Source organism: Photinus pyralis, unplaced genomic scaffold, assembly GCF_008802855.1.
Source record: "Photinus pyralis isolate 1611_PpyrPB1 unplaced genomic scaffold, Ppyr1.3 Ppyr1.4_LG10, whole genome shotgun sequence".
NCBI classification, from domain to species: domain Eukaryota; kingdom Metazoa; phylum Arthropoda; class Insecta; order Coleoptera; family Lampyridae; genus Photinus; species Photinus pyralis.
The window spans coordinates 4,606,675-4,678,763 of record NW_022170250.1 but is presented as its reverse complement, the minus strand read 5'-3'; the positions used below and the strand labels follow the sequence as shown (position 1 = coordinate 4,678,763).

The following is a 72,089-nucleotide window of genomic DNA, read 5'->3' as shown; positions in this document are numbered from 1 at the left end:
CAGGGTTTTTGTCCCGTAGAAGGTTTCCCTGGTATGATCTTGTTGTGTGCGTAATATATTTATTTGTTCTTGTCATTTCTTACGCACAAAAGTTCTGTCTTTTATTTAATTCCCTTCCCGATTATGTCTCACTTCCCAACACATACAAGAACCGATTACACAATGTAAGAGTTCATTCGTGCCATCCATATCGAGCCGATTGCCAACCAAATTCGAAAGTGCCGCGAAACGTCCATCGTTTCGACTTGAAAGGTAAGTATAGGGTAAGTCAACGTTTTCAGTGTCGACTTCATAGACCCCTAGGATCATTATAGACCTGGTCAATAACAGAGCTAATTTTTCCTTTTGCGAAAAATCTGATACGAAGCGTATTGTACACGCATTTTTGAAACAAGATTTATACGAAATAATAAGTCTAAACTCATTATCTAAAATTTCTTATAAAATGGTACAGGATATGCATCATAAGTAGTAACCTCAATAAATATAAGACTAATGATAAAATTAACATATATCTACAAAAAAACTAGTCTGAATCACTATCTTCATCTCGTATAACTCGTGGTGGCGCTCGTGCGCGTCTTGTCTGTCTTACGTTCTCCTTCCCCTCAGAATCGCTGTCATCACTATCGCTCGCCACCTTTTTCTTTTTAGCCCTCTTAAGCGGCGCTTTCCCCTTCGGCTTTTTGAACGCCGACTTCGGCTGCGCAGGCCTGGGCGGCCTATTTGGAGTACCGACCTGTTGACCGTTCTCGTCTACGTCGAAAACGGAGCTAATTTTCTGCTCTAATTCGGTCGCGAGTGCCTGAAATTGATACGCGTTACAAACCTTTCAGGGCGAATGACGCACCTTAATTTCGTTTTTGGTCGATCGATTGCCGGTGGCCACGATTTGCTGGAACGCGGAGTAGACATCCTCGTTCAGCAAGGCGTTTTTGTAAAAGCCGAAGCCCTCGATTAGGTTTCGCAATCCCTTCTCATTGTACTGGATTAGCGAGAGGCAGTAGGCGATATTTCGACATTTCCGATTGTCATCCGTCAATCGGAACTTCGGACAGAACCGCTCCACCAGATTTTCCATCTGCTTATTTTTGTCGATTAGGCCAAAGAGGAACCTAAAATACCGAAATAGCGTTTTTGAAACACTTCGCGCCCGAAACCTACTTCATGATGTGCTTTAAATTCGCCTCGTCCAAGTTTTCGTTATCGCACAAATGCGAGAATATGTCGGGTAAAATGTTGTACAAGTTGTTCGCCTTGTGGGACAGCTGTATAAAGAAGGTTTTGCTCATGTCGCGCAGTTGCTCCTCCTCGTCCACAATGCAGCGCGCCATTTCCGAAATGTGACCTTGAACTCGTAGCATATCGCGCAGAATCAGGTTGGCCAAAATGAAGAACGTGCTCACTCGCACGTCGACGCACGGGTCACTCAATCTGAAACGCAATGAGTAACCACCTTGGATGCGTACTACTGCATCGTGATGAGTAGAACAAGGGCACCTCCTCCCCTGCTGACCCTGGGGAACCTTGCCCCCCCCCCGCTGACGCCATCCAAGGTCATGCCCAAGGTCACATGGCCTTGGGGTTTCCCCAAGTTCATTGCCTTGGGTTTTTCCCAAGGTCATGGAGGTTATACAAATTATCAAGGAAAACCCAAAGCCACGACCTCGGGAAAACCCAGGGCCAAATTCCAAGGCAGTGACCTTGAGAAAATTGTAAGGTTAAAGTCCAAGGCCATGGTCTTGGAAAAACCCGAGGTCATGACCCTGTACAATAAGACAAAGTCATTTGGATTGATCTCCAAGGTTAACTGGTTTGTCGATCGCAAAAATAGCTTTCCGAATTCAGTTCTCGTCCGGCCGCCTGTCATATTTTTTTTTTGTAAGTGAATAAGGATCTTCAAACAAGAACTAAACAATTTTTTATCTGTAAGTACCCAAGCTTTTTTTGATCTGCTCTGCTTGCCCGCCTGCTTGAAATGTACAATTTGCCAAAACCACACCTTTGATCCAGAATCCAAGACCATGATCTCACTCCTGAATCCAAAACCGCATCTTCAGTTCAAAATCCGAGTCCATGGAAAATCACAAAGCTACGGTATCGGGGAAAAATCCAAGGTCAAAGTCCAAGGCCACGTCATTGGAGAAAACCCCGAAGTGAAAGTCCAATGCCACACCATTGGGAAAACCCAAGGTAAAAGTCCAAGACCATGACCTTGGGGAAAACCCAAGGTCCTGACCTTGGATGACGTCAGCGGGGCGGGGGGGGGGTCCCTGTTCTACTGTGATGTGTGAGATTACTAACCTTTCGTACATACGAGGAGTCCACGGCTCGACGATGTTCGGAAACCTTTCCAATAGATCCGAACAGTGAATCATGATGTTCGATTTTACGATCGGATACTTCGTCCGTTCCAAGATCGTGAACACGAGTTGCATGTGCTGTTGACAGAATTTGCTCGAGACCGCCATATAGCGAAGAAGCGCGATGATCGCGGTGCCTTGAACGCGCTCGTCGTCGTAAACGTCCGACTGTTGGCATACGCGAACAATAATCGGTGCGAGCTTTCCCAGTCCGCTCGTCTTCGACACGGTGTTATTCTCGAGAACGTTCAAGATGAATTCGGCATCGGTGTCGTCGGCCTGTGCGCCTTCCAGCGTACTTTCGTCACCCTGAAAGCAACATCTTGACGCAATTTTGAGGAGGCGGGAAAAAACTTACTGCGGCCGTCGAGTCATCGGCGAGACTGCTTTGGTTGTTCGTCGCGTTGCTGCTGCCACGCTTCAAAGCGGAGGCGTTCTGAACCTGTTTCACTTTCACCGCTTTCTTATTTTTCGTGGTGCATTTGCGCTCTTCGCGAATGTAATTGCGCCGCTTCAGCTCCTTATACACCGATTCGTCGAGAAAGTTCAACTCCTTCACGGCAATTTCGCCGAGTAAGTGCGTAATTTGTATAATCAAGTAACCGTCCAGGGTTGGATTGTTAGAGAGTTCTGTTCGTAACGAGTTAAATAAATTTTCCACCAGATCTTCACAGATTTTTTCCGGTTTTGAACATAGCTGCAAATATAAAACTCTATTCTGAATTTAGTTACGTTTTGAAAAGGAGAGTAAAGATAATAAACTATCAGAAATCTACGTTAGGTAGATACCGGGAGACCCAATAAGACAGTTATGATTGGGTAAATCGGTCATGAAGAATCGCTGGAAAATATTTTCAAAATGATCAACAGGGGGCGTAACTGCCATCTTAAGTTTTAAAATTGCATTTTCTTTAAATTTTGCATAATAAATTTTTTCACATTTTTAAAGATAACCAGTTTGTCTATCATTTTCGTAAAAACAAAAACTCAGTTATTTCAAAAACAAAGATGGCGTGGGGCGTTCAATTGTTTTTGCAATAACCGGCCTGCTTTAACTTCTTAACCGTTGTCCGATTGTAACAAATTTGGTATCGTTGAAAAGAGCATTCCTTGGGCAACGAGAATCAACAAATATCGGAAATACGTCAAATAAGATACAATTTAAACATTTTTATTAATTAATTAATTAATCTGGGTCGAGGTTAGATCGCGGGAGGTCGGGGACGTGGGGAGGACGAGGAGGTGACGTTTTTTTCGTGAATTACTCGAAAACTGGATCTTACTTTTTAATTAAACTTTCACCATCTGGAGTAGGTATACGTGGGAACACGTCCATCTGTAATTTTTGCATAAACCCAATTCCACTGGGCCGGGGGGGGGGGGGGTTAAAAAGGAAAATGCGTTTCGGAAAGACGGAGGTAGTGAATCGGACGCAAGACGTCACGATGTTTCCAACGAGCCATTTGCCTATGTCGCCCCCCCCCCCTAAATTGCTCATACATTGTATTCTTCCCTTATGGGGTTTATTTGGAAAAGACGAGGGTTAGAAGCATGCCGTTTTTGACTTTGGGTTCCTATATCGATCGCTCGCGTTCTAGAATCGACCGCGATTTGTGTAAATGCGCGAGGCGAAGCCGAGCAATGTGTCAACGGTCCTATAGAAACGTGAGACTGGCCATTTACATATGGGTTACATGTCCCCCACCCCCCTCAAAATTGTGGATTTTTGTGATATTTTGGCGTTTATACGGAAACGAAGAGGGTTAGAACGATGCGATTTTTTATATTGATCTCCTATATCAATCGTCCACGTCTAAATTGTCGTGCATGCGCCAAAAATCCTAATGCGTAAGCGCAAAACGCAACTTTCTACAAATAAAAACAATCGTCATATGGGATCTACAGATTGTTCCGCTTTCATGCATTTGCTTTCCCGTAGATACCGCTACCGAATTAGATTATTTACTGTTCCCGCTTAGGAACAAAAAAAGCTGGGCGCTTTAATTGTGTTTTAGCATTCACCCACCGCTTGCCCTTTAGAATAGCTGGAGCTGCCGTTTTAAACTTAGTAAACGGACATGTTTCCTGTCATTCTGCCAATATTTCAGAATTTTTTTGATTTTTTCGAATTTGTTTTAATTAATTGTTATAAATTTATTTCAAAGCTGAAACCATTTCAACCATTCTACATCTTGTCAAGCTCAAATTTTTGAATTTTCCCAATTTTCAAAATTTTGCTGAATACTTAGGGAAATTGACAATTTTTTATGTATCTCTTAAGCGAGCGAATATTTTCAAATTGTAACATTTTAAATTTAAACCAAAAAGAACACATGACACCTGTATTACTTTTTTGATAGTACAACAATGAGGGACGTCAAAATGGACAGCCTGTACAATTTCCGTGTTGTCAGATTTTTTAATTCTGGCAAAGTTATGATATTATACTACAATTTATTTTGGAGGCACACTTGGAATTTTCTTAAATCTGCCTTTTTTTTTATTTTTATGCGTCAGGATTGTTAAAATTTTTATAATTCGGAAATTTTTATCTACGTTTTTCAATTTTTTTTTAAATCCTCTTCTCGAAATTTTTTCTAAATTTTGTTTTGGATTTTCCCGAAAATTTGAAATGCACAATTACGGTATATTTTTGATTTTTAATTTTCTGTTTTTTTAAAAATTTTGAAAATTTATCTTGGTATTATTTCTTCTTCAACATTAGTGACCATTCTTTTCCGAAGAGACTTTTAAATTTCTACCAATGTGAAATTCTTTATTTCTATTATTTTGGGCGAGTTTTTTTGGAATTTTTTGAAATTCATACTATTTTAAAACTTTTGATTTCATTTTTCGCCAATAATTTTCCATTTTTTTATAGCTCTACAGAATTTTCAATTTTTTTTTGCGGTGTTTGCTAATATATAATTTACGAGTATTTGTTTATCTATGAAATAATAATAATAATAATTAGTTACTGTTGAATAATTAAAAACGATATAACAATATGACAGTGAAAGTTGCACTAGGATAGCAAATACGTACACGATAAATACATCCGATGGCACTAGTAATCATCCCGTTATAAAAAGGGTTACTGCGATAAAAACTATTGCAGACATTTTCGATCAGGCTCTTCCACATCGGATCGTTCGCCTTAATTTTGAACGGCGGCTTCGAATCGGTGATGTCCTGCTTCTCGCGTCCGGCCTGCTGCAGAAACTCGCACGCCCCCTTCAAGAGCAGTATGTCGTTTTCGGCGCGCGGTCCGAAACCCACCGCCGCCACGAGCCTGATGTTCTTCGATCCGATCGTGCGGCGTCCCATCGTCGCCATCGTTAGCAGAGTGAGGGCGGCGCGCGCGTGCTCGTCGCTAACGTCCGCCTTCTTCGTAAAGTACTGCCACAGCTGGTCGATGATGCTGTTGTCGAGGATCGACTTCGAGACCCACTCGGCTATGATCAAGGTTAGATCTTGGTAGTTTCGGTACGGGACGATTTTGAGAAGGTTAATCAGACGTTCGACGATTATCGTCGTGTGCTCCCTACAAATTGTGGTTATCTTTATTATTATTTATTATATTTATTTACATATTATTATTATAATTATACAGGTTCGGTTAAATTGGCAAAGTTGTGTAGTTTGTGATGCTAATGGATATTCCGATGCGATATTTTGAAAAAAATAAATCGTTTCGTAGATAATTGGAAAAAAGTGAAAATCGATATTTTTAAAAAGTTCAAATATTTTAGTAACAAAGAGAGCTATGGAACAAAGTTGCAAGATTCGATGGGATAAATTCAATGGGCGTAAAAAAAATTTCAAAATGGCGGTTTTTGTGATATTGACAACTTCCTTATCTAAAATGGACGCCATATTGGATTGTTACGTCACTCGATAGTCTACAATGTATTTCTTATGGCAATAATTCCATGGCCGTGTCGATGGTGACTATGCGAGACAATAAACAAAGAATTTGGTTTCAATCATAATCAGCCATGGAATTATTGCCATAAGAAATATATTGTAGACTATCGAATAACGTAAAAAAATCCAATATGGCGTCCATTTAAAATAAGGAAGTTGATGTCAATATCTCGGAAACCGCCATTTTAAAATTTTTTTTTCTACGTTCATTGAATTTATCCCATCCAATCTTGCAACTTTTATTTGATGCGATTTTCACTTTTTTCCAATTATCTACGAAACCGTAAGTATAATAATAACAAAGATAGCCATGTTATCCTACTCAATTTAAGACACCCTATATACGAAAACTGAAAACGATAGCAACTTACCTCATGGTCGTGGAATCCGTCGTTAGGTATATTGATTTGAAAGCGTCAATGACGTGGTCCTTACGTTCTTGCTCGTTCCTCTGCATGATCTTCAGCATTTCTAGGACGCCAAAGAGGGCGTTGTTGATGTTGAACTTGTATGCGGTTACGAAAAATTCGATCGCTTCCTGCATGTCGCTCACCGAAGCCGACTCGAGCAAATCGCTCATCGGTTTGATCGCGCTATCGATCAACCGCAGAAAATCGGCGGTGCGCGTTAAGAACTCGACGCTCGTTTCCAGAGCCACCAGCTGCGCTAGATCCGATTCGGTGACGACGGCGGTTGAATTCTCGTCGGGATTAAGCGACGTTATGTCCATGAAAATTGTGCGTATTAAAGTTGCGAACATCTGCACCTTCTCCCCCTCGTCTATGGCATCTCTAAAGAAAACAATTAAAAATTTAAAAAAATTCGGAAATAAATAAAAAATTACAGCAATTGTGAAAATGCGGAACGTTGTTGTGCCCCCCTCCCCCCCTTGCACTTGGAGAAATTCACAGAAATTCAAAAAGTTAAAAAACCTCATTCCAAAAAAGATTAAAAATTCAGAAGAGCTATAAAAAAATGGAAAATTATTGGTAAACACTGAAATTAGATATTTTAAAATAATTCTAATTCAAAAAATTCAAAAAACTCGTCAAAAATAAGGGAAAAAAGAATTTCACATTCATAGAAGTTTAAAAGTCTTTTCGGAAAAGAATGGTCACTGATGAAGTAGAAATAATTCCAAGAAAAATTTTCAAAAATTAAAAAAAAACGAAAAATGAAAAGCAAAAAATACCGTAATTGTGCACAGAACTTCACATTTTCGGGAAAATTCAAAACAAAATTCGGAAAAAAATTACAGAAGGGCGGAAAACATGTAGACAAAAATTTCCGAATTGTAAAAATTAAAAATCCTGATGCATAAAAATTAAAAAAATCAGCAGCATTAAGAAAATTCCAAGAATTGAAAAAAAAACCGACAAATTAAGAAAATACGGAAATTGTACAGGATGTCCCATTTCGACCTCCATAATTATTAGTGCTATCAAAAAAGTAATACAGGTGTCATGTATTCTTTTTGGCTCAAACTTAAAATGGTAAAATTTGAAAATAGTCGCTCGCTTAAGGGATAGGGGGTTACATAAAAAATTGTCAATTTCAGAGTGACCCTAAGACTTAAAAGAGATACAGAATAATGTTTTTTGCAAAAGTTTCTTTATAATGATTGTTGAATAACTGGCCGTTTTCAAAAGGTAAAAAAGTCATCAAACCTAAACTCATTTTTTTAATGGAATTAAATGGAACACCCTGTGTATTTTAATCTAAGAAATAGCATACACACAGTACACAAGAGATAATAAAAAGATTACAAAAGTTTTCAAAATTAAAAAAATCCGAAAAGATTTCAAAAAGTTTTTTGAATTTTTTTACCTTTTTTTAATCTTTTTGAATCAACATTGCATTTTTTAGTGTTATATTTTTGGAAAGAGAAGAGAGCTATTATTAAAATATACAAGCTGTCGTTTTCAAGACGGAGTGAGGTAAACAGTTATCGGACCTAACCTCATTTTTTAAATATTTAAATAAATAGCATATTAAATTATGTTTTCCAAAAAAGTTTTTTTTAATCTGAAATATTTTTGAATAAATATTGAATTTGTTGATTTATTGTTAGTGATATATATTTTTGGAAAAAGAATTTAATATGAGAGCTTTTAGGTTAAAATATACAAGGTGCCGTTTTCAATATAAGTATACGGGGTCAGGCAAAAAGTTAGCTCATGGAATAGTAAAACAAACGATGACATAGGGCGAACTAATAATTTAAATTACAGCTAGGCCGGATGATGGGAATTTTTTTAAATATTTTTTAATATCTTTGAATCAACATTCAATTTTTTGATTTATTTTTAGTGATTTCGGAAAGAGAAAATAATATTTTTTTAGAAAATATACAAGGTTCCGTTTTTAATACAATGCGATCAAAAATGAGTTGCTGTCGAGTTACCTTTGGAATTTTTGTTTACATGGGAAATCGTACTTAACTTGAACTTCCAAAGGCGACTCGACAGCAACTCATTTTTGATCGCCCGTTATATGTATACGGCGTCAGGTAAATAAGGTATCGGAACTAACGTAATTTTCAAATGGAACGCCCTGCATATTTAAATCTAAAAAATGGCATATTAAATTCTGTTTTCAAAAATATCACACACAAGGGATATTAAAAAAAAGATTTAAAAAAATACAACACCCTGTATATCTTCATTTTATAATAGCATATTAAATTCTGTTTTTTTAATAGTGCACACCAAGGACAATAAAATTTCAAAAAAGGTCATATGGTTAAAAAAAACATTTCATACAGATTTTTGATTTTTTTTAGTGTGATATTTTTGGAAAGAGAATATAATATGCTATTTTTTAGATTGAAATATACAAGGTGCTATTTTCAATATATACAGGATCAGGTTATCGAACCTATATTTTAATTGGAACGCCCTATATATTTTAATGTAAAAAATAGTACCTATATTAAATTGTTTTCAAAAAAAAGTTTCAAGTGATGAAAAAAACCCATTCAAAAATATTAATATTTTTGAATAAAATATGTTGAATTTAGTGATATATTTTTAAAAGAGAATTTAATATGCTATTTTTTACATTAAAATATATTCAAAGTGCCATTTTCAAGATAATACCTACGGGGTCAGGCAAAAATCTATCAGACCTAACCTCATTTTTTGAATGTATATTTTAATCTAGAAAATTGATTGGGATGATATTCAAAAGAATTTAACAAACTTAAAAAAATTATAAAAAGCTCAAATCATTCAAAACAAAGATATTTAGATTTAGATTTTTGAATTTTTCTATAATCTTTTTTTAGTATTTTTGAATCAATAAAGAATATTTTTGAAAAGAGAATATAATATGCAACTTTTTACATTAAAATATACAAGGTGCCGTTTTCAATATAAGTACATGTATGGGGTCAGGCAAAAAAAAGTTATCGGACATAACCTCATTTTTTCTGAAAGGCCCTGTATATTTTTTAATATAAAAATAGCATATTAAATTCTGCTTTCAAAAATATAACACACGGGGAGATATTCAAAAAAGATTTTTACATTTAAAAAAATCTTTTTTGAATATATTTGAATCAATAAAGAATTTTTTTAATTCTTAGTGTTATTTTGAAAAAAGAATATGGTACGCTAAGGCCCTGTATATTTTTTAATCTAAAAATAGCATATTAAATTCTGCTTTAACAAATATAGCACACGGGACGATATTCAAAAAAGATTTTTACATTTAAAAAATTTTTAGTGTTATATTTTGGAAAAAGAATATGGTATGCTAAGGCCCTGTATATTTTTTAATCCAAAAATAGCGTATTAAATTCTGCTTTCAAAAATATAGCACAGGGGCGACATTCAAAAAAGATTTTTACATTAAAAAAAATTTTTGAATCAAACAATTTTTTTTAATTTTTAGTGGTATATTTTGGGAAAACAATATGGTATACTACGGCTCTGTATATTTTTTAATCTAAAAATAGCATATTCAATTCGGCTTTCAAAAATATAACACACGGGACGATATTCAAAAAAGATGTTTACATTAAAAAAATCTTTTTTGAATATTTTTGAATCGATAAAGAATTTTTTTAAATTTTTAGTGGTATATTTTGGAAAAAGAATATGGTATGCTAAGGCCCTGTATATTTTTAAATCTAAAAATAGCATATTAAAATCTGCTTTAAAAAATATAACACACGGGACGATATTCAAAAAAGATTTTTACATTAAAAAAATCTTTTTTGAATATTTTTGAATCAATAAAGAATTTTTTTAAATTTTTAGTGTTAAATTTTGGAAAAAGAATATGGTATGCTATCTTTGAATGTGACGCCTAAAATAGCATATTAAATTCTGTTTTCGAAAGTATAGCACACAAGAGATTAAAAAATTCAAAAATATTCCAAAAAGATCTTATAATTTTAACAAAAAAATTAAAAAACTTGGACAATGGCTTTAAAAAAACTAAATTCGGAAAAATTCGGAAAATACAAACATTTGAGAAATAAAAAATTACAGAAAGTATGCCCAAAAGTTAAAAATTGATTTCCCGCACCAGCGAACCACAATATAATTCCCTGTATGTACCTGAAAATTCAAACTTGGTGCAGTTATAAACTTCACAAAACAAAAATAAACAATTTAAAAAAAAATTTAAAATAACTAAAAACGTTAAAAATATTAAAAAATTAAAAGATGTTTTTCCCCAGATAGAAATAGGTATAAATTTACGCAAGTGTTTCAGGGACAGAAGGCAGCAACAAAAATTATAAAATTGAAAGGGGCGGAATCAAAAACTACAAAAAATTAAAAAATTCAAAAAATTTGACATTCAAAAAAGAAAAATGAAATTCATAAAGATTCAAATAATTCAGCGAATTTGAAAATTTTAAAAAACAAAACAACTTACTTCATTTCCTCCCATTCCGGTAACGCATCAGCAGCCCAGCAAATCTCAAAGGCCTCCTTAAACTTGTTATCGAGCACATACATGCGTATCAAATCGGGGAGGTGCCTTTCGGAAACCTGCGAACTTTTGCGTTCCGCCATTAACTCTTCGTCTTGCAGCTGCTCGGTTATGACAGCAATCAGATCAGCCTCCTTCGAATTCCACTGCTCCGTCAACTCGTTGATCTTACTCACGTGACTATCCTCGAGCTTCGCTTTCAAATTTTTCAAGTTTTCGGTGTCAATCTCGAGCTGTTTTTGAATTTTGTCCAGTTGCAACTAAAACGCTTACACGTTAATTTGGGGTGAAGGAACGACGCGCGGGACGTTACGCTTGACGAGTAGATGTTGTGGGAGAGAAACGTGGTGACGCAACTGGCGGCGGTCTTGCGAACGTTCGCCGCCTTATCGCGCAGGTGCATCACCGCGCGCGACAGAACCTCGCTCTGAATCTTCACGGGGATGGCGTTCTCCTGCTGCAAACGGGACCAGTGTTGGAAAACCTTCGTCCTGACCAAAGCGGACGTATCGCGAATATGATCCATTAGTATCGAGAGAAATTCGTCGCGACTTTCGCGCTGCTCCTCGGTTAAATTGTTTTTGGTGAGAACGTTTAGGACGACCTCCGTTATTACGTGCAAAACGGAATTGCGCAACGTGTACGACTGAAAAAATTAAAACTGATTGATATACACATTTATAGAATTCAAAAATTCAGTATTAAAAAATGAGAAAGAATTTCAAAAATTCAAAAAATTAAGAAACAAAAACATTAAAAATTACAGTTATTAATGTGTACTTAGATTTAGAAAATCCAAAAAAATAAAAATAGAAATAAAACAAAAATCTCAGAAAATTAAAAAAAACTACCAACATTCACACCAATACAGAGAAATTTGTAAAAGATGAAAAAAATTGAAAAAATTTAAACAAATTCTTGAAAATAAAAAAAATCACGAGAATTTGAGGAATTTAACAACTCTGAAATTTAAAAAATTATGAAATTAAAAATTCGGATAATTTTTTGTTTAATTCTGAAAAATAAAAAATCATATGGAATTATATACATCCAAACTTGACAAAAATTAAAAAATAGAAAAATTGAAAAAATATTAAAAATGTAATTTAAAAAAGATAAAGCGCATCTTTTTAACCGAAATAATTTTATTTTGACATCACCAATGGATATATTTCTTGCAGATGTCTCAATCGCCCTTTGTGAGTATCCTCTTCCGACAATCCGCTCTTGAGGTATAAGGGAATATACCCGATCACGATAAGAGGTCGAGGAGGAGGAGGGCTATGGTTGGTAGAGATTATATTATATATTATATAATTATATTATATTCCTTTAGTTGAGACCTTTCATAAGAGTACCATGAAGGATAAAAGATAAAGTTCCACTCCCCCCCCCCCCCCGGCCCCACCAACCGATACTTTGATAAGAGGACAGAAAAAAGGGCAGCAGTTGGTAGAAAACGGTTCGTTGAGACCTTCAATTAGAATACAATGAGAGATCCCCCCCCCCCAAAAACCAACAAACTCAAAGAAGTCAAATTTTTAATGAAATTGAAAAGTTGAAAAAAAATTCAAGAATTAGAATCATTTAGAACACATTCACAACATAAATTTTAGTAGAATTTGATGACGAGTAACAATTTCAAAAATTTCGAAAAAATTCAGTATTAAAAAATGATAAATCACCATAAAACGAACATTCAAACAAATTAAGAAACAAAAACATTAAAAATTTTAAAAATGTGTATTTAGAAAATCGCAAAACTAAAATTGGATTTGAATTTAAAAAAATTAATTTGAATTAAAATAAAATTTAAAATACAGAAAATAAAAAAATTCAGACAATTAAAAAAATTCCAGTGAGTTTGAAGAAAAACAAAATTCCTAAAAATTAAACAAGTTACAAAAAGTTCACAAACAAGAAAATAAAACTTAAAATTAACAATAAATAATCAATAATTCATAAAAATGCTTGAAAATTAACAATTTGGAAAGTCGCAATTTGATGCACTTAAAACAAATTTAGAAAAGCAAAAATTTGAATAGAAAATTGAAGAATTAAAAAAAAACACAAAAAAAATCACAAAAAAGAGCACATTTACATTTTTTAATTTAATGACCGAGTTTTAAATATTAGAAACATTTCTAAAAACAGATACTTTAGGAAAATCTAAGGAAGTTCATACACATTCAGGAAAATGAAAAAACTCTAAAATTTTTAAAATTGAGAAATTGAAAAAACGAAAAACTAAAAAATTGACAATAAAAATCGTACTTACAATTAAAAAATGCCCGAAACAATTAAAATTTCATGAGAATTAAAACGTAAATGTTAAGTGAATTATAAATAAAATAAAAATTCAAACTCCTGTAAAACATTTTAAAAATTCAAAAAACTTTCACCTAACAATTACAGAAAATTGCCCAAAAAATGAAAAAATTCGCAAATAAATTAAAATTTGAAGAGGACCGAAATAAAAAATTATAAAAATTAAAAAAGTGCAGAATTAAAAAAGCCGAAAATGAAAATTTGAAAATTGGCAAAAATTTAAATAAAACTTTTAAAAGATAGAGAATTTAAAATCCAAAAAATTCGGACATTGAAGGCAAAAACTTTAAGACAACTGATATTAATACAAATTGAAATAAAATTTAAAAGGTAAAAAACAAAAATTAGAAACTTTTAGAACTTGGTAGATTCACAACATAAATTTAAGTAGAATTTGTGAAAAATACGCACAAAAATTAAAAACATTCAGAAAAAATAATCTTGAAAATTTTTAAAAATTTGAAAAATTGAAAATTCGAGAAATTAAGAAAAATGCAAACATTTCTATACTTCAAAAAAATTAATAAACAGACATCCTTCAAAACATTTCAAAAATTCAAAAACCTTTTACGCAATAATTAGAAAAATTAAAGAAAAAAATTTGAGGATATAAATCAAAATTTATAGAAATTAAGGATTCGAAAAATTTTTAGTTTATAAATATGTATGGAATTTTAATACATCGAAAATTCAAAAAAATATTAAAAAAATAAATAAAATGTGTAATTTAAAAAATCGGAAACTTAAAAATGTCAAAAATGTAAATAAAATTAAAATAAAAATTTAGAAAGAGTAGAAATTTTAAAAATGGAAATCAATAAAAAATTCAAAACTACACTAAAAAATTTTAAAAATTATACAAATCAAAATTTGTAGATGCGAGGACTAAATTGTTTATTCAAATTTTTATTTAAAAAAAATTTTTTTTAATGTTTTTTAATTTTTGATATTTACAAATTTCGATTTTGAATTAGGTAGTTGTTTTCTGAATTTTTCAAATTGCGATTTTCTAAATCTACACCTTTATTTAATTTTTTAAAATTTCAATGTATTTATTTCTCAATTTTTTTCGATTTATTGTAAATCTTTTTCATTTTTGAATACTGAATTTCTAAATCGTTTTCCTTTTCCGAATTTTTAATTTCAAATTTATCGCGGTTCAATTTGTTTAATTTTTTCTAAATTATCTGATTTACGGGATGTTTTTAATTTTGTGCATTTTGAAATTTCTACTCAACATCAATTTCTTCTAAAATGTATGTTGTGAATCTACCAATTTATTCTAAATGTTTTTAATTCTTTGAATTTTTAACTTTTTCATTTCCTTTCTATTTGTATCAATATCAATTGTCTCCGAATTTTTAAATTTACCAAATTCTTGTAATTTTTCCAAATCGTTTTCAATTCTTTAATTCTTTTTTTTTAATTTTAAAAAATGTATGATTTACAATTTTTTATAAATTTTCGGCATCAAAAAATTTTTTGAATTCTCGGGTTTTCAATTCATTACATGTTGAGTTTTTTTTTTAATTTATGGATTTTAAATTTAATTTTATTTAAATTTTTGCAGAATTTCCGTATTTTAAGTTTAAACATTTTCAATTTTTAATTTTTTAATATTTCTATTATTTTGAATTTTAGATTTATTTATTAATTTCATATGATTTTTTTTGGTTTTCATTAAAATAACATTTTATAGTAGTTTGTACGACTTTTCTTTTTTAATTTCTAGCGAACATTTTTTAGTCTCGTCTTTTTTTAATTTCTTAATTTGGAATGTTTAAATTTCAGCATTTTCCGGAATATTTTCGACGTTCCTTAGATTATCTGTTTTTCAAAATGTTCATCAAATTCTGTTGAACTGTATGTTTTTGTGATTTTTTTGAATGTTTAAATTTTTCCTAAATTAGCATTTCAATTGTTTTTAAATTCATCAAATTCCCATTTTTCAAACACGTAGGTAATTTTTATGGGTTCTAAATTTTTCAGTTTTCTTGTTTTCAGAATTTTAAAGAATGTTTATGCATTTTTTCAATTTTTTAAAATTTTTATTTAGAAATTTCGATTTGTCTGATTCTTGAAATCTCAGGTTGAATTCTGGTAGTTTTTTATTTTTTTAAATTTTTTAATTTGTTTTTAATTTTTTATTTTTTGCTAACAACTTTCAAATATTTAAATTTTTTTTATTTTTGTCATCTAGAAATTTTGATTTTTCTATTTTTTAATTTTCGGTTTTTAATTCTTCTAAACGTCTACTAGGCAACGGCATACAAAAGCTCTCCACCGACCAAGGGTAGGGCGCGGGGGAAATTTTCTAAAATAGGACGACATTCGTACAATATTATGCATGGGGGAGGAATGTGCCGACGCCTTTCCTCCGCCGTCCTGTTTGCACTCCTCCACTAACTCCCCCTCGCCTACTAAACGATTCTTTTTCGTCGTTGGTAGGGGGATCAAGATACATAGGGATATCATATCATGTGACACTTGGTGCGCCACAAAAAATTCAAATGCGCGTTCGCAAAACGATACAAAAATAAATTGATATTGACAAACGACCAATAGAAACCAAACTGAAAATTAAGAATTCAAAAAAATTCGCAAATATACCTCGTGTGCCAGATAACGGGTCAAATACATCACTTCGGGAATCATCAGGTCGGGCATTAGGTTCGCCATTTCGAACAGAACGGCTGCGCAATTACGTCCACCCTGTAAATCCTGAAACTTCTCATCCGTCTGCCACTCGGTTATCTCCTGGACGAAATCGCGAATCAGACTCTTACAGTGATAATTCTTGACGAGCAGCTGTATCCCCTGCGGAACGCAGTGGCTGAGAAAGTCGTGTATCTTTATCAGCTGCACGATGCGCACGACGAACGTCATGCCGTGATTGTACGACTTGATCAGCACGCCCAACGTGCTCAGCAGCTCGGTGCACACCTCCTTCTCAGATTTGATCGTCGAACTTTCGAGGAAACGATAGCACACCTCGGCGACCAAGCTAAAATGAGAAGCGAATTTGCGGCGACAAGCAATAGAAAGAGGTTTACGTAATAAACGTGTCCTCCACAACGGGCGGGTCCCAAAAAAGATTGATTTCGTGCTGCACGACGTTGCTAAGCGTAACTAACACGAGCTTTTTGTCGAAATCGTAACAATCGAGAGACGGCTGCTTTTTACGTTGACGTCCCTTCTGTTGGAGGGTCTGTGACCGTTTCGATTCCAGCTTTTGTTCCACCAAGATAACGGTCTGGCTGTACACGTAAACGAGCATTTTAAGAACGTTGACGTATTTCGAGTTAAATTCTTCGTTCAAATTGTCCTTGTCTTGCAGTAGGAAGTTAAGATTATTGTTTAGTTCTTGCATGGCTACAAAGGAAATGTGGGATGACTTTGGTAATTTTTACTGAGCGTACCTTTTTGCAACACCTCGTACGATTTGATGATGATTTCCATATCTAACGAATCTGCATGGTGTAGTATGGAGTAGTAAGTGTCGAAGTTGTCGAAAATAAATTCGGGTCCTTCATCTTTTAGACACTGTTTGGCCTCTACGAAAGAGTAGTTTAATGAAAGAGCTCGAGACAAGTGTATGGAGCTAACCTCGTAATTTCAGTTGAATTTCTCTGGTACTGATAACGTTACGTACGTAATATTGGCGATCGTTGTCGCTTAATAGTTCATTCTTGTTTTGTGGTATTACAAAATTGATGTGAAACATTTTATTAGGGCACTTTTGTACTTGTTTTCAAACACCAAACATTAAGCGACCGTTACACATTTTTGAAACTTCTTCGTGCTAGCTCGACAGGTCTTCGGAATATATCGTTTCATGTTCTGATTAGAGATGGGTGTAAGTTATTGAGATGGGTTTCACAAATTCGTCAGTGTTCATCCGTTCATTAATCCGTTTGACAATTTAAAGCAACGGTTGAACGGAGAGCCCTCTTTTACTTGTTTGATTACTGAATTACCATTGGATGAATGAGCAAGTTTGTTGTAACGATCTTGAGCCTCCTCATAATTCATAACGGTGGCAGTACTTCCAAATCTACCTACCCTCCAGTTGTTGGTTATTTTACTATGGGATATTTTTAGCCAAATTAATCATTAATTCGATATTTTTGACGTTGAAATTCATACAGTGTGTTGTTTTAGCCATCTATTTTGTTATGAGCTGTTCCCGGTTTCTCAGTAGACCAAAGTCTTGCGTATCCAAACGAAGAGGAACTTTGCATTTTATATGTAAACAATACAGCAAAATGCAAATTAGAAACTGACGAAGCTATAAACGGAAAACGGAAATAGTTTATTATAATCCACCCTTATAGTTAGGCAACACACCATTACTTCTGAAACAAAAATATGATATGCTCTGTATATACTATATAACCAATCGACCGTTTTGCGAATGCCGAATACTAGGGGATTTTCGTAACAAAACTAGGGGAATGAAGAAGATGGCGATGAGGTCGAAAGAAGCATATATATTCCTCTTATATATATGGAAAGAAGGCATCCATATATGCATAGCGATCAAAAATGAGTGACCGTCTAGTCACTTTTGGAATTTTTGTTTACATGGGAAATCCTACTTAACTTGAACTTTCAAAGGCGACTCGACAGTCACTCATTCTTGATCGCCCGTTATAAGATCTCTTATATATATGAAGGCATCAAGCGCCCAGAACAAAAAACAAAAAAAAAAAACGTAAACGGGAACAACTGAGTACAAATATAATTAGTTTGGAGAACATTCAATAGATGGCTCATAGTTAGCGTGCGTGTTAAAGTTACTAAATCTAGTGACTTTAGTGCGTGTTCGCCATTATGACAGTTGAATTTTGATTGACGGCTTATTGTTCTTTAAGTATAATTACTATTCATTATTACAATGAATTATGCATATACAAGTCGAGAACGTAAATGTTGTGTGACAAATTGTGAAGACGTTTCTCAAAAATGGAGCCCGAAGTTTTTAAGAATTGGTTTAGAATATAATGTGAAAGAAAGTTTTTGGTTTGTGAACGTCATTTTTCTGACTGTGCTTTAGAACCTGGAACACGAAGAGATTTAAACTGTGTGGCAGTTCGCACATTATATTTAGCAGGTAACACTAATTGAATTGTAATAAATTGCTACATATTTTGTTTTTAGAACGATCTCGAGAGCATCATACAGTAGATGTTCCATGAAGTTGATCTTGTATCTTGTATAATCGTATTAAATTAAATATAACTCCTTGATTGGATTAATTGGAGTTCTTACTTATAAAACAAGTGCCATGTACTCTTCGAAGACTCTGACTGGTGAGGTGCATCGTCATTAAACTGAATTTATTTGGATCCCTAACAAACAAAATTGGACTTCACTGGCTGGATTTATTTACCTTTTAGGTTTCAGCTAGTCAAATCCAATGTTACTGTTACAGATCCGGAGAAATTCAGTATAATGCGGACGTAGCTTACATTTTAATATTTAAATTTGGCGCCATTCACGCAAAAGCTGCTGAGAACATACACGAGATGGCGCGTCATTTTTACAATACATTACAGTTTCCATTCTAAGTTTGTTGTTCTATGATCAAGCGTCCCCGTTTTTTTATTCTTGATTATTTTGGTGGTGGTAGTTTGGAGGTGTATTTATAGGTAGTAACCATTTTATTCTTTCTTGTACTAGCTAGTTAATCATTGAATTTCTTGCCATAATTTGATATTATTTACATTTTGCTGATTTTGCATAAACTACGATACCTGAATCATGCGTACACCATGTCTTTGTTTTGAGTACCGTTAGATGAATCGTGTTTGTTATACTGTACAGATGATTATGCCATTATTTCGTTTTATTAAGTATTTATTTCTGTATTCACGAGGAGTTGATTATCAGTGCGATGTTGCTCTGTTCGATTGATCCGTAACTATTCCGTGAGGGAAGTACCTAATCCAGTTTGATTATTCGCTGTATATGTTACTTTCTTATTCGTGGCGCGCTGTAGTTCTTGTGCGTTAGCTATACGAAGGGGGGCTCTCTTATTTGATGTTTCGATGTTTGTGTGTGCGAGTGGTTCATTCTGTCTTCGTGGAGTAGGTACCTAATACAGTTCGATGTTTCGCTGTATCTGTTGCCTACTCGTCTCGTGCGGATTGCAGGTCTTAGCATCTTAGCAATGCGAGTAGGGGCCCTCTCATTAACATTTCCACAATTTAAAATATGTTCTGCTTGAGCGATAATCGATTTTCACATGAATACTTGCTATTGGCCATTGGCATTCTCACATGTACTTTTCGTATTAAATTAATTTATGTTAACTGAAGGCAGGAGTAGAGGCCACATCATTTACATGTTTGATGTTTCCTATGTACATGCAATTTATTGTTTTACGGAGTGGTGTTATCTCAATTGATTGTACAGGTATTTTGATGTGTTTTTGTACTGAATTGATTTATCATGTTTTCTACTGTATTTATGATGTCTTGTGTATTTTGTTTTTATGTACTTGTTTAATTGCATTTGATTTGATTATCTGATTTTTATCATACAATTTGAGATGTTTTATTTATGTGTATTTTCTCTTGCATTTTATTGCTGTAGGTGATTTATTTCATGTATTTGTGTGGCCTATGCCGGGGTTTTGTCCCGTAGAAGGTTTCCCTGGCATGGTCTTGTTGTGTGTAATATTTATTTGTTCTTGTCATCTTACGCACAAAAGTTCTGTCTTTTATTTAATTTCCTTCCCGATTATGTCTCACGTCCCAACACATATAAGAACCGATTACACAACGTAGGGGTCAATTCGTGCCACCCACATCGAGCCAACTGCCATCCAAATCCAAAAGTGCCGCGAAACGTCCATAGTTTCGGCTTGAAAGGTAGGTGGCCCTGCTTGTAGTTTTTTCCTAGAGTTGTCAACGGTAAGTATAGGGTAATTCAATGTTTTCAGTGTCGGCTTGATAGACCCCTAGAAACATTACAAGTTATTTTTCTGAAACAATTTTAGAAACAACTTTCGTCTCAAAAAAGGGTGAAGAAAATGTGATTGTCCTCTCTAGTAAGGAAATTAAAAAACAATTGCTGCGTTAATCTTAATCATGGCATATATAAATTAAAACATTCCCTTGTCTACATTGCTATGTGTCAAACTTCATTATTGCACACGATAATTTCTCAATTTTGATTGTAGTTGAGATGCCCCAACCTTAGCAATTTCCTGTGAATATGATTGTCGATACGAAGCACCCTATACATCATGTTAGTTACACAATCTGCCAACCGAAACCTGGTGGAATTACAGAAAAGGGAAAGAGAGCGAAGATGAGACGGATGGAATTTCTTGGAAGACCACATCTGTTTACAATTTCAAACACCTGCAGTCCACTTTTTTCTTAGAAATGCGTGAAATGCAGGGAATGGGCAATTTTCGGGTGGTTTTTAGGGGTATTAGCAGATCAAATTACCGCGTGGCTTGGGTTGGTCAAATAAATGGGATTTAACATGTGTGTTCATGGTCTTTGTCTGGTAACCACTAACCAGGCTGAAGTGTAAAGTACGGCTTGTCTTGAAATATTTTCTTATACCTTAATCATTGCTGTGTGCTTTTGCTTTGTTATATCAGGTGAGGTATTTGCTTTATTCAATTAATCTATAAATGTGTGTCACTTGAATGTAGATGGTAACCCTTTACTTATGTACTTACTGAATTCAATCACTTGTACCTTTAATGTGTAACCTTTGTTGGTATTGGCAATCATGTTTCATTGTCGGTAGGGATGTATCTGTGCTGTACATACTTGCATGTGTACATATTTAATTTGTGTATTGTGCTTTTTAGTCACTCTCGATTATTCCATTGCATTTCATTATATTTGCTTATTTGGGACTGTGAGTAATCAAGAGGAAAGTGTGCTTGTTTAGAGGGGATCGAGCTATTCGAGTTTATACGGCCTTGGTGAACCTAACACTAACATTTTCACTCGCTCCGAACCCCACAACTTTAGCCCAGGTTTACAGGGACCCCACTGGGCCTGGGTACTCCTCCCGCCCAGCGAGGTATATTTGACATCTCTTAGTTTTGTCCGATGTATGTGTTGTAATACCTGGGGAATGGCTCGATCCCATTTTGGTTACTCATAGCGTGTTTGTAGTAGTTACCCCGGTTTCGAGAGGGCTCAAAGGTGCTGTACATTGGATGTTGTTCATTATAGGACTACTCCGAATTAGCTTTTCCTGCAGTTTTCCTAATTCGTAAGGTAAATGCCGGAGTAGTATAGAACCACTTAAGACCCTCTGCAGGGGCGCGCCGTATTGGTATTAGCTTCAATATAAACTTAATCAGCTATTGCTTTTGGTGTTCCTTACCCATAAAACGCCCTCAGTGCTGCTGAGAACCCAGTTATTACACAACGTAGATATACAAACAATTTTGATATGAAACTTGTTTAATATTTTTTTCCCATAATAAAGCAGCATTCAGTTGTTTTTATATCAGAGACAAATGAGTATCGAAAAACAATTGAATTTTTTTAAATGGCAGTGCGCCTTTTCATTAGGCTCATTTGATAGAGGTTTGTTTCCATTATTTTTAGGTTGTCAGAAGAGAACGCCGGTCACAGAACACTTGATGCCGGTCTACAATCGTATGGTTTAATAAAATCATACGACTGTAGACCGGAATCAGGTGTTCTGAAACCGGCATTCCCTCCTGGCGAGCTTTATAGTTATAACTTCTCTATCGAAAAGTATTGACAAGTAGTTCTCAACAAACATATTTTTTGCTCATTTTCACTGTTCATAATATGAATTTCTATTTATTTATTAACGAGCTCTTGGCGGGTTCATAATTTTACGGTGTCTGTCCGTCCGTTCGTTAGCATGAAGTCTCGAAAACGAATGGACCGATTACCATGAAATTTTGCAGGTGGATTTTTTATCACATTTGTAGATTGGAGATCATGAATTGGCAATGTAGACCAAAAAATTAAGAAGGTCCTTTGACATCTCCACGAGTTATGAACCGAAATTCAAAATGAGCATAACTTTAGCCATATACCTATAATACGCAATGCGAAGCTATAGCCATACCAAGGAGTTCGTTTAATTTTTTACTAAACATAGTAAATACACATTCGAATTGTTTATTTCAAATTAGTTTAATTTTGACACCGAAAGGCCGATTCGAGCCTCTGAATTTTCTCCCCCAAAGAAAATTTGGTTCCTACGCCTCTGGCAGTAACAGATTCGTTAGTAATGTCCGACGTGTTTTGTGGTAATAGATCGGCATCGCGCTCTGAATTGTTTAATACCCAAATAGATAAAAGAAAACAGATTTTGAACATATTTATTTGTAATAATATTGTTGTTAGGTATGGATGGAGATAATGACACACCACTCATTAAAGTCGAATCAAAACAAGAAGAAGAGATTGATTCCTGTCTTCGAGATCACATTTCAGTAAGCAATGAAGTTTTGGTGACGGTAAAGGACGAAATTACCATTACTACATCGTGTTGTACATCTCTTTGTAATGAAGAACAGGAACACTCTGACCTTTTAACTCCATCTAAAACAGAGTCTAAAGATTTTAAGTGTACTGATTGTGATTACATGACAAATCATAAAATTGTTTACAAACAACATCTTTTAACACATAACTTTTTTAAATGTGGTGATTGTGATTATGGGACAAATGTTCAACGTAATTTCAAACTACATGTTTTAATACATAAAGTTGTTAAGGATTTTAAATGTGCCGACTGTGATTATGAGACAAATTATAAATCCGCTCTTAAAACACATTTTTTAAAGCATAAAGTTTCTAAGGATTTTAAATGTGCTACTTGTGATTATCGTACAAATAATAGACAACACTTAAAAGCACATCTTCTAACACATAATGTTGCTAAGGATTTTAAATGTGTCGAATGTGATTATGAGACAAATGTTAAACGCAACTTCAAACGACATCTTTTTAAAGACATTTTAAAGATTTGTAAGGATTTTAAATGTCCCGATTGTGATTATGGGACAAATGTTAAAAAGTACTTCAAACTACATCTTTTAAAACATAAAGCTTCAAGCGAGTTTAAATGTGTTGATTGTGATTATGAGACAAATGTTCAAAGGTACTTCAAACAACATCTTTTAAAACATAAAGTTTGTAAGGATTTTAAATGTCCCGATTGTGATTATGGGACAAATGTTAAAAAGTACTTCAAACTACATCTTTTAAAACATAAAGCTTCAAGCGAGTTTAAATGTGTTGATTGTGATTATGAGACAAATGTTCAAAGCTACTTCAAACAACATCTTTTAAAACATAAAGTTTCAAAGGCTTTTAAATGTACTGATTGTGATTATGGGACAAATTATAAATCCGACCTTAAAAGACACTTTGTAAAACATACAGTTTTTAAGAATTTTAATTCCGATTATGTTTATGGGACAAATAATAAACGCAACTTAAAACAAAATGAAATACATAAAGTTTCTAAGGATTTTAAATGTGCTAATTGTGATTATGAGACAAATGTTCGAAAGTACTTCAAACAACATCTTTTAACACATAATGTTTTTAAGACTTTTAAATGTACTGATTGTGAATATGGGACAAATTATAAATCCGACCTTAAAAGACACTTTGTAAAACATACAGTTTCTAAGGATTTTAATTCCGATTGTGATTATGGGACAAATGATAAACGCAACTTAAAACAAAATCAAATACATAAAGTTTCAAAAGATTTTAAATGTGCTAATTGTGATTATGAGACAAATTATAAAGGCAACTTGATACAACATATTTTACAACATAAAGTTTTTAAGGATTTTAAATGTGCTACGTGTGATTATGGCACAAATATTAAAGGACGCTTCCAACAACATATTTTAAAACATAAATTATCTAAAGATTTGAAATGTGCTGATTGTGATTATCAGACAAACTATAAATGTGATTTAAAAAAACACCTTTTAAAACATAAAGTTTCAAAAGATTTTAAATGTGCTACTTGTGATTATGGGACTAATAATAAATACCACTTCAAACAACATCTTTTAACACATAAAGTTTCTAAAGATTTTAAATGTGCCACTTGCAAGTATGGAACAAATTATAAACACCTCTTCAAACAACATATTTTAAAACATAAAGTTTAAGGATTTTTAATGTGCTAATTATGATTATTATGAGTTAAATAATAGATTAGACTTTGTGGGACACGTTTTGGGATAAATAGGCGATGAAGTTCTTGTAGGACGGTTACTTGGTACGGATAGAAATGAAACTTCTTCCTCGTTATTTGCCGACAGGTTCCGTATAACAGACCAGTTGGGATAGCTGTCGCAGTGGCTTTTGCGGGCTTTGTTCAAGACGAGCACGCACATCTACAACTTCCTCGTTAGCAACTGTTGGACGACCAGGGGATTTTCCACAAGCAACACTTCCTGTATCGTCAAATCACTTAACTACATGAAGAATGTAGCGTCTTATTAATTATTTTTGTTACTGCACTACCACACTAAATTTCTTAACTACTTATTTGTTTTATTATTGAATAAGTAAAACTATATTCTATAACGGAGTGTTAACATTTGATTTCAAACGCATATTTTTAAATCTTTGTGGTGTGTACTTCACACGGTTACAAAGAAAAGATCCCAATGCTGGGTCGCGCTCGGCACCACTCTGTGTATAAATATTAACTTACGTTACCATAACAACGCTTGTAGGTATTTATTGTTCGATTTTGAAGCGTGCGCGTAGGATCAGTTTGACAGTAGTAGTCAACGCGGAATTGCCCTATCGGGCCACTAGAGCTCGGACTCAGCAGGATAATTTTTGTCGTTGTTTTTTCGTTCTTGCTTTCATGTAAGTAATTAATTTAACTCGTTCTCAAGTTAGACGAATATAAGACGGACATCACATAAGGGGAATTAACAAAAAATTCCCCTAAAAAAAGTGTAAGAAGCTCCAGATACAATGAGAATTGTATTTAGTTACAGATATCTTAAATTTAGATAAGTCACAACACTGTTAATTAAAATACCTTTGATATCTATTTGAAGTTAGCGTTCAACGTACGTTATTGCTAGAAAGAGATTGGAGTAGTACGTTAAACGCCAATTTCAAATGCCTCGTGGATGCTTCGCGAAAAAATACCTTGCCGTTTCGCTATGGTACGTTCTAGCTGGGACGCACCGTATATTGAAATGTTCTAAGCGCCACCTTATTGATCATTTACCAAATGTATAAGCCATTTACCCAACTGTTTGATTATATACTAATACTATCAAAGACCCAACCCAACTTGTATTCCCTTTCCAAGCCACACATCTATGTGAAGTTAGCTTTAAATTCAGTAATTCAGTATGCGTATAACCAAAGCGACATAGTAAACAAACAATGATGACGTCAACAAATGTTACTCAGAAAGTAAGTAATGTCTAGTTGCCCTGGGATCTCGCTCCATAATAGATTTTTGATAAACCAAAACAGATTTTCAACACATTTATTTCTAACATTATTTTTAGGTATGGCTGAAGGTAATGACACACTACTCATTAAAGTCGAACCAAAACAAGAAGAAGAAATCCACTTCTTTCTTCAGGAGCACATACCTGTACCTAACGAAGTTTTGGTGACAGTAAAGGACGAAATTACAATTAGTACACAGTGTTCTAAATTTCCTTATAATGAAGAAGTACAGCGACACTCTGACTTATATCCTGACCTTTTAACTCAATGTAAAGCAGTGTCTAAAGATTTTAAATGTGCTGATTGTGATTTTGAAACGAATTATAAAAGCAGCTTCAAACGGCACATTTAATACATACAGTTTCCAAGGATTTTAGATGTGCTACCTACTTGTGATTATGGGACAAATGTTGAAAAACACTTCAACCAACATCTTTTAAAACATAAACCTTCAAACGTTTTAAAATGTGCTGATTGTGATTATCAGACACATGTTAAAAAGTATACTTCGAACAATATCTTTTAACACATAAAGTGTCTAAGGATTTTACATGTGCTTATTGTGATTATGGAACAAATCTTAAACAAAACGTCATACAACATCTTTTAACACATAAAGTCTCTAAGGATTTTAAATGTGCTGATTGTCATTATGAGACAAATGTTAAAAGGAACTTAAACAAACATATTTTAAACCATAAACCTTCCAAGGATTTTAAATGTGTTACTTGTGATTATGGGACAAATAATAAACGCCTCTTGAAACAACATCTTTTAACACAAAGTTTCTAAGGATTTTAAATGTGCCACTTGTGATTATGGGACTAATTATAAACACCTCTTCAAACAACATCTTTTAAAACATACAGGTTCTAACGTGTTTCAATGTGCTACTTGTACTTATGGGACAAATGATAAACGCAACTTAAAAGGACATCTTTTAACTCATAATATGTCTAAGTATTTTACATGCGCTGATTGTGATTATGAGACAAATGTTAAAAGAAACTTAAACCAACATCTTTTAAACCATGAAGTTTCTAACGGTGTTAAATGTGCTACTTGTGATTATGGGACAAGTTATAAAGACCTCTTCAAACAACATCTTTTAAAACATAAAGGTGGTAACGAGTTTAAATGTGCTACTTGTCATTATGGGACAAGTGATGAACAAAACCTGAAGCGGCATCTTTTTAACACATAGGGTTTCAAAAGATTTTAAATGTGCTACTTGTCATTATGGGACAAATCCTATCTTCTTTATTCAAAGGACAAATCACAAACTCAAACGGCATCTTTTAAAATATAAAGTTTCTAAGGATTTTTAATGTTCTAATTATGATTATGAAATAAATAACAGATTGGACTTTGTGCTACACTTTTTGGGATACATTAGGCATTATCTTCAAATCACAGGTGCTCCTGAACTTATCTCATCGAATGGAACAAATTCAACACCTACTATGCGATAAAAAATGAATTGCTTTCGAGTCACCTTTGGAGTTTTGTTTACATGGGAAATTGTACGTAACTTGAACTTCCAAAGGTAACTCGACAGCAACTCATTTTTGATCGCTCCTTAGACGAAGGGACTATCAAGAGCAATACTGTGCGTTGAAGGTGTGATAGCGATATTCTTGGCGTTTACTTCATTGAGTGAAGAAATGTTACTTTTATAGAAGATATAAGTTGGAAACAATGCTTTTGTATGAATTTATCCTGTATACAGTGTGTCCCCGGACGGACTGAACAAGAGAGAAAAAATTTTTAATTTTAACTACTCAAAAATGTCGTTCTTTTTCTTAAGCTCTAAGGTGTCTAACTTGATTTGCTTATCAGGTTGCCATGGAAGATACAATGATAGTCTGATTTAATCAAAAACATGCAACTTAGAAAAATTTCCGCTGTAGATTTTGCGTTTTTTGTAATTTTCTCAGCTGCTAAAAGGAATATCTAGATTTTTAGGCTGCAGTCCCATTGATCAATCGTCAGCGATCAACGGCGATCAACCAAAAAGCAAGCGTAGGCGTACAAACGGGGTTGGTCCTACTGCTTCGTTCGTTAGAAACCAAGCAGCATCATTTGTCATCGACTTGTTTGATTTTAATGTATGATTTTTGTCTTATGTATGATTTTAGTCTGTGAACGCATGTGACGTATTCACCGCCATCTTTAAATCAGCTGTTCACAACAAAACGTATCCTGTATCCAATTTTCAATCTCAAATTAAATTCTAAATTTGTATAAAAGTATTCTGCTGGTGTATATAATGTGTAGTGGTAATGGCAATGGTTCTTGGACGCCAGAAGAAATAGATACCTTAATAGGATTAGTGCAACAATCGATCGGTGTCGGTTGATCCGATGGAACCGCTAGTAAGCATTCATCGTGCAAATGCTCGATTGTGCACGTTCGCGGACGGTTGCGCGCGATTAGATGAGACCGCAGCCTTATTTCAGAATAGGTGGTTTTGAGGCAAGCAAACATTTTTATAAAGAATGACATTTTTGCGTAAAGTTTGTGATGTACCCAAGTCGACAGCTCCCGCGCTAACGAAAGCGGAAAAAACACGAACTCGGAACACCTGCGTAGTAACACAAACCTCACACTCGACAATGTCCGGAACCCCTACGTTGTGGAAGGCCAGGTTGCACTCACTCGTACCCATGCTAATTATCGGAAAGGCGGAACGCAAATAATACGCTTAATTGAAATTGAAACACAAATAAAGTTTATTAAAGAACTGATCAAAAGTGTAAAAATGAATCAAAAGGCCGAAAGACATCCTACAAATTTAGACAGAATACATTTAAAGCCAAAAAGTGCCAGGTTCCCCTAGAACTCGTCGGACAAAAGAACCGTGCTAAAGAAAATTCCGACTCACTGTTCACAGAGGTGAAATCTAGAGGGAAAATCTGGAGAATGAGAGGTAACATTGGATAACGCTAAACACATTTTACAACACCGCTACAATAGTTATACAAAGAATAATAATCCGAGTAAGTAACTCTTGAATTGGACAGATTGAAATCTGACGTTAGTACAATACAAACTTGATAAGTTAAAGGATGGCCATCACAAGTAGATTTAAAAAGCACCTTCAATCCTTTCTCATGTGTGAAAGATACATTCCGAAGTCTCTTACATAAAGTGCATAAAATAAACATCAATAATTAGCCAGACCTCCTCCAATCTAGCAGGTATCTAAGATCCTGGATACGGTAACCTTAGACTAAAGTTGTCGTTCGAAATACATGCCGCTAAGTATCTTTTATCACTCCGGCATGTACCTCTGCAAGGGCGAAACGGTTAATTACACTCAAAAAAGGCTGATTCATACACAAAGAATTGAAGTCGCTAATCAATCTAAATGGGTTCAAAACAAACACATGAAAATTGATAACTGGCCAATCTTCAACAAATCAAACAAGAACCACTTTTACATGAAAGCAAATTACACCAAATTCAAGAATCACTTTACCCTGCATTACAACTAGCTGAAGGCAACATAATCTACAATATAAATCAATTACAACTAAGTACATTACCTTTCTGCGTTGAGTGAAAAGTAATAAGAGACGCAACTTGATCAATTTATATGAGGCTTGTGCGGGCACCGACAAATAGATGCGCCAGTTGTCAAAAGGCACCGAGATCACAGAGTACTTGACTTTTATTCGGTGCCGAGGCCCCGAGATGTTTAAGTGACGTGATTGATTCGAAAGTGTTTGTAATGACGTCACGACAGGACTGCCAAATAAACAGCTGATGAAAATAAAACAATTCATTTTTAGTGCGCTTTTTGTCGCCGATTTACGTTTTTAGTTTTTGTTAACTGTGGTGGATGTCCACATGATTCAAGACGGGAAACGTGCAGTTGTTCCGATTTCCAGCAGAAAATACAAGTTTACAAGTGCAGGTAAGATCTTTGAAACCCAAAGCCCTATTTGGGCTCCGAAATACTTACTCGATCTTTACTCACCTTGCACAATATTTGTAGAAGAGACAGTCGAGATCCGAAGTAGAGTGATGGTATCAAAGTGTTGAGTCACCACTACCATATTATTCCCATGGAATAAAGAGGGAAATTTCTTTATCCAGAAACGAGTCCAGAAACGTGGAAAAGGTGTGTATTAATAAACATTTTTCTGAAATTTGAAAGTGTATTTTCAGAAAAACCAAAAAAGTGACCAGTAAGAAATGTAGCGAAGAACCCGGAGCCATGGAAGCAGGTCCTTTCACTTCAACATTTCCGCTAAATTCTCGAACACTTGAAAAAACCGAGTTGTACTTTCCCAAAGAAGAAGAAAATACAAATTTAAATGAAACCCTACAACAGTGTGAAAAAAAACTATTGTTCCAAGATATTAGTGGGAAGATAAACTAGTATTTCAATATATTGAGCTTCCAACAGCCGCTTACTTTTTATTGTAGCTGGGCTGTGGAAATCGTACCACCCGATTATCTGTTATGTACATTAATGAAGTTTCGATTAAATTTAAAATATTTGAAGTGTTTTAGATTTACAGTGAGTAACATGACAATGCAAAACATTATCGTCACATATTTATATGTGCTACTTGTAATGTTGTCTGGGCCTTACAAGTAATATCAAATATGACTAGTAGAGAGAAAAATTATCTTTTTATACCTACATGCTTCAAAGACTTCCCAAATGGCAGAATTGTGCTGGATTGCAGGGAAATTGATGGTGCAATTCCCCCATTCCTTTAAAAAAGCTTTATCTTCCAATTACAAGCAGCGCAGCAACAACTTTTATGAGTGATTTATTTCCGGGATCAAGGTTAGACAAAGTGGCGTTCTAAGTCACATGGAAGCTGGAGATTTAATTCTTGCTGTCAAAGGATTTATGATAAAAATTTGTAGTCAAATTGGTGTTTCTGTGAATATAGTCATTTTTAAGCAACCTCTTAGCTCAGTTTATGCGAAAAGTAGCATGTGGAGATGATAAGAGTAAAAAATTTGGATTTTATGGCTCATTTGAGAGAGCATTCCACTGTACTGTTCAATCTTATTACACCACTAAATAGGTATGCTGTACTTACAGAATTAGAAAAATGTTTACCATTGGCCACTGATTAAATAATTTAAAATTAAGGAATATGTACAAATAGTTTTATTTCATTTTCCATATGTGTAAATATCCATACATATTTAATTAAAAACTAAAATCACTTACTATGAAAACTAATAGATAACAATACAACTGTTTTAATAATTTACCTAAAAGGTTACAAACATATTAAATTTGAATTGTTCTCCTTTCTTACATCTATAGGAGTCCACATGACAAAGATGTTTTCATCATAAGAACAAGTTCTTGTAATGAAAAGCATGGTGTGACCTTTTCACATTTGAACTACCATCAAATATGAATTTTTGCCCATTCTTAATTCATCTAGTGTTCTATGACGAAATGGACACTTTATTTATGTAATCTACGATGTTGTCATTATGACAGATTTAGCATGTCCACTTTGGATTTCATAAGCTCTTATGCTTATGAATTCATTAGGCTTTCTTCAGACACAGCTTTAATCCTGCATGGTTCTGTCTGAACGATTTGAAACGTTTTCATGTAAATAAGGTCCTCTTGAGAATCGCGCGATTACCGCCGTGTCGGAACGAGCACGCAAATAATAATTACTGCTATTTTCCATCGCGAACGCCAAAATTGACAAACGTGATTACCATGACATCCACTAGTATGGGCACTTGATAATTTTGAATTTTGTTTTATGAAAACGTTTAGATAACTCAAAATGCATATAAAATCTGTTTGGACCGTCGTAGATTAAATTTTGAATGATACATGAAAATTATTATTAATGAAACCTGTGGAACTAAAACTATGTGGTTACACCTCATGATTTTAACGTTACACGCGTTTCATTATGATGATCATATCGAACTTGTATCATTAATAACTAGTATCTGCTCCCACGAAGCCATAGGGTGAACCACCTAAAAATCATTCCCACAAAGTCATATTCTGGTTAGAATTAGTTTTACGTTCTCTATATTTTTGCACTCTCGAATGACAGTTGCTTCATGATTTAACTCGCGAGTTTAACTCCCACGGTATCCACTTTATTCCATCTAAATTCCTTTCCTTTGCTGCAGAGAGAGAAATCCAAGCCAGAATCCACTTTATTCCATTTTCTTTGGCGAAGAGGAATAGAAAGAAGCAGGACACCTAAAAACAATTTTACAATTGGTTTATTAAAAAAAAACTGCTGTAATTTTCAAATACATTTATAATAATAAATTAATAATTTCCTGTGATCACAAAGAAAATAACCTTTCAGTTTTAAATGTTTCAATTTGTGTGCAAATTTGGCGAAAAGATCTATTCTTTCAAATGGTCTCTGCCGTATGAAGTAAGTATGAGAGATTTGGACGTATACTTTTGTGAAAATTGATCCTGACAATTTAACTCATATTATATCAAGATTCGTTAACCAGCTTGTGAGTAAAAGGCGAAGAGTGCACTTCCAAATATGTTCTTTTAATTTTAATAGCCCTTATGGACATTTCATGCCTTAACGAGAATACAAACATAATAATTTCCAATACCAAGTTTGTAATTGGTGTAGTTTTGGAGCCTTTGTGACTCAGACAGACAGACATAAGGAGCGCAAAAGTGCACTTTTTATTTTTTGAAAGTGAAAGTGCACTAAAAACCAGTGATACTAAACACTTAGTATTTCATTTTGTAAGTAACACAACCACAGGAGCAGCTTCTATAATAGCAACCAAGTAGTAGGGGAAGCTTTAAATACTCTTCATTACTTATCTCATTTTCTACTATCCAGGAATAAGAATAAGTTTGTATTGTTGGCATTTCTAGATTAATATTAATTGGCGTTTGTTAATTTAAAGGTTGACAGTCTCAAATCGTGTCTCATCGGACAACCTCCAACAGACTCCTTGACTCTGCAACTCACATACCCAGGCCATGTCCTTCACCATATTTTATTTGCAATTAGCAGTCGGGTCTAAAGCCCCATTCAGATATCAGGTAGTGCGGTGCCGTTGCCTGTTGTGCGGTGCAGATCGGTGCTGTTATGTTGACATTTGCATTCACAAACGCCGCAAAATTAGCCTGCCTACACAAGTATGAACAACAGCTTCTATTGATGCTTGGTAACTGTAGTGCGGAAAATTTGAGGTTTACATATTTTCGGCACGCGGCTGCAAGTCGTCTGCATTTTGCACGTCATTGAGAATGGTCATATGAGTATGCGTATTCCAAACTTTTATACAAAGGCATCGCACCGCAACAGCCCTGCACTACCACCTATCTGAATAGGGCCTTGTGCTTCATACATAAGTTAATTGCTTATATAAATAGAATTTAAAAACTGTGTCAAAATTAATCTTACCTGTTTAGTGCTTTCAACCTCATCCTCTATTCGTGGCACCACATTGTACTTTCGGAAACAATTCCAACACAGAAACTGTTGTTTCAATAGATGAGATTGAGATTGACTCTTTCCATTGGCATACTGTATCAGTTTTTCTCTCGATTTTACTGATATTGTTATTTGCCTTGTTATTTGCATACAGCAAAAAAGCGCAGATATGCTGTTACTTATGCCGCTTGGTACAATTCTTCTTCGTTTAAATTAACCTAAAATAAAATGTTGAGTTACACTTGCACTTATAAAACCTTATGCAAAGCATTATTCCCTTACCTACACTTGCATTTCTTTTCATACTTGCTTCATTCTCTATTGTTCATGTTCATTACATTCCATCCCAAGCACATTTCCACTAACTATATTCGCTTCTACCAAACACGGTAATTTCTTCAGAAAATGCTCGAAAAGGTCGGACAAGTTTATTAACGCCATGTTACAAAAAGGTAAACAAACTCTCATCAGCTGTTTGGGGTCGGGTCGGGATAAGACGTGAATGACGTCATACTTTCGTAATCGTATTAAGTCCAAAATTAAAATATGATGGCAGCACTAACCGTAAACTTGTTTGTAGTCAGTGCAGCACGGAAAATTACGGCAAGTGAGATAGAAATATAGGTGTCGCCTTAGAGAAAGAAAGAGGTCTAAGCGTATCGCAATTTTATATACAGTTGCGCCTCTTTACTATTTTTCACTCAACGCTTTCTGTTACAATGAACACCACACTAACTGACTACCCAAAGCAAAGTGAACTCAAAGAAAAAATGAACCTGTGGGAACTCGAAAAGCTAACTCGGCAAAAACTAAATCTATCCACCATTTCCTCCCTATACAGACTACTATTGTTATAATTGCTGACATTGAAGACTGAATACATTGTTGAATAATAAACCTATTGTTTTTTCATGGGAACGCTATTGAATTGTGGCTCGGTATCTGGCAACGGTAGCTTAAACGGTGTCTCAATGTATGGTAACGGAACTTCTTGTTTGAAATTTGAAAGCAGACATCTCAAGTTAAAATTAAAAATTTGTTCCCGCTTGTTCAGTCCATCCGGGGACACACTGTATATAAAAGAACATGTATTTGGAATACAGAAAAGTGACAGCATGGTTTTTATACATTGTTTCTATACCCTTAAGAGAAGGAAAGGGTTTTTTCTGTCATAGTCTAAAGCCCGTTTGTAACGATCACTTTGTGATGATCTTAGCCTCCTAATATCTCGGCGAGCTAATGCCAACTTCAAGTCACACCGGGATATTGGACCATATTCTGTAGTAGCGGGAATGCCACACTAACATGGCTGCCTATTTGAATATTCTCGCTTACATTTCCCGCGATAAATGTATCTCGTAAAGTGATTTTTTCGTACTTCCAAGACTAAAGTGACAACTTCACTCCATTATGACAAGACCTTAAGTGTCACTTTTTGTCCCGCCGGGTTGGCAGCTTGTGTAAACTACATGGATGTATAGGGTGCTTCGTATCGACAATCATATTCACAGGACGTTGTTAAGGTTGGGGCATCTCAAGTTGGTAATCCATTATGCCTATCACATAACTCGTTGGCTTATGAACTTTCCTTCACTTTCGTTGGTGTATAGCCAAAACGACATAGCAACCTTAGAGAAGGAAAGATAGTCAAGATAAGATAGCAACGTCATTGTTAATAAATAATTACTGGTGCGTGTTGTAATTCTTATTCATAATTCAACAAATTATGTTAGTAATGACTAGTTGTCTTGGGATCTTGCTTTCTATTGTTTAAAACAAACTAGATAAACCAAAACAGATGTTTAACACGTGTATTTACGACATGATTGTTGTTAGGTATGGATGGAGATACTGACACACTACTCGTTAAGGTCGAACCAAAACAAGAAGATGAAATCCATTCCTTCCTTCAGGGACACATTTCAGTAAGCAACGAAGTTTTCGTAAAAATAAAGGACGAAACTACCATCACTACATCGTGTTCTACATCTCTTTGTAATGAAGAACAGCAACACCTTTTAACTCCGGGTAAAATCGTGACTAAAGATTTTAAGTGTACCCATTGTGATTACGGGACAAATGTTAAACGCAATCTCACACGACACCTTTTACAGCATAAAGTTTTTAAAGATTTTAAATGTGCAACTTGTGTCAAATGTTAAAGGCTGCTTCAAACGACATCTTTTAAAACATAAGGTTTCTAAAGATTTTAAATGTGGTTCTTGTAATTATGGGACAAATAATAAACACCACTTCAAACAACATCTTTTAAAACATAAGGTTTCTAAGGATTTTAAATGTGGTTCTTGTAATTATGGGACAAATAATAAATATCATTTCAGGGCACATCTTTTAATACATACAGTCTCTAAGGACTTTAAATGTGCCAATTGTGATTATGAGACAAATGATAAATCCGCTCTTAAAAAGCACTTGTTAAAACATAATGTGTCTAATGATTTGAAATGTGCTACTTGTGAGTATGAGACAAATAATAAACACTACTTGAAACGACATCTTTTAAAACATAAAGTTTCCAAAGATTTTAAATGTGAATTTTGTGATTATGGGACAAATAGTAAACACAACTTCAAAGGATATCTTTTAATACATAAAGTTTCTAAGGATTTTAAATGTCCTGATTGTGATTATGAAACAAATCATAAATCCACCCTTAAAAAACACTTCTTAAAATATAACATTTCTAATTTTTTTAATTGTGCTGCTTGTCATTATGGGACAAATCCATATATATTCTCTTATATATATGGACAAATCATAAACACAACTTCAAACAACATCTTTTATTATAGATATCAGAGTCTAGATATAAAAAAAATTCTTATTGAGATGTCTATATATTATATATGCAACCGGTCAAGTAGTTGGAGATTCTGGGGAGATGAGCCACCGCCATCACCACCTGTCGATATTTTTTTGGTAGCTTCCGGGGGATTTTGGGTGCTTGGCGTCACATCATCACTTGTTGTTTGTTAAAGCTTGTTGGTGGTGGGCTTTATTGTATTTTGAGTTGTATTCATATAGAGTTTTCGATTGGCAAAACTCGTGCTGCACGAGTGCAATTTTTACGTTCTATTGGTAATTTTAGGACAATTTTCTGTGTTCCATTGGCAAATATGATGCAACAATTACGCACTCAGTGCAAATTTCGACGCACGAGGTCCGAGAGCTCGTGGAGCTGCTAGTTAACAAATTTTCAATACAAACGTGCGACAATTTGAATTTGTTTCTTGCGTTGAGAGAATTTTTTGTCGTCATCTAGCGATAGCGAAAGTATATCGTTTCACAGGTATAAATTATAGGTTAGTTTTCGGTGAAATAACAATCAAATGTTTGCTTTACTTTACGATAATTATTATAACTCTTCACTCTTTCCTTCTCTAAGGTCAAGATAAGATAGCAACGTCATTGTTAATAAAGAATAACTGCTGCGGGGTGTAATCATATATATAAGGGTGTAATTTCTTATTCATTAATTTGTAAGAGATGTTTGTTGGCAACAACGCTTTGTATAATTTTATGTAAAAGTGACAGCACTGTTTCGTAAATGTTATGAAGTATCAAATAAGATGGCGTCTGATACCGTTCCGTAAAGTATGTAATGTTTTTTCAAGTTTTGTTTTAATAAAGTAGTGAGTGTTTGTTAGAGGTTAGATAACAAATTCAACATTCAACAAATTATGTTGGTAATGACTAATTGTCTTGGGATTTTGCTTTGTATTGTTTAATACCAAACTAGATAAACCAAAACAGATGTTTAACACGTGTATTTTCGACATGATCGTTGTTAGGTATGGATGGAGATAACGACACACTACTCGTTAAGGTCGAACCAGAACAAGAAGATGAAATCCATTCCTTCCTTCAGGGACACATTTCAGTAAGCAACGAAGTTTTGGTAAAAATAAAGGACGAAAGTGCCATCACTACATCGTGGTCTACATCTCTTTGTAATGAAGAACAGCAACACCTTTTAACTAAAGATTTTAAATGTACCGATTGTGATTATGGGACAAATCATACAGTCATTTTCAAACAACATCTTTTAACACATAAAGATTTTAAATGTGGTGATTGTGATTATGGAACAAATGTTAAACGCAATTTCACACGACACCTTTTACAACATAAGGTTTCTAAAGACTTTAAATGTGCAACTTGTGATTATGGGACAAATATTAAAGGCTGCTTCAAACGACATCTTTTGAAACATAAAGTGTCCAAGGATTTTGAATGCGCCACTTGTAATTATGGGACAAATAATAAACACCACTTCAAGCTACATCTGTTAAAACATAAAGTTTCTAAAGATTTTAAATGTGCTACTTGTGATTATGGGACAAATAATAAACACCACTTCAAAGGACATCTTTTAATACATAAAGTTAGTAAGGATTTTAAATGTCCAGATTGTGATTATAAAACACATTATAGATCTGCTCTTAAAAAACACCTTTTAAAACATAAAGTTTCTACTGATTTTAAATGTGGTGATTGTGGTTATAAGACAAATGTTAAATGCAACTTCAAACAACATCTATTAATACATACAGTTTCTAAGGATTTTAAATGTGCTCATTGTGATTATGAGACAAATATTAAACGCAACTTCAAACAACATCTCTTAAAACATAAGGTTTCTAAAGAATTTAAATGTGGTTCTTGTAATTATGGGACAAATAATAAACACCACTTCAAACGACATCTTTTAAAACACAAGGTTTCTAAAGATTTTAAATGTGGTTTCTGTAATTATGGGACAAATAATAAATACCACTTCAGAGCACATCTTTTAATACATACAGTCTCTAAGGACTTTAAATGTGCCGATTGTGATTATGAGACAAATTATAAATCCGCTCTTAAAAAGCACTTGTTAAAACATAAAGTGTCTAATGATTTGAAATGTGCTACTTGTGAGTATGAGACAAATAATAAACACTACTTGAAACGACATCTTTTAAAACATAAAGTTTCCAAAGATTTTAAATGTGGTTCTTGTGATTATGGGACAAATAGTAAACAAAACTTCAAAGGACATCTTTTAATGCATAAAGTTTCTAAGGATTTTAAATGTGCTGATTGTGATTACGAAACAAATCATAAATCCGCCCTTAGAAAGCACTTCTTAAAACATAACATTTCTAATTTTTTTAAATGTGCTACTTGTCATTATGGGACAAATCATAAACACAAGTTCAAACAACATCTTTTAGTACATACTGTTTCCAAGGATTTTAAATGTGCTACTTGTAATTATGGTACAAATGATAAACGCAATTTCAAACAACATCTTTTGAAACATAAAGTTTCCAAGGATTTTAAATGTACTACGTGTGATTATGGGACAAATATAAAATGCAACTTCAAACGACATCTTTTAAAACATAAATGAAATTAAATGTGCCGAGTGTGATTGATAATTATAAAAAATTTAAATAATAAATGTTAAAACAACGTAAAAAAACAACAAACTTCCGTTATTCCCAAAAGTCTGAAAACGGCTGAAACAAATACATGAGCTCATTTATGTAAACCGTTTTATTTTCGTTAAGGCTGCCCTCTCTCGGCGAGAATTCAAACTGACAGCTGTATCGAAAAAAAACCTTCGTACTCTCGAGACTGCACAGACAGATTTCCCCTTCTTTTAAAAGTCGCGCGGTTGCCAGCTCTCACAACTGTATGCTTCATCGTAAGTTGTATATACAGAGTAGAATTTCTAACACTATCTACCAGGGTCGATCAATAAAATAATTAGGTATATCAAAATAAATATTTGTAACTAGCCACATTTTTCATTGTATCTAGGCGGCTTTTGTTGTTTTGTATATTATATTGTTTGTCATTTGTAAAAAATTAATACAATTATCGAATTAAAATACCTGCCTACCTTCGTTTCCGTTTCCATTGACTCTCACAATATTGTTAAGCTGTTGGATGTAAATTCCTTTATACTCAATTCCTGGGTTTTCTCCATTTTTATCTGTATCTAGATATCAGAGTCTAGATATAAAAAAAATACTTATTAAGCGTGCATAGTGCAGTTAACCTCTACTAGCCGGGTCCCGCTTGAATTTAAAATCTTCATATGGTGAATTTAATTTCGTTAGCGTATTAACACAAGATTTCTCCTAAAGCAAAACACATTCTCGATTATTAGGGTGTCACACCAATATATGAAATAATTTTAAGAGCGAATTCTCTTCACAAATAAAACCGCCCCACGGTCATTTACAGGGTGTTGACTTAACTTCGCTTACGGCTCAACGCGAATTTCGCGATCAGTGGACGGGGGGGGGGGGTCAGGAATAAGCAAATGTAACGTATGGACGATCTGTCGGTGATCTCAGAACAATCAACTTCCCGCTATTTTTTTAGATTTACACCCATCCAATTCAATCACGCCGTTTTCAAACGCACTTAGACTCAGAGCCATTCAAAAACAAATTCTCTCACCAATCATCAGCGCTAGGGTTGCGGGTGACTTGCTGTTGTTTAGTCGCCTTGTCCGACATGCACTACACTCTGTTAAAGTTATTCTTTCCCACCCCTACACGGGTAAAAAAGATACTTCTTCCATTGTTTACTACGAAACCAAGATGTAGGTACCTACTTTGTAAAGTTTTGTAAAATTTATTATTTGTTTCACAATCACATGTTACATTAAAATTACAGTAGATACATTTAAAATTTGCTGCAGCTTACCAATTTCGTATGCTGTACTTCCACAATCTAATCACACATTACATTTAAAGCCTTGCAGATGTTTCCGTGACAAGAGATGTCGTTTTAAGCTGCTTTTAAAGTTTGTCGCGTATTTGCAATAGGCACATTTTAAATCTTTAGAAACCTTATGAGTTAAAAGATGTCTTTTTATACCATCTTTAGAGTGGGTTACAAAATCACAATTGGCACATTTAAAATCTGTAACGACGGTTGTATGTATTAAAAGGTGCCCTTGGAAATGGTATTTATTTTGTGTTTCATAATTGCAATAGACACATTTAAAACTTGGTATGGTAACTGTGTGTTTTAAGTGTCGCGTTAAAAGTTCCTTAGTAAGCGTTTTAAAATCACAGTTGCCGCATTTAAATTCTTTACCAGTTTGATGTGTTAAGAGATGTACTCTATAAAGCCGTTTACTATACGTTTTATAATCACACATGTTACATTTAAAACCAATCGCACCATTATGTGTTAAGATATGTCTTTTTACACCTTCTTTACTGTGCGTTACAAAGTTACAACTGGCACAGTAAAAATCTCTAATGACAGTTGTATGTATTAGCATGTGACTTTGGAAATGGTATTTATTTTGCGTGGCATAATGACAATAGTCGCAATTAAAAATGTCAACTTTACGTGGTAAAAGGTGTCTCTTTGAGTGTCGTTTCAAATATATTTCATTATGTGTTACGTAATCACAACGGACACATTTAAAATTCTTGGTGTCTGTGTGTTTCACAAAATGCCTTCTTAAATTTCGTTTAGTATGCGACGAATAATCACAACTGGTACATTTAAACAGTTTGTCAATTTTGTGTATTAAAAGGTGCTCTTTTAAATGGGACTTCTTTAGTGTCACGTAATTACAATGGTCACATTTAAAACTTGCTTTAAGCGTTAAAACGTGACGTTTAAAGTGTTGCGTTAACAGTTTCTTATTATGTGTCGCGTAATCACAATTGACACATTTAAATTCTTTAGCAGTTTTATGGGTTAGAAGGTGATCTTTTAAAAGCTCCTTAGAATGTGTTGCATAATAACAATGGGCACAATTAAAATCTTTAATAACTTTGTGCTTTGGGAGATGTCGTCTTAGAAGCTCCTTAGAATGTGTTGCGTAATCACAATATTCACATTTAACGTCTTTAAAACCTTTGATTGATGCTTTAAAAGCCTTCAAGGTTGAAGATTGAGGTTCCTGCCGAGAATATTTTTCGGCAAACGTAATTTCCTTCTTCTCCTCCTTTATTGCTGACGGAATTTCATTGGGTACGAAAACATTGCTCTCAAAAGAGATGTTAATGTCTTCCTCTTCGTTCGGTTCAACTTTAACAAGAGATGGACCACCATGGGTGGACATTACGTACCTACAAATTGTCTTGAGCTGTAAGAAATAAGCAGATAACGACGCGAAGGACTTACTTTAAGAACAAGTTTTTTAAATAAAAGGTGAATAATTATTAGTTTCACTTTTTAGTTGAACTTCCACTTTAAATAAACAAGAAAAGGTATTTTGGTTTTCTATTGGCAAAACTGCTACACTGGTGCATAATCGATTGATTTGTCATATATAACATTTTTGAAATCTGGCAACCGGGCGGTTCTCCAGGAGAAGATTAAAGTTATCGCCGTTTTGTGTTGTTCTGTGCAGGGTAGTAGCCTTCACATTTTTGTTGTGTTTTTGTAGTAAATGCTTCAGTTACGAGGTCCTGTCACCATATTTGCACATTTGTTTATGTTGTAGATATCGAACCCATGTACCTAACTGTTACGGCATCGCACTGTACTTTATCCAAAGCCTTACCTTTACGCTGGCATTTTCCGAACGAGGGACCAGTCATCACTCTCAAGGGTGGGACCTTGCTAGCAAAACTTCCACTTTTGAGTCTAGGTGAGATATGAGCTACAATTTAATTAATTTCCACACACTCTGAATTTGCGCACCAATATCATTACATTTTTCATGTTTGTAGTGTACTTAACACCCTGGTTCTACGCTAACTTCACACTACAAGAACACGGAAATAAAGTCAACCCGGCAACGTTTAAAAATGGCCACTCGAATGACTAATCCCTCCAAAACTAAACAAGATCCCGCTTAAAGGGAAGGAACGAAAAATAAAACACTGAAATTGTGACAAGTTTGTTTAATAATGATCGCAATTATTAAGATTGTAAAAGCTCGGAAATTTAAGTCGAAATAAATTACATTGCAAAAATAAACTTTGAAAATGGTAGTTCACCGAATAAAAATAGAAATAGGCTGGGAAAAAAGGACTTACCAATAAAAAAAACCAGCCGTCAAATTAATATTAAACTGTGTAGTAAAACTAATTGTTTGTAATGATGTGAATGCGTAACATGAAATTATAATATCACAAAAAGTAGCAGGTAAACTTGAAGAGGTAACATATAGGTTAAAAACAAGTTTTGGGAATTATGGGTCAGATAAGCAGGTACCAAGATTCTAAGGATGAAATAAACAGGATGTGACTCATCTTTGGTGCAATAAAGTCCTTTTGTTAAAAGCAAGATGGAAAATTACATGGCCTTGTAGGCAAATTTAACTAAAAACAAGATATGTGGAAATTATTGAATGGCCACTCATTTATCGCACATAGATTCTAAACTGAAGAGCAGCTTTGATTAGCCTAATCCCGCTCCTGTAAGATAGGTAGCCCGCCCCTGGTTTCGAGCCTACAGTTGAATGTAGAAGACAATCACGGAATTAGGTGCCATACTTCAAAGGGTTACAGTTTTTACCACCCCCGTGACTGCTTCATTCACGGAGAAAATTGTTCGTTACAAACAACAAGCCAGTATATACATCAAACGAATCGATAATTTCCACATATTAAAATAAAATGATCAAAACTTATATGAATGTTACTTCAAGGACAAGACCAAGTAATCAACATCAAAAAACATAAATTAAGCAAGCATTACACCAAAAACGTAAACAATTACAAACAATAGCATAACGGTATCACACATGTGTCTCTGCATTGCGGTTAAACCAAGTAAATTTCAAAAACTAAGATTCAAACACACACAAAATATAAAATGCGGCATACAAAACACAAATACGATATAAAGGAATGCAAAAATTACTACCTGCATTAAAAAAGCACAAAATAACAACAAACATTTATGGAGCGACGCGTTCACGTCCGCCATTCAAGACAAGATCATGACAAGATGGCAAACGTAACCCACGTTCGTGCTCTTCAGATGGCGCATATCGCTTTACCCTCCTAAAAATTGTTTGGTTGCCAACTCTCAAAAATGTGTGCATCGTCGTAAGTTGTATATACAGGGTGGAACCTCTCATGTTGTTTTCCTCAACAACGTTTTATTTCACTCAAAATAATTCACATCTTGTTCATCTGCCTTATTTACTTTATTATCTATCAATTAATGCTACAAATCATGCGCATTAACATCTTCACAATCGTTTATTTTAGATTATTGACCACCAGAGACCACTAAAGTCACCGATCCAAAATTTAAAGATTCTCCCACTATACAAATTGTTCTATTACGCAATGACGGTGTTTTATTTTGCACTCTTTTCCTAGTGCACTTCAAATCTTTGCGTTGTTTATAACGGCTTAGATACATTAGTAGGTGTTAAAAACCCGTCTAGTGGAAAATAAATTTTCTTCTCTAGGGCACTGGTAAAAATTTTACTGTAACAATTTTTAGAAATTAAAGAACAAATACCATGGAGCTTGCAAATTTCTTATACAAAAACACCAAAAAAATCGACTCCTGTCTATATGCCAATACAAACTAGAAATTTTCTCCCATTGGCAGCTGCTATTTTTTACTTTTGGAATTTGGAATGGTAGCAACAATTTAGAAAATTGAATGGTGGAACGCCAAGCGAATCTCGAAAGTGCATTGACGAATTTGAATGCCCAATAACCGTGCTTCAGGTTTCTCAGAATTTATTAGTCCCAATTTGGGGTATTTACTGGAATGATTACCGATATGCCGCAGTATGAAAATGTCCACAATTACCTTACTTATTTGTCTTTAAGATTTTTACCAGTTTAGCGCAACCGAAATATTTTGCACCTTGGACCCCAACCCTTTCGTAGTAACAGTTTATTTAAGCGCGATTAAAATCATCCAATAATGCACTGAAACGAAAATGTTCGCTCACGCTTCGCAATATTCACGCCCACTACCCGAAGAAGTTTCCCTTTTTACTTAAATCTGCTCCTGTATATTGCTTAACTCGTAATAAACACCAAGCACGAGTATCCGACATGAACACCATGTACGAGCACTCAACATGAAGACCAAGCACGAGCACTAAGAACGAACACTCGACGTTAACACCAAGCACGAGTACATCCGACATGAACATTCATTAGGCTGTGCACTATATTTATGCAATATACCGTGTGTCCCAGGGAGAACGCACCATAAGGAAACAGAATTAATGCATTTTTTCACGAATGATCCATGAGGCCTTTTATATTTATATTTGAAGTTAGCGTTCAACGTACGTTATTGCGCTTGCCTGATGATAGAAAGGGATTGGAGTAGTACAATGAACGCTAATTTCAAAAGCCTCGCGGATCCTTCACGGAAAAATATATTGCTGTTGTAATGTTCCTAGGGGTCTATCAAGCCGACACTGTAAAACGTTGACTTACCTTACCCTATACTTACCGTTGGCAACTCTCGGAAAAAACTACGAGCAGAACCACCTACCTTTCAAGTCGACACGATGGACGTTTCGCGGCACTTATGAATTTGGATGGCAGTCGGCTCGAATGGACTCCTACGTTGTGTAATCGCTTCTTGTACGTGTTGGGACGTGAGACATAATCGAGAAGGGAATTAAATAAAAGACCGAACTTTTGTGCGTAGGATATGACAAAAACAAATAAATATATTACTCACACAACAAGACCATGCCAGGGAAACCTTCTACGGGACAAAAACCCCGGCATAGGCCACACAAATACACACCTACAGCAATAAAATGCAAGAGAAAATACACAATAATAAAATATCTCAAATTGTATGATAAAAATCAGATAATCAAATCAATTAAACAAGTTCATAAAAACAAAATACACAAAACATAATAAATTCAGTGAAAAACATGATTAAATCAATTCAGTACAAAAACACACACCAAATACCTATACAATCAATTGAGATAATACAACTCGTAAAATAATAAATGGCATGTACATAGGAAACATGTAAATGTTGTGGCTCTACTCCAGCCTTCAGTTAACATAAATTAATTTAACACGAACAGTACATGTGAGAATGCCAATAGCAAGTACTCATGTGAGAATCGATTATCGTTCAAGCAGAACATATTTTAAATAGAGGAAATGTTAATGAGAGGGCCCCTAAATATCTCGCATTGCTAAGATGCTCAGAACTGCAATCCGCACTAGACGAGTAGGCAACAGATACAGCGAACGATCGAACTGTATTAGCTACTCCACGGAGACAGGTTGAATAATATAATATCATATTATGATTATGAATAATATAATATCATATTGTGACAAGAAATTCAATGATTAATAGTTATTATAAGAGAGAATAAAATGGTTACACCTTCAAAATACCACAACCAAAATAATCAAGAATAAAAACCGGGAACGCGTGATGCCTTCCGTCGACCTTGTCGCCATCTTCTTTCATTCTCCCCTAGCTTCGCTACGAAAATCACCTAGTATTCGCGCAAAACGATCGATTGGTTATACACAGAGCATATCATATTTTTGTTTCAGATGTAACCATAAACGTGGATTATCACACAGTTTCCCTAACCTAACTGGAACACACTGTATCTGATCTAAGGAAAATACAACCTTCAAAAACAATGCAACATTGTGTTATCTGCAACTTTAACAATATCAGTCTTTTATATGAATGGAATATGGGCCTTGAATATTCATGATGCATTTTAAATGTAAGTGGTACATTTTAAATCTATTGAATGTTTACAATATTGGTGTCTGGCACTGAAATGTTGACTTATCCTATGCTTACAGTTGGAGTGAAAAATTAAAAGTGGCAACATCTCACGTCAGTGAGGAGGGAAAAAGAGTTTCGGTACATCGCATGCGTAACCGTGGGAGAGAGCTTGCCTCTTACTTTTCCCTTCTCTCTCACCTGCAATATCCGCGCTTCGCATTGTTACGCGCAGAACATTTCTATATGTTGATAGGGGGTACGCGTAGTGGTCTCACGTTGCGTTATTCTATAATCGGTTCTTCTATGTGATGGGAGGTGAGATACCATCGGGAACGGAACAGTGCGTCCGACGTGTTACGAAAAATGAAATTTATTACACACGGGGCGAAGCACACAAAAATCGAAACTGTTATCTCTCCTACAACAAACACTCACAAAATACTTAACTACTTTTATTTCATACTGTCCGGTAGATGTTCGATTACACTATCATTTTGAGTCCGGTAGGTGAGTTATTACAGCATCCGAGCCGGTAAGTGTCGCTAAGCAACACTTACCGGACTGTTATTTGTATACATCAAATTTGACATCTTCACACAATTAATTAAAAACCCCAACATAAATTTGGCTGTAATTCTTTATTTCAAACATTAACATTGATTGTAATGAAACAATTTGTATTGCCCTCAACACTACGCCTGGGTTATTACTGAATGTCGAGTTAAGTAGTAATGTTTGATTCCTTCTGCTGTAAAACTTCAATGAAATTTTCGCCGCCTTGTATCAGTTGTATCATACGGGCAATCTTAACTTTTCCTTCTACCGAGCCTTCGATGTATTTTTCTGCCGTCGATGAGCATGCTCCATGACGCTTTAACACCGAAACCCAGGCAAAAAAATCTCAATTCAAAAACTTACTGCGTCCAAAAAGTATGCCAACATGACTTTTTCCTCTACTTGTTTCGCCCCATGTTCGTTCCTCAATTGACAAAACACTTAGTACTCTTTTTCATACCTTGCGGCCGACTTCTTAGGAACCAACTTTTCGGTTGCTTCATGAGATTTCGACAGGATTGTATCGGGAACATTGGAACATCCCACAACGTCAATTTTTCAGTGAAAAAAATTCAATTGTCAACAAACTACAAACTATAGCAACGGCCGTTGTCACAGAAACAAGGTAATGCGATTTTTACAATATGATGAAATTTTGTAATCTTTGAAATGAAATAATGATACAAAACAGACTTACAGTATGAAATAATAGTATATTGCATAATAAGTGTGCTAAGAAGCCTATTTCGCACGAGTATTTTGCGACACGAGCGAGCGCAGCGAGCGAGTGTTGTAATAAAATCGAGTGCGTAATAGGCATTAGCACTCGAATTATGTACTATACTTTTTCTACGACTTGAATATATTTGATAAAAGATTGATAGATTATGATTGATTTGGTTCTAAATATTCGAACTAAAAATTAGAACTGTCAAGTGTCAAATGTCATGGTCTATTTAAAAGGAATACAAAATACAACGTAACCTCACTTATATTCCATGAATGCACGCCAGCGAGCAAGAATTTTATAAATACTTTTTACTTAGATTGGAAAGTGTATTGCAGGGTTTTGACATCCCTATTCCTTACTGCAATGTGAGTTTCATTTTAGCACCATAGGCAAAAAAGATACAAGATACAAGTGTTGAAGTTGAAATACTAACTAGCTCAGGTGGTGTTAGTGCTCTTTTTCATTACAGTTTTGAACGATTTCTATTGTTGTAGTTGCCAATGTATTAGGTACCTAACTATCGATAATACTAAGGCCTTCAAAACGCTGCGTCTTTTAACGAGTTTTCCCGGGAAGGAAGCATCGGACTACCCAGTATTCTGCATTATTCCGTGTTCCATGCAAGTCGTAATTAGCACCATCCATTAATTTTACTTATTGTAGTTTTCTAAAATACAAAATAGTACAACAGAGTTTGCTTAATTAACTAAACGCAGCTTCAAACCATTCTTGAGTAGCCCATTGCGATTATGAAAAATAATTGGGCACGGCTAATAAATTACATACAGGCTCCATTCCCATACAAATGGCAATGTTTAAACAAATTATGAGTAATTCTGTTCAAAGAAGTTTGCAAAATGTGAAACATAACCTACAACAACAAAATCTGACGTTACTTCATTCATTAGGCAGGGCTGACAACCTACTAAATTAACATTTCGCGTTTGACCTTTAACCTGTTACGTATATATATATTAAGTAACAGTTCTAATTTTCATTATGCAACCGTATGATATAATGAACGATTTAGACGTGCAGTACAGGGTGACATTTTGGGTATGTTTACAACATAGGAGTAGAAAAAATACGTTACGATATACGTCCGGTAGTACTTGTAACAGTACTCGTTTAAGACATTCTTGACTCGGCTCCTGACGTCGCCTCGTCCATAATGTCTAACTCGTACTGTTACAAGTAACCTACCGGACTTATAACGTAAATAACTATATTAAAACTACTATGGAAACAATGTCATTGACACCATCATGGTACAATCATATATTATATATATATGGGTACAATATGACGCCATCTCATTTTTCATATGACTGAACAGACTGAACTTATCTACATGCCTAACTTCGTAACATATAGAAAACAGTGTTGTCACTTTTACATAAAATCATACAAAAGCACGGTTGCCCTCAAACATCTCTTACAAAACCTATATACAAAAATAGCAAAGAAAAAACCTGGCAAACAAATGCAAAAAATACATAAATCCGTCATAATTTCAATAAACACATATCAAAATCTAAAGCAAAACGTAAATGTAAAAAAGTTGCATATGACGAGAAGTCTTAGGTGATTCCGGTATTAGCAGAAAGCGTGTTTTTTACTTGCGAATCAAACTATCTTTTCATGGAAATGATACACATTTACTGAAATAATCGAAGACTACCCACAAATAACTGGTTTTTCACCGTTATAGATCCGTATAGGCCTCATATGTTGCATTTTGCTGGTACCACTCTTAAAAACGACGCGTCAGAAGTGGATGCTTACGCGCGGAACTTCTATCTACTATTGGCTACAAGAATCCTTTGTCACTTGCTGATAGTACAATGATTAATTAAGAAAGAAATTTAATGTACCTATTTAATAAAAATACAATCATTGCCTATTTAACATAAAAAGGTTGTAAATATTGTATTACCTATCAATACCTATACATTACATAAATGGAATTTTTAGATGTTGTTTGAAACACTGTTTATTATTATTAAACATGTTTTATAAGCATGTTTAATATTTATATTATTATTAAACATGCTTATAAAAAATGGATTTTTATAAGATGTTGTTTGAAACACTGTTTATTATTTGTTTCATAAGCGCACATGTTACATTTAAGCTCTTTCGTAGCTTTATGTTGTAAGAGGTGTACTTTTAAATATATTTCATCTTTTGTAGCATAATCGCAATGGGGACATTTTACATCGTTAACAAATTTATGCGTTAAAAAATGTCTCGTCAGACGAGATTTAATATGCGTTTGATAATCACAATGGGCACATTTAAAATGTTTAGTAACTATTTTAGTTGTATGTTTCACAATGTGCCTTTTGAAAAGATGTTTAGCACTTGTTGCGTAATTACAAGTGCCACATTTAAATTCTTTATCAACTTTATGTACTAAAAGATGCTGCTTTAAATAAACCGGGTTATACGTTGCATAATCGCAATGCGTACATTTGAAATCTTTAACACCTTTGTGTTTTAGGGAGTGTTTTTCAAGTCTACGTTTATAATTTGTTGTAAAAGTACAATTGTCGCATTTAAATTCTTTAACAACCATGTGCGTTCTTAGGTGATCTTTTAATTGAGATCTGTGGTAAGTTGCGTGATTACAATAACCGCATTTAAAAGGTTTAGCGGCTGCCGCTTCCTCAGTTGGTAAATGCCGTTTTATGTGTAATGTGAAAAGCTGTTTCGTATGTGTTACATAATCGCAGTGGACACATTGAAAATCTTGAACAGGTTTGTGTTTTTTGAGGTGTTTTTTTAAATAACTTTCAGCATGCGTTGCAAAATTACAAAGTACACATTTAAAATCTTTTGTAGCCCTATGGCTTAAGACATGACATGTAAAATTGGCTCTATCGTGTGATGCATATGTACAGTGTGTACATTTAAAACCTTTACCTCCATGCCTTAAAAGGTGCCTTTTTAAAAGACCCTTAGTGTGTGTTGCGTAATCGTTCGAATGGTAGCATTTAAGATGTGCAGCCGTATGTCTTAAGAGGTGTGTTACGTAAAGACCCTCTACGCCGTCCTGCATAATTGCAGTACCCACATTTAAAGTCTTTAGTAACTTTGTGCAGTACAACGTGATCTCTTAAACGTTTTTTAACACTTGTCGCGTAATCACAACTTGCACACTGAAAGTCTCTAGCATCATTATGTAGTGTGCGATGATGTTTTAAAAGCACGTTCGAATGTGTTACATAATCACAATCGGCACATTTAATATCTTTAAAAGTTTTGTGAGTTAATAAGTGTTCCTTAAGGCTCGATTTCAAACTTGTTGCGTACGGACACAATTCACAAGTGTGAGGTTTACTACTCGTCGACTGTTGCCGGACATCTCCGTCATATCTTAATTCAGAATCTTCCGCCAAAATTTGGTTGTTTACGAGAATAGTTTCTTGGAGAGATGTGTTTATGTCTTCTTCTTGTGTCGGTTCGACTTTAACAAGTACTAAGTCATCATTGTCTGCCATTATTTACCTATGTAATAATAATAATAATAATATTTAGTGTTTAAATTCGAAAATCACATTTATAGCATGTAGAGCATTTCTAAGTGTATGATATTGGACTTACCTTAAAGGCATATGCAACCACTGTTTTTCATAAAAGGAAAGACAAATAGATTCAACCCTGCTGTTATATAGCCCTTTCTTTCCCACAATGGGAAATAACGGCCTGTCGAGCACACCGCATGCCCCACGGCAAGGCTTAGTGAAAGTGGTTAGTACATCACATCAATCAGTCTTATATTGGCTGTTACATATCCACCGCCGTCTGAATTTACACACATTGCGTCTATGTGCTTTCATATTTACATAAGCGTAAAGCTTCTTTCCCAACCTCCAATTATTCATTACAACTTTTCATAAAAGAAGTATTCGCAGTAGGTGAAATTAGTGTGTAAGCAGTGTCGCCATCTATGTGACAACGAGACAATTAATGTGACATCCCGGCTTCATTTTTTATTTCTACAAAAGTACATTAATAGTATATTATATACCGCGGGATTGAAGTGGCACTTTTAATCCCGAAGGTAAAGTTTATGGCCCGACCGCAGGGAGGGCCATAATTTACCTGAGGAATTAAGACTACTACTTCAGTAATCAGTCCCTTTCGTACTTTCGTACTCGCCATTTTCAAGGGTAGATGTGTACACACTCCACCGAAAGATTCAGAACATCATACAAAAACCGAAAAGGGAGGTCTTCTTGCTTTTTTCATTTCAAGTCTTTGGGAAAATCCTGAGCCTCTCGTTGTTTGCTGATGGTCTATTGAAACGCGTTGTATATCTAACAGCGGATTTTCCTTGGGAAAGATAGGTGTGTTCCTCACAATTCCGAACGAATTGCGATCAGACTAAGCTTTCACGTACCATTAGGTGATACGGCAGTAGGTAACGCTGGGGATGCGTTTGTTAGGTGCCCTTTCCTCTCACCCTTTTCAAAATGAGAACTCAGTTCAGTCAAGATGTATTGTAGCCCAGAATAGTTTAGTGACTAGAAGATTCGGCTTGCGCCCGTGCGGCTCGGGTTCGATTCTATGGCATGGAAATTTTTTTTTCACACAAATGCATACCTAAATCAGCGGAGTTGGACATTAGGTTATTTGTAAGTTTAAGACTGTTTCCATATATGAACTTAGCCGCTAGCTGCAGCCCTAACCTGTAATGTTAAGGATACACAAAGTGGTAGGGTAGTGCCAACTTTTCGCGTATTTTTTATTCATTGCTCGTACATTATCCAATACGTGTGTACAGGGCACATGTCCTATAGGTGGCTGCGTTTTTTTAATCGAACATAGGGAAACACAATTGCAGGCAAAATCGTATGATCTAATGTAAAATATACACACTGTATCAAATCGCTATGTAATAGCGTACACAATTACGAACAGAATCACCTAACTTTCAAGTCGAAACATCGAACGTCGACGGTAGCAGTCAAGGCACAGATGCAAGTTCCTACGTTGTGTAATCGGTTCTTTTATGTATTGGGACGTGAGAGATAATCGGGAAGAGAATTCAATAAAATGCAGAAACCATCTACGGAACAAAAACCCCGGCATAGCTGACACAAATACATGAAATAGATCAACTAACGACAACAAAATGCGAAAAAGGAAAATTCACTTGAAACGCCAAGAGAATAACAAATTAGAATTGACATTGGCGCGCGTTACGCAATGGCTGTTTTTAAATTACCGACTTGGGAAATTTTACCTACATTAACCATGTGAATCTACTTTATTCCACCACCATTACTATCTACCCAAAGTTATATTGCTCGTGGAATGGTAACCGCAAGAGTTTAACAAGTTTCTTTTTACACCCTGGAGGAATTTGTGGATCATGTGAAACTTACAAACATGTCAGATGTAAGTTGGTAGTGTGCTTTAGTGTTAATGTACCTATTACTGTTTGTCTGTTTGTTTTATTTTTAACTTGTAATGTTATATACACTTTCACATGTAAACCTTTTTTGTTTTGACAACTGTAAGTGCTTTGCACCCAAACAGGAACGTAAATAAATAAATAAATAAATAACAAATCGTTTGGAAATTAACGATCCGGTAATTGCTCCGAAATATCTGATTTTACTACCTGTGTCGCTACGAAAAATACAACTGCCGAGGCCCGATTTTGTGACTACGAAACTTCATTTCGGTTTGCTGTAGTTTTCTTGAATTTAATGGTGTATTACTGCTTGTACGAGTAATAGGTGGTCGAGTCAAAATTTTATTATTGGTTGGTTAATTCAAGTTGATTTTTTGATTCTTATTGAGTATTAATTACGGTTTAGTATACAAGTACCTGACGTTAGCATTGCTTACGCAATATTTGATCTGCGGCGCTATTCACTACCCCTTCTGTTTGTTCGTTTGTGTTTTTGTCTGTTACAGATTGGCAGAAAGCGTCCTTCTTGAGCTCAACAAGACCGCTGGGACTACAAGTCAGCCATGACAGTTGCCACTTGCCGGAAAACATTCCTCGACTCATGCGCCGCCCGTGACTACTTTTGTTACTACTGCTACCGGGTAAGTGAAAACGGTTTTGTTGTCTTAATGTAATGGCGGATACATTTGAACCGATACCCTGTTGCGCTCGGCTGATGGTAGAGCATGAATGATATAAGGGCGCCAGGGTTATGCGCGGAAGGTACTCTCAGGGTCGTGACGTTAACTAGCCCGTTCTGGTAATTTGACCATTAAATTATGAACAACGTGAGGGTAAGTTTAATTTTATTCAAAATTATCAAACGTTAATATCTCAATATTTGATTTTAGTTGTCCGACTGATCGTGTGAGATGGAGGTGTGACCTGTCGCGGAGATCTCTTACAGAATTCGGATACCTTATTGGTAAGTACAATTTTATGGTGTTATGTTTGTATATGATTGTAAGTGTACGATACAGTCTGACCTTTTTCTAGACGGTTTACTTCGGAAGACGGTTGAAGACCTTGACGACTGGAGCTGCTGCTGGAGTTGGAATAGGATAGATTTATTTTGACTGCTACGTTAGATGTTGATTTCCTTACGAGTGCCAATTCTAGGGCAACTCTAATATTTCGATAGAAATTATATAATTACTTAAAAGAACCCTGAAATATTAAAAATTAGCTCCAAGCAGCTACAGATTAATTTAATGCATTACCAGGATGAACTGGGTTCCAAATATATAGTATAAGATTAAATAATTAATTTAGGGTAGCCATGAGGCACCTATCATATAGATCTGAAAATTATAATTAAATATGAATACGTCATTACAGAAAGAAAATACTCACGTATTATTACAAATTGTTTTATTAACTTTATTATTTTGCTCTTCTTTAGAATTATTTAATTAACAATCTTAAGATGCATTCAGCTGAATAACTTGACCATTCAAAAATCTAATGGCAAATGGCTGGTCATCTTTTGCTATCAGAGATGACCCTCATCATCCTGTTACCTTGACTTTGTTTATCCTTTTGGTAATAAATTTGAATTAAAGCGGCAAAAATATTTAAATTTTACATAAAATTAAGTGAAACCGTTACACTACGCGACAGTCGACGCGGAAAAGCATCATTTCTCACATAAGAAACAGGCTCGTTTTGTTGCACATAAGTGTACTATAGTCAAGCATCGGTATAGGTAATGGAGACACTTCCAGTGATTACATAGAAGAATGTAATATAAAGAATTTAACAACAGAATTACTAAATGCAGCGGTTCCGATCCTCCTAACCCTGTAGTCTACCGAACTGGTTTTATTTTACATTTGATCAAGTTCAAGATACATACAGACCATTGAGTAAGAAAACTGGAGGGAATCAAATGCTTGGCCAGACGTAGACCACGGGAACCAAAAGTGGCCTCTAACTGTGATTAAAGTACCACACCACTTCCGTTATCATTAGCGTCTCACTTCAGTGGCGTAGAGATATAATTTTCTTTCCACTAATAGGAATAATAACAAAAAAAAAGTATAGAAGGAGTAAAATACATGCTCGTGGTAAAGTAAACAAAATAGACAAGGATGGGAAAGTATGCAGATTTAATATAATCATTGATTACAAATCTAAATATACATCGATATGTTCCAGTAGTATAATTAAGGCCAGTTTACTATAGCCACTACAACTTGACAACTCCCATTAAATTCACTGTGTTGATCAATAGCTACAATTGATTGGTTGGTCTCAGGTTCATTACAAGTTTTGATAGTACCTACTGCATATTTGACGAGATATTTGATGAACATTTTCCAGTGCAACCTTTGGTCGAAATCCAAATCACAGTCAATGAAGCGTTGTGAGCACAAAAGTAAATTTCGAGAGCTGTTCTTGAGATATATTTACAAATGTTAGGTAACCATTTTGTTCGAAGTACTGGTTCGTTTGGAAAACTAAGAAACATAAACTATAGGTGCCTACAACATGATAAATGACATGTGTTACCGATGAAAGGAAATGCCCTGTTTCTTCCCTTTATGAGAAATTTTGCATGATACGCAGCTAATCATTCTCAATTCACAAAATTGCGTGTGATAAAAACACTATGCGGCAGTTAGTTCTTATATAAACCAGAGCACAAACCGATCCGAAATTATTAGGTACTTTAAAATGGCAAATTTAATAAAATTTGAATTTGGTGGAAAACTGACAGTGACAGGACCCGCGTTTTCATATGTCAAATAATGTTGGCCAAAATGTACCTTCACGGGAACCTATCCACGCGAGTGGCCTCTATCTGTGGCAACTTCCGTCTACAAAAATTCTTACCCCCTCTACCATTATATTCCCTCCATTAGTTTTCTAACTCAATGATAGAGACATACAATACGAGTATGTATTATAGTAATATATACAGGGTGTCAATTTTAAAACGCAGGTGGCCATACTTTCCAAACTAAGAAGATATTGAAAAACTCGCAAAACCGATTCGGGGGAACCAGAATGACGTTATGAGTGACAACCCCCCAGCCCCCCACCCCTCAATACCCACGAAACGGTTTTGCGCGATTTTCAATATCTTCTTTAGTTTGGAAAATATGCCCCACTGAGTTTTAAAATTGACACCCTGTATAATATACTATTTATCTATTGTAGTAATCTTAACAAAAAGAACACTGTTGAGTTACTACACTAATCCTAAATACTTATTTATTAAAATGTACTATCTGCAACCTAGTTCAGTCACTAAAAGTAGTAGCACCATATTCAAATTCAAATTTTAAGCAAATTTGTGTATCAAGAGGTGTCGTTTAAAGTAGGGTGCACTTTTTGTTGTATATTCACAATGATCACATACAAAATCTTTCAAAACATTGTGGGTGGAGAGATGTCGTTTCAAGCTATACTTATTCACTGTGGCATAAGTACAATGGTCACATTTAAAATCTTTGACAACCTTATGCTTCCAGAGGTGTCGTTTCAAACAAGACATGGTACTCGTCGTATATTCACAATTGGCACATTTTAAATCTTTCACTTTATGCACGACCAGATGTTGTATTAAGTGCCTTTTCATTTTGGTTGTATAATCACAGCTGGCACACTTAAACTGTGCGGCAAGTTTGTGTGCTAAGAGGTGTTCATTCAAGTAGTATTTGTTGCGAGTTGAAAAATCGCAAACGTCACATTTTAGACATTCAGTCACGGTGTGCATGGAAAGGTGTGCTTTAAAAATATATTTATTATTAGTCGCAAAATCACACTGGCCACATTCAAAGTCTTTGGTGGCTTTGTGAGTTAAGAAGTGTTGCTTTAAAAGATGTTTGTTATTTGTCAAATATTCACAATTGTCACATTTAAATTGTTTAGTCATTTTATGTGTTAAAAGATGTCGTTTTAAAACTTGTCTATAGTTCGTTGCATAGTTACAAATGCCACATTTAAACTCCTTCGTATTTTTATGTGTTAAAAGGTGGCTTTTTAAAGAGTGTTTAACGTTTGTTGCATAATCGCAATTGGTGCATTTAAAATCTTTGTTAACTTTATGCGATAAGAGATGTGTTTTAAAATTTCGATTAACATTAGTTGTATAATTACAAATATCACATTCGAATTGCTTAGCGAAGTCATATTTTAAAAGATGGCGTTTTAATTGTTGCTTATTGTTCGTGGCGTAATCACAATTGTCACATTTAAAATCTTTGGTGTCTTTGTGTTTTAAGAAATGTAGCTTTAAAAGACTTTTATGATTTGCCGCATAGTCACAAATACAGCATTTAAATTGTTTAACCATTTCATGAGTCGAAGTATGCCGTTTTAAATATTGTTTATTGTATGTTGCATAATCACAATTGCGACATTTAAACTTTTTATCCGACTTATGGATTAACAGATGACGTGTTAAATTACACTTCATACTTGTAACGTACTTACAACTGTCACATTTAAAATTTTTAGTTTGCGGAACTTCATATACTGAACATTCTTCGCTCGATACTGCGGTGGTTCTACCTCGTTCTTCCTTAATTGTTACTAAAACTTCATTGCCTACACAATGTTTTGCCTCAAGTGATGAATTTATCTCTTCTAGTTGTTCCGGCTCAACTTTAACTAGTGTCGAGTCACAGTACATTGAAATTGTATCATGTGTGTCTGCCATCATTGCTGAACCCTTTTGCTACAATGAATTTATGAATACGAAGTTAACAGTGTTAACACATAACCTTCGGGATTGATATGAATACCCCTTACCCCTGGAATAATACCACAACAAACACAATCTAAAGTGGTTTGGGTTCCTATTTTTTTTATAGGATTAAGTGAGAGAGACGTGAAGAGTATCGACGACCATTTTTAAACGTTGCCGAGTCGATTTTAAAGTTTGAAGTTGGCGTTGAGATGCCTACATCCCTTTAAATACCCTGTATATTTCAACGACGGATGCAACCGATCAAGTAGTTGGAGATTCTGATGACATGAGCCAGCGCCATCACCCCAGTCGATATTTTTTCGTAATTTCCGGAGGATCTTTGGGATTTGGGGGCTTGGCGTCACTTGTTGATTGTTAAAGCTTGTTGGTGGTGGGATTATTGCTTTTTGAGTTGTACTCATAGAGTTTAGCTATGTTTTTGTGTTTGTGCGTAAGATTCAACCACTTTGGTGTCGGGTAAAGTATTTTATGTAGTTTACTCTTATGTACTTATATGAATTGTGCCATTTGTTATATCAGATATTTTCCATCTACCATTGTGCTAATATGTAATTTACAACATGCGAGGTGTTAACTAATATCCATGTGCTTGTGGAAGTCTACGATATCTCAGGTTTAGACCACGTTTAACTCAGTTACACGGTGCACGGGGGTGTACCTATGTAGAACCTCGACTTCCGTAAAGTAGGGCATGCAATGCTAGGTGTATTTAGTTTAGGGTGACCCGTAACATTCGCGAATGTGTGTGCCTTGTTGTAAGTAACTCATATCTTCCTACCGTGAGAGGGAGCTCGGACGCTAGAATAGAAAGGTATTGTAGAGCTAAGGCACGAAAGGATCCGATGGCCCTCGAACCTCCAACTTTAGGGACGAAGTGCTGCTAACCGAAGGCCGTCCTATCCATGGGCGGCGACCCATCTCTTAACCATCTTCAGTTTTGTATCGTTACGTGGCCGATGTCAGCTCAGGTGAGTGTTACCAAGCACAGGTAAGTAGTTCCGGAAGTCTGGGGTTTATACCAATGTCATTATGTGGAAACTGAGCATAATTGGGGGTCCACGAACACACTGTGTATTGTCATAACTGCCTATTGTTACGTCACAACATGAATAATAGATCAGACATGTTTTTACGAACTTCACACCACTCTATTCGGTATACAATGATATGAATAACTAGTAAGGTGACTTATATCAATAAATGCATGAATGTGTTGCCCCTAACAATCTTAACTGCGCTACAGGTTAATAGGCAAATATGCCAGCCCAATCCCTAACAATATAACCGTGAAACAGGAGGGCAATCAAGCGAAGACGCTGGCCCAAACCTAACGAATAACCAGGTCCACCACCCAATGACTAACTAAAACGTGAGTTGCCTTCTAGCCGCGATTAAAGGAAAGTACATGACATGTTGTGACGAATACTCCACGCATACTGTTCAAACGTACCCTGCTACTTGAATGCATTCATTAATTAAGGCAGTGTTACGTGTTCTGCTTAGGTGGTTGGTGTTTTAATTTGCTTGTGATTAGCATAGTTTGGGTTTTATTCAAGGCCAAGGTTTTTTCTCAAGTCGCGCTCTTTTTCTCCTTGGTAGTCTGCTTTTGCGAGAGTGCGACACCTTTAGGCTTTGCTTGGTTTGCTTTTAATCTACAACATCCAAATTCCCGGGTTTTCAGAATAAGTTTATAATAAATAAACTCGCAGACATTACAGCGTTTTATTTGAATGTTCCTGCCCGACTGGGTCCCGAGTCATTGTGTTAGCTTCGTGTAACGTAAGGGGGCCTTACCTTAGACGATCGGATCACTTGCCATTCTTTTGTTTGAATTTTGAGCGGGAACCGTGTTTTGATACTGGGATTGCAACGTTGCCACTTTGCCGTGAAATCTGTCATCTTCACTGCGAGCCTGGGGTTGGGTTAAGATCAGTACAATGTTGAGTGTTCGAATTGCCGTTTCACCAGATTATGCGTAAATCAATTAGTTTCATATGACTAGTAAAATTAAAGGTTACTAACTTGATCCCACAACATGCATACGAGTTTTGATCTAATTTCAAGATGTATATCTTCAGTTATTAAAGTATTCCAGTGGCAATTTCTTTTAACTCATTATCATTATACCTTCTATCATTAATTATACACACATTATAATCAAGGTTTCTATGTTTGAATTTGCCACAACATGGCGGAGGTTCTCAATTGACATCGCCATTGCCTGGTATAGTTCACTGCAGTCAAGACTACTCAAATTCCTAATGTCTTACCACAATGCTTGATCTTGAGCCATAACTGCACAATGGATCACTTATCCAAAATGGAAGAGTTGAGCCAAGTTTCGCTTTCACAAATTATGTCAAAAGTGATAAGTCTACAGGGTTTGGAAAGTAAGACAAGAACGGGCATTTATGCGTGTGCTATATCTATTTTATACACTATCATTAGGCAATTATCAAAAGTGAAAGATATTAAATCAACTTATAGGTGAAGTAAAAGTTTAATCAATCGCAATTCCACTGCAATTGGTCTGGTTTTTTGTTACCGCCCTCAGATGCACAACGTCCAAATGAGTTTTTTTACACACATTTGACACGTTATGTGCACTTATCCCATAGAATCCAATAAACTTACACTTAATGTGCTCTTGATTATTTGTCACGTGACCACATCCCCCAAATAGTCTTGTGTTTCAACAGATGTTTTTTCAATAGTAACTTACAGTTCGTTGCGTAATCACAGTGAGCACAATTTAAATGTTTGGATTTGTTATGTCTTTGCAGATGCACCTTAAAATTGTATTTATAATTTGTTGCGAAATCGCACTGGGCACATTTCAAATTCTTGAAAGGGTTATGCGAGACTAGATGATTTTTTAATTGGCACTTAGTAGCGGTTACGTAATCACAATGGGCACATTTGAAAAGCCTAGTTGTCTTGTGCGTTAGTAGATGCGATTTAAAAGATTTATGATTGGTTACACAATTACATTCGGCACATTTGAAAATTTTTGAATCCCGGTGTCTTAGACGATGTGTTTTAAAATTTCGTAAAATGTTTGTTGCGTAATTACACTCGGAACATTTAAAATCCTTGGAAGGTTTATGTACCAGCAGATGTCTTTTTAAGTAATACTTAGTAGTGGTCACGTGATCACACTCACCGCATCTAAACTCCATGGTTCTCTTGCGAGTTCTTATGTTATATGACGAGATATGCGAGCGAGTATGCGAGTTAAAACTTGATTTATAATTGGTTGCATAATCGCACTGGACACACTTGAAATCCTTGGAAGGCTTATGTGTAAGCAGATGTATTTTTAAACAGTCCTTATTAGTGGTTGCATAATCACAATTAGCACATTTGAAATCCTTGATTGTCTTGTGCCTTAATAGGTGTCTTTTAAGATAGGACTTATCACTGGTTGCGTAATCACAATGGGCACATTTAAAATTCTTGAATGTCTTGTGGATCAATAGATGTCGATTAAGATGGAATTTCTTATTTGTTGCGTAATCACAATGACCACATTTGAAACCTTTAACAGCCTTAGTGGTTCGTATTAAATTGCATTTCTTTTTGCTTGTGTAATTACTCCGTGTACAATTAAAATCTGGCGAAATTTTCGATCGGTTAACACATGGGAAGTCTTTAGAATGTGCAATCAAAAATTCATTTTCTTGCTTGAACTCATTTTCATTGAGTTCTTGCTTTATCATTCCGGAGACATCATCGTTAAGTAAAACTTTCTCATTAACGGACGTATTTATGTTGTCTTCTTGTTTAACTTCCACTTTCATCGTTGAGGACATTTCACACAAGTACAACAACACTATAACAGCGGTCGTTTTGCAATTCTGATCGCACTTGACCTTTTTTGGTAAACTTATCAACCCTCAGTAACAGAGTGGCGGCATCTTAAACTACAAAGGGGACTGACAGCTACGCCTTGAGGCACATTTTCGCTTGGCGGCCATATTCTCGGTGCACAAAAACTGTTTTTGTTTTGTCAGCTGTTTACTTTTTTTTACCAGTGGCGTACCCCCATTGTAGTTATTGTATAATATTATATGAACAGAAAATATATGCATGAATTTATAACGTATCGTTTCATTTGTCGTGTCGTGCACAATGTGTACTTGTTTATTACAAGGTGGTGACTTGCGTAACGCATCATAGGGATTTCAATGTAAAATTCATAACATGCGATTATTGGCTCCCCAAATTATTTTAGAGCAAAAATGTATTAAAGCTTTTTGTAGAAAAAAATTTTTTACGTCAATCAACCGTATTAATTTTCAATTTTTTGCATAATAAAAACGGAACATTGGAAAAATAAAACCCCCATCTTTTTCAATAATCTGTGATGCCATGGAATTTTATAATACAAAAATTACGCCAATATCCGTCATGCCATGGAATGTCTGCTATAAAACAAATCAAATTCTATCAAAAAGTATTATATTTAGAACAGCGAATTCAACATAAAGAAAGACCAAATTACTAAAAACGGTTTCCTAATATAACAAGTCACCATTAGCTGCAATACAGTAACCAAGTCGATCATAAAATCCATTTCGAACTGCTGCTATGTAATTGATAACTGGATATCTTTTTGTTTTAGAAAATTCCATGGCATCGCAGATTATTGAAAAAAATTCGGGTTGTGTTTTTCCAATTTTCCGTCTTTATATGAAAAAAATGGAAAACTAATACGGTTGATTGGCGTAACAAAATTTTTTCTACAAAAAACCTTAATACATTTTTGCTCTAAAATAATTTGGGGAGCCAATATTCGCAAGTTATGAATATTACATTGAAATCCCTATGATGCGTTACGCAAGTCGCCACCCTGTATACGTCTGTATTTACAATATGTACCTACGGTTGCTGCTGCAAACCTTACCCCAATGAAGTAGGCGGTCATGTTTTGGGTGCACAAACAAATTACATTTGCATTTGCTTCTCTTTACTATTCGAGAGAATATTTCTTGAACTTAAATAATCTTAACTTGACGTTTGTAGTGTACTTAACCCCCAGGTTCTACACTAACTTCACACTACAAGAACACGGAAATAAAGACAACCCGGCAACGTTTAAAGATGGCCACCCGAATGACTATTCCCTCCAAAACTAAACAAGTTCCCGCTTAAACTTGAAAAGTGGCACATGATAAGACATCTAAGGCAGTTCCCCCTTACGTTAGTAGTAGACAACGCTTTGACCTGAAGCACAGTAGGGGAAGGAACGTAAAATTAAAACACTGAAATTGTGAAAAGTTTGTTTAATAGTGATCGCAATTATTAAGATTGTGAAAGCTCGGAAATTTAAGTCGAAATAAATTACATTGCAAAAATAAACTTTGAAAATGATAGTTCAACGAATAAAAATAGAAATTGGCTGGGAAAAAAAAAGAACTTACCAATAAAAAAACCAGCCGTCAAATTAGTATCAAATTGTGTTGTAAACTAAATTGTTGGTAATGATGTGAATGCGTAACATAAAATTATAACATCACAAAAAGTAGCAGGTAAACTTCAAGAGGTAACAAATAGGTTAAAAACAAGTTTTGGGAATTATGGGTCAGGTAAGCAGGTACCAAGATTCTAAGATAGGGTGAAATACACAGAATGTGACTCATCTTTGGTGCAATAAAGTCCTTTTGTTAAGAGCAAGTTAGAAAATTACATGGCCTTGTAGGCAAATTTAACTAAAAACAAGATATGTGGAAATTATTGAATCGCCACTCATTTATCGCACATAGATTCTAAACTGAAGAGCTTTGATTAGCGTAATCCCGCTCCTGCAATATAGGTAGCCCGCCTCTGGTTTCGGGGTTTCAAGCGTACAGTTGAATGTCGAAGACAATCACGGAATTAAGTGTCATAGCTCAATTTTGACTACAGTTTTTACCACCCCATTTACTGCTTCATTCACGGCGAAAAATGTTAGTAACAAACAACAAGTCAGTACATACATCAAACGAATCGGTAATTTCCACATATTAAAATAAAATGATCAAAACTTATATGAATGTTACTTCAGGGACAAGACCAAGTAATCAACATCAACAAACATAAATTAAGCAAGCGTTACACCAAAAACGTACACAATTACAAACAATAGCATAACGGTATCACATATGTGATTCTGCATTGCGGTTAAACCAAGTAAATTTCAAAAACAAAGATTCGAACACACAAAAAATATAAAATGTGGCATACAAAACACAAATACGATATAAAGAAATGCAAAGATTATTACCTGCATTAAATAACACAAAATAACAACAAACATTTATGGAGTGACGCGTTCACCACCGCCATTCAAGACAAGATGCCAAACGTAACCCCTGTCCGTGATTTTTAGATGGCGCAGGCAGCTTTTTCCCGTTCGTCTCGCGACAGTAATCACTTGGCTGCTACGCACATGCGTATTACACCTTCCCATTAATGCACAAAACTTTAAATTTAAATTTAGAAATGTGAATAAAGAAATACCGTTCTGCGCATGTGCGTAGCAGCCAAGTGATTACTGTCGCGAGCCGTTCTTGCTTTTTCCCACCTAGAAATTGCATGGTTGCCAACTCTCAAAAATGTATGTATCGTCGTAAGTTGTATATACAGGGTGGAACCTCTCACTATGTTGAAGAAAATTCAAAAATGAAAATAAATCCCTTGAACACATTTAAACGAGAATCTGTCACTTTTGCTGCAATTCCGCAGCAAAATTTAGATCCCGGTATTTGCGAGATCATTAAATAGTAATCCCGCGGGATCCCGGTATTTGCGGAATCCCGCAATTTAGTGCAGCTAACGGAATATTCTCAAGAAAACACATTCTATTTCGTAGAAAGAATGCACCACATCTGCCGTCATTTCTTGTCGCCGGTGAGCAATTTTTTATGGCCCCTCCATGTCGATCTGGATTTCTAGAATATTCGCTGCAATGCAATATTTCCATACAGTCACTTTACTACTTAAGGCTTTTATAAACAATCGACGAGTCCGACATATTGTCTACAAGAATAACAGTTCCTGCGTTTTAAAACAGTAGCAAAATAATTCTGATTTACGCACTCAATCGCTGTTTAACAAAGTTAATAACAGATACAGGTTTGCGCGTAATTATTACATGAACTGCAACAACAAAAATGTGCGACATAATCAAATTCGCAGAGTTGCTAATGAATGGTGGTAAGCTTGGTCGATAAATTCTGCAATGCCGCAAATCCCGCGGGAACCCGCTCCATTTACGTACGGGATTAATTCCACAAAAATGCTGCGGGATCCCGGTATTTCGAGATCCCGCGATCCCGGTATTGCATTCCCTAAACGTAATATAACCGGATCGAAAGACAATCGAACGTTATTGTGTACTTACTACAGCAGAAGTGTTTTAATAAGAAATTCGAAGGCGGTGTCATGTATTTCACAAACGAAGACACACAATTTGGTTGCACAAATCAAACAGCAAAAGGAAAATATACCAGAAAATATGTCCTTGCATGAAAAATATAAACATTTCGTTTCCGTGTGTCAGAACCGCAAGCCAACAGTCGAAGATAACATTGAAGTAATTGGTAGAATGGTAGAGACTGCTAAACACAAACTCTATCCAGAAGTAGAGAAATGTATCTGATCGAATTTTATACCCGCATATTTCAACCATAGATAATTTAATTATCTATTAGTGTTTTCGATTGGCAAAACTCGTGCTGCACGAGTGCAATTTTTACGTTCTATTGGTAATTTTAGGGCAATTTTCTGTGTTCCATTGGCAAATGTGATGCAACAATTACGCACTAAATGCAAATTTTGACGCACGAGGTCGGAGAGCTCGTGGAGCAAATTTTCAAAATAAAAGTGCGCCAATTTGAATTTGTTTCTTGCGTTGGAGAGTTTTTTGTTGTCATCTAGCGATAGCGAAGATGATGAACTAGCCATATAACTTCTACTTTACAAAAAGTTGCATTTACTCTTTAAAGTGAACGCCAAAAATTGGTTCTTTACAGGAATTTCAAATTTATATTCCTCATTGTTTATCATAAATAATAGTGAAATCGTTTCAGTCATTTTTTTAGAATACAGATTTGTCGATTACCTAAATCATTGTATAAATACAAATCTAAAATGAGGTTATGGACAAATGACAGCAAATATTTACGAATATTTATGTTCCATTGAGAGCAATTTTCACATGGATTTCTTCAGTTTCTCGTGCAACACTCGTGCAGTACGAGTTTTGCCAATCGAAAACGCTATATGATTTCAACTGGGTTTGCAAAAACCGGTTGGAACATATCCACATGCCGCGTAAACGTAGTCACTGTCTTTATAAAGCACTGTTGTCTTGACACAGTTTTACAATACAATATGTCGGGATGTTTGCCACCACTCTGCAATGACGTAACGTAACCTCAAAATATGCTCGTCCTTTTATTTACATACCTGTACTTAAAACTGCTTTATTTCTAAATACAGTTAAAATTAATTAAATTTCTTAGCAGCTGGGTAATTGTCTGAGAGTTTCATTTACTTTCCGTGTAATATTTTGTGGTTATTATTAGGTATTCGATTATTATTATTGGAGTAATCCAAGGGATAATGTCGGCAATCGTTAAAGTTGAGCCCAAACAAGAAGGAGAAATAAACGCGTCAATTGATGAAAAGGTTTTTCTGGCAAACCAGGATCCAGCAATAAAACCGGAACCGAGTGAAATTACACTCGGCGTGGATTCTTACATTTCCAATAATTTGATGAACAATAAAAATCAAGTGAAGCTGGAAATTTATGCGGTTCAGAATTCTTCAGAAGATTTGCCCCACGCTAAACGACCGCCAACATTAAAAGATTTTAAATGTACTCTTTGTGCCTACTCGTCCAATAGGAAATATAATTTAAATGCACACCTCTTAATACACAAGGATTTCAAGGATTTAAAATGCACCGAGTGTGATTACTCAACTAATATTCCATACAGCCTGAAAAGGCATCAACTGTTAAAACACAATTCCTCCAAGGATTTAAAATGTGCCCAGTGTGACTACGGAACCAATTGGAAAGGCAAGTTAGATGTGCATATGTTAACACACAAGGTTTCCAAATATTTAAAATGTGTTCATTGCGAGTACGCAACCAATCACAAAGAGAATTTTAAACGACACTTGCTAACACACAAGAGCTCCAAAGATTTTAAATGTGTCCACTGTGATTATTCAACCCATAGAAAATGCCATTTGAAAAAACATCTGCTAATACACAAAGTTTCGAAAGATTTAAATTGTCCTCATTGCGATTATGCAACTAACAATAAATGTTATTTAAAACGGCACGTGTTAACTCATAAATTATCCCACGAGTTTAAATGTGACAGTTGTGACTATAGTACCAGTATAAAAGTATCGTTTAAGCGACACCTCTTAATCCATGCGGTTACGCAAGATTTGAAATGTGACAATTGTAATTATACAACAAACATTAAAGCTTATTTAGCACGACACGTTCGAAAATACAAAGCTTCTAAAGATTTTAAATGTGATCATTGTGACTACGCAACAAATAATAAATCCAGTTTGAAACGACACCTTTTAAAGCATAAAATTGCTACAAAACTGCACAAAGACTCTCAAGATTGTGAATGTACCATTTGTTTAAAACAACATCTCTTAATGCATAAAAATAATTTTAAATGTGGCGCTTGTGATTATTCAACAAACCATAAATATAATTTTAAACAACATCTCTTGACGCACAAAGTTACTCAAGATTTTAAATGCGAAGATTGCGATTACGCGACTAATGTTAAATCTCATTTTATGCAACACGTGTTAAGACACGGAGATATAAGGAAATTTTATTGTGACATTTGCGGATATGCAACAAATTTTAAGTGTAATTTGCAACGGCATATTGTGCAGCATAAAAAAGTTTGAATGTGGTATCGATATGTATTTTAAAATTGTTACTTCTAGAGTGAGGGATGTGTTATATGTATGTACCTTTAATATTTTGTTTAAATGTGTTTCTAAATCTCTAATATATTTATTTTCTATATTGTTAGATTATGTCAGTTGTAAAAGGTTTCTATTGTAGGGAAAATAACTGATTATAATCTTTAAAGAAACTAATGAGTAGTTACATGGATCTCCAACTCCATAACGCTTCCAACTTTGGCGTATATAGAGACACCGTTCAAACGACAAAGTACCGTTGGCATATATAGAGACACCGTTAGAAAGTATTTGCTCATCTCGAAATACAACTTTAGTCTTTAGTTACCGTATCCAAGACCTTCAGATACCTTCCGGATTGGAAGAGGTCCAGATAATCAACAATGCAATACCTACTTTTTGCAAGATACTTCGGAGTTTTATCCTTCATAAATGGGAAGGGAGGTGCTTTTAAATCTACTTGAGACGGGCCCGTTTCGATGAAAATTAATAAAAGAAGTATATTGAAGGAATTTGACACTTTTGTCTGAAGAAAACGCTCTCTTAGCCCATCCTGTTGGGATTTCCCGATCCCATGCCAATAGAACCACGTTGCCACATAGGTGGTGGAAAAGGGTGAAGGAGTTTACATCTAAACGAGGTCTCTGAGCAACCACAGCAGAAACAGGTTCTGTGACTGTTCTAGGCCTCTTACCTCCTAGCACATCCTGACGTTCTAAAAACTTTAGGGCCCTATCATCATTGCGAACTGGACAAACGGCCCACAATACGGATACTGACGAATAATTTCCTCTTTAATTGGTGGTTGAAAGGTTCGGAAAAGTGAAACCAGTTTTAAAAAATATGGTGGCATAAACAAATCTCCCTCTGCAATAAATCGCTTGTTGGTCAATCTGGTTCTTTCGACATGCTGCTGATCTGTCGACTAAAAATATGCCAGAAAATCGCTCTTGAAATGTTCAAAATCTCACGGACACTCATCCAATCTAATGTGGCAACCCCGAACAACCTCTAACGTCTCCACTGCATCGAACCGTGCTAAGTGAAAATATCTATCTAAACGCTCCAAAACAAATCACTGGGTGAAAACGAACTGGACTAAATGGTGGCTTCTCAACCATCGGAACAACCAAAGGTCGTTTAGCGATCTCCTTACAGTCCATAACGTTCGCACTACCAACCACTCTAGACGCAGCCGTAATAGGTTGGGAAGTAGAAGAAGCAAGGGGGTTAACAATAGACAAAATCACCTCCAATCCCTTCCCATTTGTGAAGACCATAAAATCCATCGTTAATGAATCCGGAATGTATCTGAAGGCCCTGTATACGGTAACCTTAACTAAAGTTCTATTGGCATGGGATCGGTAAATGCAAACAGGATTGGATAAGAAGGCGTCTTCTTCAGACAAAAGTTTTAAATTCCTTCAATACATCTTTTATTAATTTTTATTGAAAGGTGCCATCTCAAGTAGATTTAAAAGCACCTCCAATCCCTTCCCATTTGTGAAAGATAACGCTCTGAAGTTTCTTACAAATATTTACATACACAAAATACATCGTTAACTATCCGGACCTTTTCCAATCCGGAATGTATCTGAAGGTCCTGGGTACGGTAACCTTAGACTAAAGTTGTATTTCGAGATGAATGCCGTTAAGTAGTGTTATCACTTATATTAAAACCTTTTATTTATCGCCGTAAAAGGAATTATAAAGACACATACCAAAGTATGCATTTTATTTATTGTCAAGAAGTACTGTACCATAGAGTACATGAACGTGTAAACTGAAATGATTTCATTTATGATTTCAAACGCTTAAAAGCTAGCCATGGCAAAGCTAATTTAACCAGGGTTTGTAATCGAAACTGAAAAGAACCGGTACAGGAACCGGAACAGATTGCATGTGTCTGTATAGGAAGGAAATGGTGTATTAAATTCAGGGGTTGGAACCCATATGAAATATAGGTTCCGGTTCCTCACTTTTTAGGTACTTAGAATTATTTTTTAAGTGTTCCTGTATCGGTTCCGGTTCTGTGGCTTCAGTAGTTTTCGGTTCCAGTTCCAGTTTTTCTTTCGGTTTTAAGGGTTCTAACATAAAATAAATAAAATTATTATTAAAAAATATAAATTATTATTAATTATAGAAAATAAATAATACACAAGGTTAAAGTGTGTACCTATATCATTCTTTTGCATAAATATATTTATTAGGCTTAATTGAAACTTAATTTTAGCTTTATATGCTGACTCTAGAATTCTCTAGATGCTATTCGTTTGCTACCTATATTAGCAAATTGAATAATATTAATGTAACGTATCTACTCTACCTACAAGACAGAGAGAACCGAAAAATATCGGTTCTTTAGCACTAATAATAACGGTATCGGTTCTGGTTATCATAACTTCTTAAATAACTGTTCCGGTTCCAAGTAAAGCGCTTAAGCAGCATACACAACCTTAAAATTAATACGCACAATTAACAATTCAAAATTATCGTATACGTTTTTTTGTATTTTAAAGGGCAACATTCACAACATTGAAAATTAATCGTTAGAATTAATACTGAGATGTCTACATCCCTTTAAATACCCTGTATATTTCAACGTCGGATGCAACGGTCAAGTAATTGGAGATTCTGGGGACATGAGCCACCGCCATCACCACCTGTCCATAATTTTTTTTTTGTAATTTGCGGAGGTAGTTTGGATTTGGGGGCTTGGCGTCACTTGTTGATTGTTAAAGCTTGTTGGTGGTGGGATTATTGCTTTTTGAGTTGTATGCATAGAGTTTAGCTTTGTTTTTGTGTTTGTGCGTAAGATTCAACCACTTTGGTGTCGGGTAAAGTATTTTATGTAGTTTACTCTTATGTACTTATATGAATTGTGCCATTTGTTATATCAGATATTTTCCATCTATCATTGTGGTAATATGTAATTTACACCATGCGAGGTGTTAACTAATACCCATGTGCTTGTGGAAGTCTACGATATCTCAGGTTTAGACCACGTTTAACTCAGTTACACGGTGCACGAGTGTGTACCTATGTAGAACCTCGATTTCCGTGAAGTAGGGCATGCAATGCTAGGTGTATTTACGTTAGGGTGACTCGTAACATTCGCGAATGTGTGTGCCTTGTTGTGTGTAATTATTGTCTTCCTGCCGTGAGAGGGAGCTCGGACGCTAGAATAGAACTGTATTCTAGAGCTAAGGCACGAAAGGATCCGAGGGCCCTCGAACCTCCAACTTTAGAGACGAAGTGCTGCTAACCGAAGTCCGTCTTACCCATGGGCGGCGACCCATCTCTTAACCATCTTCAGTTTTGTATCGTTACGTGGCCGATGTCAGGGGAGTGTTACGAAACACATGTAGTAGTTCCGGAAGTCTGGGGTTTATACCAATGTCATTATGTGGAAACTGAGCATAATTGGGGCTTCACGAGCACACTGTGTATTGTCATAACTGCCTATTGTTACGTCACAACATGAATAATAGATCAGACATGTTTTACAAACTTCACACCACTCCATTCGATATACAATATGAATAACTAGTAAGGTGACTTATATCAATAAATGCATGAATGTGTTGCCCCTAACAATTTTAACTGCGCTACGGGTTAATAGGCAAATATGCCAGCCCCATCCCTAACAATATAACCGTGAAACAGGAGGGCAATCAAGCGAAGGCGCTAACCCAAACTTAACGAATAACCTGATTCACTACCCAATGACTAACTAAAAGTTCTAGTCTTCTAGCCGTGATTAAAGCAAGTACATGACATGTTGTGACGAATACTCTACGCATACTGTTCAAACGTACCCTGCTACATTGAATTCATTCATTAATTAAGGTAGTGTTACATGTTCTGCTTAGGTGGTTGGTGTTTTAATTTGCTTGTGATTATCATAGTTTGGGTTTTATTCAAGGCCAAGGTTTTTTCTCAAGTCGCGCTCTTTTTCTCTCTGGTAGTCTGCTTTTGCGAGAGTGCGACACCTTTAGGTTTGGCTTGCTTTGCTTTTAATGTACCACATCCAAATTCCCGGGTTTTCAGAATAAGTTTATAATAAATAAACTCGCAGACATTACAGTGTTTTATTTGGGTGTTCCTGCCCGACTGGGCCCCGAGTCATTGTATTAGCTTCGTGTAACGTAAGGGGGCCCTACCTTAGACGATCCAATCACGTGCCATTCTTTTGTTTGAAATTTGAGCGGGAACTGTGTTTTGATACTGGGAATGCAACGTTGCCACTTTGCAGCGAAATCTGTCATCTTCTCTTCGAGCCTGGGGTGGGGTTAAGATCAGTACAAGTTAGAAATAACTGCGGTTTGAAGATCTTTGGAAGAGCTGCATTCCGCACGAGACAAGAAGCGCTCTCTCTTAAATACCTACATACGCTGAACTGAAATAAAATTTAATTTAAATAAAGATGTGCTACAATGCAATTTTCACTTTATCATCTTAACTACTTATAAAATATAGTAATTATATTA

General features: G+C 35.2%; 5 protein-coding genes and 5 long non-coding RNA genes across 10 annotated transcripts in view; 5 read left to right on the top strand and 5 right to left on the bottom strand.

Annotated features, from left to right (window-relative positions):
• Positions 1-421: 421 nt before the first annotated feature.
• LOC116162237 (condensin complex subunit 1) lies at positions 422-17,353 on the bottom strand. The gene is made up of 13 exons (XM_031475792.1): positions 17,169-17,353; positions 16,982-17,116; positions 16,616-16,934; positions 16,173-16,566; positions 11,548-11,880; positions 11,178-11,494; positions 6,662-7,081; positions 5,409-5,907; positions 2,722-3,060; positions 2,305-2,672; positions 1,165-1,434; positions 851-1,115; positions 422-805 (listed from the first exon to the last, which is right to left on the bottom strand). Exons 1-13 carry the CDS (start codon positions 17,284-17,286, stop codon positions 527-529), a joined length of 4,056 nt encoding a protein of 1,351 aa, XP_031331652.1. The 5' UTR covers positions 17,287-17,353; the 3' UTR covers positions 422-526.
• Positions 17,354-25,912: 8,559 nt separating this feature from the next.
• Positions 25,913-26,135, top strand: LOC116162298. Its single transcript, XR_004143527.1, has 2 exons — positions 25,913-25,996; positions 26,095-26,135. It is a non-coding gene; the product is annotated as an uncharacterized LOC116162298 (long non-coding RNA).
• A 3,671-nt stretch (positions 26,136-29,806) lies between these two features.
• Positions 29,807-31,156, top strand: LOC116162294. The gene is made up of 3 exons (XR_004143523.1): positions 29,807-29,957; positions 30,039-30,164; positions 30,212-31,156. It is a non-coding gene; the product is annotated as an uncharacterized LOC116162294 (long non-coding RNA).
• Positions 31,157-32,222: 1,066 nt separating this feature from the next.
• On the bottom strand, positions 32,223-34,470 carry LOC116162292. Its single transcript, XR_004143521.1, has 3 exons — positions 33,757-34,470; positions 33,445-33,692; positions 32,223-32,255 (listed from the first exon to the last, which is right to left on the bottom strand). It is a non-coding gene; the product is annotated as an uncharacterized LOC116162292 (long non-coding RNA).
• A 547-nt stretch (positions 34,471-35,017) lies between these two features.
• On the top strand, positions 35,018-35,688 carry LOC116162296. Its single transcript, XR_004143525.1, has 2 exons — positions 35,018-35,163; positions 35,311-35,688. It is a non-coding gene; the product is annotated as an uncharacterized LOC116162296 (long non-coding RNA).
• A 3,702-nt stretch (positions 35,689-39,390) lies between these two features.
• Positions 39,391-41,731, bottom strand: LOC116162254 (zinc finger protein 64-like). The gene is made up of 2 exons (XM_031475828.1): positions 41,644-41,731; positions 39,391-41,588 (listed from the first exon to the last, which is right to left on the bottom strand). Exon 2 carries the CDS (start codon positions 41,579-41,581, stop codon positions 40,232-40,234), a length of 1,350 nt encoding a protein of 449 aa, XP_031331688.1. The 5' UTR covers positions 41,582-41,588; positions 41,644-41,731; the 3' UTR covers positions 39,391-40,231.
• A 7,017-nt stretch (positions 41,732-48,748) lies between these two features.
• LOC116161474 (zinc finger protein 729-like) lies at positions 48,749-57,784 on the bottom strand. The gene is made up of 2 exons (XM_031474828.1): positions 56,218-57,784; positions 48,749-50,970 (listed from the first exon to the last, which is right to left on the bottom strand). Exons 1-2 carry the CDS (start codon positions 57,595-57,597, stop codon positions 50,461-50,463), a joined length of 1,890 nt encoding a protein of 629 aa, XP_031330688.1. The 5' UTR covers positions 57,598-57,784; the 3' UTR covers positions 48,749-50,460.
• LOC116162295 lies at positions 53,475-54,204 on the top strand. Its single transcript, XR_004143524.1, has 3 exons — positions 53,475-53,722; positions 53,780-53,853; positions 53,925-54,204. It is a non-coding gene; the product is annotated as an uncharacterized LOC116162295 (long non-coding RNA).
• An 8,269-nt stretch (positions 57,785-66,053) lies between the features above and the next one.
• LOC116162255 (zinc finger autosomal protein-like) lies at positions 66,054-67,677 on the top strand. The gene is made up of 2 exons (XM_031475830.1): positions 66,054-66,159; positions 66,216-67,677. Exon 2 carries the CDS (start codon positions 66,253-66,255, stop codon positions 67,579-67,581), a length of 1,329 nt encoding a protein of 442 aa, XP_031331690.1. The 5' UTR covers positions 66,054-66,159; positions 66,216-66,252; the 3' UTR covers positions 67,582-67,677.
• Positions 67,678-71,994: 4,317 nt separating this feature from the next.
• The window catches only part of LOC116162248 (zinc finger protein 845-like), a 2,241-nt gene continuing 2,146 nt past the window's right edge, over positions 71,995-72,089 (bottom strand). The window contains exon 2 of the mRNA XM_031475817.1: positions 71,995-72,089. This exon is cut by the window's right edge and continues 1,975 nt beyond it. The gene's annotated coding sequence lies outside the window, so the exon portion shown is untranslated.

Coding starts and splice junctions, on each gene's coding strand:
- LOC116162255 (XM_031475830.1), top strand. CDS start 66,253: ATGTCGGCAATCGTTAAAGTTGAGCCCAAACAAGAAGGAGAAATAAAC.
- LOC116162254 (XM_031475828.1), bottom strand. CDS start 41,581: ATGTCCACCCATGGTGGTCCATCTCTTGTTAAAGTTGAACCGAACGAA.
- LOC116161474 (XM_031474828.1), bottom strand. CDS start 57,597: ATGATGGCAGACACACATGATACAATTTCAATGTACTGTGACTCGACA. Junction 50,971..56,217: donor TCTTGATACACAAATTTGCT/TAAAATTTGAAT, acceptor TTACATAGGTAA/ATAATGGCAGACAATGATGA.
- LOC116162237 (XM_031475792.1), bottom strand. CDS start 17,286: ATGTTTCACATCAATTTTGTAATACCACAAAACAAGAATGAACTATTA. Junction 11,495..11,547: donor ACAACATCTACTCGTCAAGC/GTAACGTCCCGC, acceptor TAAGCGTTTTAG/TTGCAACTGGACAAAATTCA. Junction 1,435..2,304: donor ACTCCTCGTATGTACGAAAG/GTTAGTAATCTC, acceptor ATTGCGTTTCAG/ATTGAGTGACCCGTGCGTCG.